The sequence below is a fragment of the Anopheles ziemanni genome, chromosome 3 (genome assembly GCF_943734765.1).
Source record: "Anopheles ziemanni chromosome 3, idAnoZiCoDA_A2_x.2, whole genome shotgun sequence".
Lineage (NCBI taxonomy): Eukaryota > Metazoa > Arthropoda > Insecta > Diptera > Culicidae > Anopheles > Anopheles ziemanni.
In genome coordinates this window covers 17378376-17450464 of record NC_080706.1, presented here as the reverse complement: position 1 = coordinate 17450464, position 72089 = coordinate 17378376, and the positions used below count along the sequence as shown (strand labels likewise).

Below are 72089 nucleotides of genomic sequence, written 5' to 3'. Positions count from 1 at the left end.
AAATGGAGGCACCTCTTTCACCTCAGAGTAAAGACCCTTCATGTTGAATCCTCCATTCGATGTTGCTAACAATGTCCCGAAAAGAGGGAAATAAAATGAAACCATTTAAGAAACAATAATTCCATACTCAGGTGAACATAATATCAAGGAATACTTAAAAATATGTGCCTAAAAATCCTCATAAAGCGATTCTTCCTTTACATAAACAGACACAGCTGAATGGTTTGTACAGTCGGTGTTATGTTTAGGTGTTGCACTACCTTTACGCTTTAGTTCTAGTTTGTACCTAACATTAAAGAGAAAACCAAAAACGCTGTACTATGGCGCCACGTAGTTCTTTCTACCTTTGTTGCAATTTTCCCAATGCCAAAGCTTTTCTAATATCAGTTCCCTTTCTCTCCACATTTGCGGACCAACCAACCGAAACGTTCACAAAACAGCAACTCGTTGGCGATAATCCGGACAAGGAAAAGATCGTATCCGAGTTCCAGAGCCGCCTGCACAGCTCGCTGAACAACAAAAATCTCAAGCAATATGTTAAAGCATTTATGTCGTAAGTAAAGCGCGGTATGTAAGGCAGTTGGAGTGTTATGACTGACGCTGTTGTCCTTTTCCCTTTCGACCGCCAGGCGCAAAGATCTGCCACTGAAGAACTGCAAGGTCGATTTGCTGCTGATCACCGGCATCATGAGCCCGTACGCCAGCGTCGTCGAGAAGCTGTACAAGGATCTGAACAAGGAGAAGGTCACGCTGCTGAAGGTGGAACGTGCCGGGGACGTATTGGCGGATGCGGTACGGAGCGAATGACCTTTTGCTTTTGCTACTCAACAAGACTAACCCTCCTGTTTCCTTTTACTCTCCCTCCATTCTGCAGCCAGCCAAGGTGGCCCAATCGATCCTGCTGTTCTGCAAGGGCCAGGGTCTGCTGACGTCGGTGGCCATGCCCGGTGTTGACCGTAACCGCGCGTTTTCCACCAGCTCCGGCGGCTCGGCCGAGGGGCCCACCGGTGCGAGGCGTTTGTCGCGTGGCATGTCGATGGAGGACTACGACAAGCCGAACATCCGGCGACTCAGTGTCACGATCAACGAGCAGCTTCCACCGATCAAGAAGTAGATTATCCAAGCGGGCGAAAGACGCGAAGGAGGCGAATGTTAAGGTGTCTCATTTTATATGGCCACTCGTTGCGATTTTCACCGTGGGCGTTTAAAAAGGAACACGCGCATACCGAAGAATGAAGAAAACGCTTTGTCATATATACCGATATGTAGAAAAATACAATGTATCACATTCGCTAATCGTTAGAATTTTCTATACCACACACACACATACACACACAAACAAAATCGACCATTTTAAGACAGATACCAAACAAAACCAAATGTCTACTTCCTAAAAAAGATAAAAAAAACAGAGGGCGGCTTGTGTGACGACGTACATACAGATATCGATATTAAACCTGGCAATATTTTAAACCACACTTCTAGTACCCCTGGTACATACACAAATACACACACACACACACACACACACACACACGAACCGAGCAATGATAACGGACCTGTATAACCTCAGAGTGTTAAGCAAACCATCACCTAAATGTGACCTTTTTTTCTAAACAAACCAACATGAAAGTGAAACAAAGTAATACAAACATCTACTGTTTACAGTGCACAATTTCGGTAGCTACGGCAAGAGGTGGAGCAGAACATAAATGCACTTAGAGAGCTTTTTTCAGCCACGGTATGTGACGGTATTTTAGGAGGGAACTGAAGATAATCCACTCCATCTCCAGGGCATTGTTGAGCGATCAGTTTCATAGCGATGATGTGTATGATTTCTAGAGCCTATATATACACGCAACTAAATCTAAAGCAGAAGTATATACAAAACTATTTAAAAATGCTACTCTAACGTAACAATTAGCGAAGCGGAAGCGAGGAGAATGAGAAGAAGAAGAAGAAGAAGAAGAAGAAGAAGAAGAAGAAAAAACATAAACACAAGTAAAATAATCACACGTATAGTGAGTAACACGCTGATAACATCCTTCGAATGTTAGACATTACATAACGAAACAAAGAACATTAAACTAAATATAAAAAATATATATATACACAAAACTATATTTTAACTCTTTTTAGATGAATGTAAGAAGCCGTGCGGAAGTATCCTGAGTGACAAAAGCATCTTGAAAAAAAAAACACTCAAACTCAGAACAAGACCGCGACGTTTTCAAAACTTTCTTCTACCCACCAAATGGTTTAACTGGTTTAAAACCATTGAGAAGGTGATTTAAAAAAAAGCCAAAAAACACTAACTACATGCCAATGTAAGCTGGAGGTAACAAGATATTATAAAAAAAAAGAAAGTGAGATTATTCGCCACAGTGAATACTAAAGCATGTTGCAGCTTGAGCATAGGAGCATAAAGCAAACCGCCTCTAGCTTAGTGTAAACGGGGGCGCCACCGGACAAGGCAGAAGTCAAACGGGTGGGTTATTGGAACCTCTGGCGTTGACGCCATCGGATTTGGCGTGCCCGGTTGGGCATCGCTAGTAAATTGGCAATTTGTTGCAACAAGAAACAAAAGAAACCGTGATGAGTAGCAAAACGGGATAGTGCTAATGCAAAATGTGTTCTATTGGTCTAAACTTTTAACCATTATCGATACTGATTGGCAACGGCTGCAATTACAATTTTGATCCCGGTGGTTTATGCGATTGCAGATAAACAAATTTCGTGTATATTGTAACTAAAAAGCTGCAGTTGAATTAAACCCCTTGGCCACCGATTTACGCGACACGGTCGACGAGCTGGACGAGACGATTGGAAATCGGTATTTCGGAGGAGGGATTTAATCCGCTTAGCGGTCGTGTTCATCACACATCTAAAAACCATTAATCAGCCATCATTACCAACCGGAACAGGCAACACTTTCTGAAGCAAGAATAGCATCTTATATTAGTGAAAATATAGTTGACAAAAATTCAATAATTGTGTTTTATTCGGAAACGATTTTAAAAAGCCCAACAAGAATTATGTAACGTACGGAAACCGCAAATAAATGTTGAAGTACTCTTGCCTTCTTTGAGTTTGTTCAGCTGCTGTTCACAAGATTAAGTTTGTTTAGTGGCAATCTTCTTCTAAATAAATTCAAACAACACGAATAGCCCTTTTTGAGAAATATTCAGAAACTAACTGATTTACCCGAGTTTATTCCGAGAACAGTGACCTTTATTTTGTTACAAGAATAAATATCACAGCGTTACCAGTTAAATTAATTTATATTAATATTGAAATATTGAAATGATTATATATTTCTTCCAAAAAGTACGACACCGTGACCAATCATGGCTGATATAATGTATCTAGCTTCAGATTGCAGCAACAGGTACCAGAATGGAGCTCAGAGCTGTTTTATTCACAAGTTCAGGTTCGACTTACCCACCTCTAGCTCAACATTTTCGCCGCTCGGTTTTGGGGCGAATTCGCTCCCAAAATTCAGGCGAAATAAACTTTTCAAAAACAGCGGTTAAAAATGGCTATGGAAAGTCGTGATTGTTCTAGTTCGATGACCTGAAGATGAATAGACCATTCGTTTGAAAGGTTAGATGGTAAATTCGATTTAGAAACTAAACAGTTATTTGCAAATTTACATTTTTTACCTAAATTGCAAATCAAGGTCTCTTTACTTTTCAGTTGTCTTGAATCTATGTACCTTGATTTTGAATTTGACATTAACCCAATGTTTGTAAACATTGAAATCTTCATTTTCTCGTATCATTTTGTAAACATGACGTTATCACCGGTTTCTGGATGATTCGAAGCAATTGACGCAATTTAACTCCCATTATGTTATCTGCCCAGCTTCGTTGAGTAAAGACAACGAGTGACGGTATCGTTCTGCATTCCCTATCAACGACGTTCCTAATAAACATGGAAAACGATCGCAAAATCGCGTTCCTCACAACCGAATTGCCGGCGAAGATCCTACGGGAAACCCCGGAGTTGGACAGCAAGGGAAATTTTTCCGTGGTAAACCTAAGCACTCCAGATCATCTCGATGGATTCATGTCTACTATCCACAAGCTCTCATTTCGTTATCAAAGCCAAGATGGAAGGTGAGTAGCAAAGAAATGGAGTTGCATCTACATGGTGTGCAGCTTTCTAACATGAAACCTTCATTTGCAGTGACGAGCGCACGTTAAATTTAATGGTAAAAGTGATGAAGGGCAGCGATGAATTCCGCGAGGCATCCTTAAGCAAGATCCAATTCACGAACGAAATCTACATCTACACGAAGGTGTTGCCGGTGTTTCGGGAGCTGATCGAAGCTTCCGACTTGGAAATTTCCCCGGACTGGTGTCCGAAAGTGTATTTCGGTGCATCTGGACATTTTCCCAGCTACAGCGACCAGTATGAGACGATTCTCGTCCTGGAAGACATATCCCCTCTGGGTTACATTGCGGGTCCAAGGATCAATCTGGAGGAAGACCATTTGCGTCTGATGATGCGCAATATCGCGTCATTCCACGCCTGTACCTATGCCATGCGTATCCGTGGAGATCCACGTTTAGATGATTTAATCAACGGAATCGTTCCATTAGATTTCATTCATGGTGATAAAATGTTCACCAGTTACGATGTGCTGTTCAAGCTAGGAGTCGATCGGCTTTATCGCTATTTGGACGCCCATCCGGAACAGCTTGACACGGAGAGTTTCAAAGCAGACTTTCAACGGTTCCGCAAAATCTACGGAACGACTCCCATACGTCTGATGCAAAATTTGCTGAAACGAGATGAGGTATTTTCGGTGATTCTTCATGGCGACTACAATCGAAACAATGTGCTGTTCCGCGTGGACACTGATGGGAATCCAACGGCATTGAAAATGTTTGATTTTCAAGAAAACCGATACGCCACCCCCGTAATCGATCTTACTTTTTTCATGTACATGAGTATGACGCAGGAACTACGCGAGCGTTGTTGGGATGAACTGGTGGAAGAATACCACAGCACAATGCTAAAATCCCTTGCTTCCATTCTAAAGGTTAATCTGGACGATCCTTCGTTGGATTCGTATCGTTTTGAACCATTTTTGAACCACTTTCAACGACACGCACTTTACGGCGTCGTGGTAACGTTGCACTTCCTGCCATGGATGATGTGTCCGGAGGACGAATGTGAGCAACTGTCGAATGAATTTGCGCGAGATATTTCTTCCTCGGAAATGGCTCGTTTAACAAGAGTTTGCGGCGGAGAGGAGGTCGACAAGAGGCTTGTGGGAGTTTTGCGGCACGCAAGCAGCAAAGGTTATTTTGATTTTATTAATTGACTAATTCATCTTTGATACCCAATCTATTTTCTATGGCGAATTTATACTCCGTACAGCTCGGGGAATTTTACGAACGAATTTATACAGTTAAAATTAATGAATTTATCGTACGTCTGCTGAAGGCAGTACTTTTAGGCTTTAACACAGTAAAACTGTTTTCTGGACATGCTTTATGTTTATTGGAATAAAGATATTTGTTAATCATAACCTTTTAATTCACCCTTTTTGGTATTATGATTTTTGTATATTGCATTGATAGTTTTAATTTCGAATGTATGTATCCGGGCAAGAACTTTATTCCATCGATAATCCATATTTCCATAGTTTAATATCACAAATTGCCCTAGTACTAAAAACCGTTCTTCAATTATTCTAGTTGTAAATACCATAGCAAAATAGTTATCTATAGCATAAACGAACGAAAACTTTCAACAGTCTTTATATTCGTGTACGAAAGGCGTGTGATAAATGTGTTCTGAAACACAATGTGAAGGAAATGTTTAATTAATAGCAAATGAGAGATAAATCAATTGTATTCGTGCCTGCACACTAATGGTAACAAAAATGCAAGAGGAAAAACAGCCACGTTCCTCAGAATGTAGTAATTAAGCATATCGCATACTTTCGAAAAATGGCTGTTATAATTTTTCAACCATCATTCGATGTAAGCTCGATACATTGTTCGATCTGTTTAATAAAAAAAGGACATAGGAAACCTACAGCAATCACTACTGTTCTGAAACTGTGTCGTATTGTGAAAGTTTATCACCAGTAACCGACAACTAAAGAGAAAAAGAAACGCTGTACCATGCTGTCCCGACCGTAGTTTTCATTCGTCGGAAAGGGTTCCACAAATTGCATACATTACCCGCAATAAATTCATATTAACATGATTTATTCCAACCAAGCCTCCACCACCGCTACCGAGCGCAGGAAAAACCATGTTATTCTTCACCCCCCCGCCCATGTCGTGACACTTTTCATTTTCATTTTACTAAGAGCCGCACGACCTACCGACCACAATTTGGAGTTTGTGCGGGTTCAAAGTCTTCATTTGCGTTTTTAAAAGTTGGACGAGCCAAACCACCACACCCGGCATGGCTTCGGAGATTAGATAGACTCGTTTTGCTTCCTTTTGGACACGGAAAACGATAGAAAAAAAAAAATATATGCCGAGCTACCGCGTACGCAACCATCAAAACCAACCCTCGCATCTGGCAGCATTCATCCGCCCCACAATGCAACTACCCTGCGCCATTCTCCCTGAGTGGAATGTAGTGGATGATTTATGGCGAAGCTTAAACGCCTCTCATAAATCCACGGGGCGCGACAATCGACAGTATTCGGCACGCAGGTGATCGCAAACCGCACGACAATTGAGCTGCAGGAAATTGAGATACCGACCATACTTCCTTCCGGTCAGGACGGTGAGGCCCGCAAACACCTACCGGAAGAACGGTCGTTCCGGGTTGCGCACGGTTGTGTCTGTGGGCCATCACACAAGTCCGTCTCTCCACACACACACACACACACACACACACTTGTTGGAGGCTAATCTTTCGGTTCCGGTTCAGTGGCGGAGCGCGAATTCCAGCGTGAACTTCCTCGGTGTAATAATGACCGGAAGCGCCGCGGCCGAAGTGTGCAGGCTGTGTGTAACGGTTGGTTGCGCGTCAGCTTCCTGATAACACCATCGGGCGCCCCGTGTGCCTTCTCACATGTCATCGTTTTACACGTTAATTTTGATTTGGAGCACGCACAACACTCGTCAGGCGGGGCCGGGTGCGGATGGGGGGTTGGGTCTCGCGGGAAATTAATTGGAGTGTGATTTCCGTCCGCCACTGGTGTGAAGCGAATCGAATCCAGCACGGCTTCGCCCATTCCCAGCTCGTCTTCCGCCCGGTTTCTCCGCAAGTCTCGAAAGAATTTGCAAACTAGGTCATAAATTATAGCGCGTTAGCGATTTATGTGCTGCCGCTTGTTTATGATCGCGTGTTCGTTGCATCGGACGTCTTCTTACGAGTTCGGTCATTTTAAAACCCTAGTTTAATTGATATCGATAGGATGAACGGAAACCTGTTCAAGAATTGGAAATGTTAGCTTTGTACAGATATTTTTTTCAGTTAAATAAAATGATACATTTAGCTTATCCATGCTAGTACAGCCAAACAATTTGTTGGATCGAAAATGGATAAAAATTTTCGACATTGTCCAGTTAATTGGAAAATTTCTGCGAAAACCGTTGTTACTTGAAGCCATACGGAAAATCGGACATCATGTAGTATTTGTCTTTAATACAAAAAAATTATGCATTGAATATTTCTGTTTGTTATACTTAAAACTTTTCGAAATTGTTCAGTTAAAAGGAAAATTTCTACGAAAACCATTGTTGTTTGAGGTCATACGGAAAATCGGACATCATGTAATATTTATCTTTTATAAAAAAAATGGACGCATTGAATATTTTTGTTTGTTTGTTATACTTAAAACTTTTCGAAATTGTTCTGTTTAAAGGAAAATTTCTACGAAAACCATTGTTGTTTGAGGCCATACGGAAAATCGGACATCATGTAACCAACAGGTCTTCATTAGAAAATGCATCCATGGACGCATGTTTGCTCGGCTGTTATTCTGTTTGTTGTATGCAACATGTACATGGAATAAAATGCATTTTGTGCGCTTTCGGAAACGTGGGTTTATGTTCAGTAACGAAAACAATATGCTCGTGGTTTGGTGGTTGTTATTTCAAAACACTTTTCCCTAAAACGGCTAGCGAAATGTTATTTCATAATGGATACATTTTGTAATGGATACAGTTCGATCGTTACAAAAGGAGCAGATATTTTATTATTTTCTAAAATTCAGTAGAACCGTGTTGAAATGGTTTTCGAACAACCCATGACAAAGGTAAGAGCAGTTAGATTAGTTTCCAACTATTTTTCAACATGGTAAACGCAAACATTCCATCAAGCGTATCATATACTCACAAACACACACACATGCACATCACACACACACACATAAACACATAAACCTCCGGTGCAATCAGCGATGACAAACGACATTAAATAGCGATGCTTCATTAATGGTTTATTGATCAGCAAACTGTCAATTAATTCCTCGATTAAATGCCTCACTTTACAGCTCATTTGTTACCGCTGCGAAGCAAAATGGCGCTTTCAGCTGACTCTTGATAGCGCGGTCAGAGCCCCATGGCGTCCGGTCTTTGTTTCCGATTGCGTTGTCCTTAAATGTGCTTAAATGAATCATGCTAATGGTGTTTATGGCAGGGCAAAAAATATATATATATATATATGAAAACACAAAAATGAACCGTTGCTCGAACCCGCAAATGGTTGATTGGCCCAGTGAAGTGAAAATGGGGTAAATGTGAAGCGGTCATTACAGCACCGATGGGCTCAATTACCGCAGTGAATGGGTAATGGGATCCTTTATTCGTTTGGACGATTTTTTTCCTCCTTTGACAGAACCGGAATCTGACCTAAACTAGGGCCAGAGGAATGCTTCTGCTGGATGGGGCGACTAGAGACGCTGCTATCGATGGGGGGAAAGAATCATCTAAAAATCCCTAATTCACACACCCTTGTGAGGTTGAAGGGTAAACATTTGCACGCCCGGAAGTGCTGCCACTCCAAAGGAATCGACACGAGGAAAGCGTATCAACTTGCGGCGCTGGCGAACCATCGTTCCACCGTGGGGATCGAGGGAGCGACAACACTCTCGAGACCAGCCCGTTTAATCAACCGCAACACGCACGTATGTTTGTGGAAAAAGTTACCACCTGCTCGTCGTCCCGAGGACGCTGGACGTACCCGACTGGCCCATCCATCGTGGCTCCCACGTGGTGCTCCTTCGGGCCTCTAAATCTTCGTTATATTCACCACCAAAACACACACACGTGCCCACAGACACACTTCCGGGTTCGCTCCGGAGCGCTAGCACTTGGCTTGCAGTCCATCGAGTTCCTGGTTCCCGGTCTAATCGATGCTCTAATTTCTTCCAAATGATACCATCCTGTACCATCGTTCGTTTTCTCTTCCATCGTTCCACCTGGACGTTGCAGCCCACTGGTGATATTTTTCCCAGCCCTTGCCCACCCCTCTACCCTGCTCCATCCCCGTACCTGGACCGCATAAAGTTGTCCAAATATTTATCGAACTAATAATGTTCCCTCGAACCCCACCCACAGGCAGGGCACATCGCAACTCACCGGAAAGATAGGTTCGAACTTTATTCCGGACATCAGCTCTCCCACCCTCCGAAGGAAGCTCCACATGTTTCCCGAAGAGAGAGAGAGAGCGGAGGAGAAGCTTCCTGCTAGCGGAAAGGTGTAAATTTAATGCATAATTCATTTTTCGCAATCCTTTCGGCTACAAAGTTTCGCCGGCAGGGAGGTTTTCCTAGGGACGCACAGAACTTCATCAAGGTAACCTTTATCTCAAGGACTTATCGCCGGACTTTGCCGTAGCTTTTCACATGCTGTTCCTATGGTCAACCCCCTGCCGGTCAGTGCCTGTGTGTGTGGGTGTTTTGGTATCGGAGGTAGAAATAAGGACCGTTGTAAGGGTGCGTTCTTTCATTTTTGGCCTCTCACTTGGCTTTTCTGCCGCTTACCTCTTACCGGTTTCCTTTTTTTTCCTCCTGCCTAAGTTATCGCTCAATTCTTGAAGCTTCAAGGATGTAGCGATTTTCTATTAGGAACACCCAACGCCCGCCCGGCATTGTGCACACTGAAACCCAACCGGTGGTTGGACGGACGATCTATCAAAATTTTATCTTTCGACACTTTCCACACACGTGTCCCCCCCCCCCCCCCCCCCCCCCCGGAACGCTACCACCCTCGCCGTGGTTTCCCCGGATGGGAATGAAAATTGTTGTTGGCCGATCGTCTCCCGATGCGTGCGGTTGAGGTTTTGAAGCTTTTCATGCAAAGTTTTGTTGTGCTCTCTCCTTCTCTTCATCTCACACCAACCCATACTCACCATAACCTCAGTCAACCATCAGTAGCGGCAGTTCGCAGGAATACGCTTTTCCTCGAACGACTTCGGAAATCTTCTCAAACGATGAGCCACGCTGTTGTGGGGAAGGAGGATATTTTTCCAAGAACCATCACGGTGTGTGAGTGTGTGTAACGGTCGCATCGCATAATGGTATGTGATCGGTCGGTGTCGGTGCGTATGATAATATTTTATTCAAACATTGTCAGAAGAAGCGATAAATCTCCGTTATAATATGAAGCCAAGATTTGAACGGAGGAAAACCTTCGCACCATTGCATTTGACGTGTCCCGGGGTGATCCATAACAGTGGCGTATATGATGATGGTTAAACGAACACCAGCGAATGTAACATTTGCAACTTTAAATAATACGATTTTTGTTATAACTGTCCAAATGGAACATATTTGCATGAAAAAGATTTTGATACATTCCTATTTCTCTAATATATTTTATTATCAAACTACAGACTTGAAACACAAACTGAAAAAAACTATAAAATCAATAACAAATATTTCTCAATTTGTATGGCTGCTTGTTTGCCTAAGGATGACTTAAATGTGAATTTCAAATAGAAATGTTTGCTATTGTTGTTATTGAAATTCTCGAAAAATCGCTTCTATAATTTTGAAACAAGTTCGGTGCAATTTTCTGCAAATATCTACACCAACCCTGTACAAATTCGATTCGGGTGAGTGGCCAACGGGCCAGGTATGGCGCCGGAAGATGGACGAGTCAATCGACAATGTGGCAACAATGTGATGATGCAAGCCTACGGATCTGATGACTTTTGACAGCTCGCCTCGCCACCGCGTCTCGCCCCAACGGGTTGGCCCAATTTTCTCGGGCCCGGAAAAAGAGGAAAACGAGGCAGATGCCACCGGGGATTGTCGTGATTCAACGGTGAATCGGTTTAGAAATGACATTTATATTCAATGCACCATGAGCCGACGCTGTCAATGGTGGCGATAAAATAATGGGATCACCCACGGTGACAGGACGTTTTTTCCTCCTCTGTACCACGTGTTATTTTAAAGTGACGGGAATTGGGGCCCGGAGGGAAATGTAAAAAAAAACTGGGCCATTAACATTTTGGCAAGCGTTGGCGCTTTGCTTCGGCTGTCAAATTTCCGTATTACGTATCCTCCGTCGTCGTCAAAAAGTCGTCTGCCAACAGCCGGGAAACCTCCTGGGACATTAATTGTTCGATTTTTGTTTGCTTAGTTGGTGGGTGAATAGAGTACAAACCACACATACACATTCCAGGCGTTGGACAGGCTCCCAGAGAGGGTCTTCTGGTGGATGAAATTGAGCTAGAAAAGGGGAAAAGGATTTCGTTTTAAATATTCTGGCTCAAGGGGTGGAAAAGGGCCTTGAAAAGGTCCACGAACCGGACGGGCGCAAGGGGTGTGGATATGGATGGCAATTTTCAATCCTCTCCTCGAGAGCTTCCCCTCTGGACCGAGAGTACTCGAATCTCGAACGACTCGTTTGGAAACGGTAGTCGGACGGCAAAGTTTGCTTATCAAATTATTGAACTGTGGAAACGGAAACTGACCAACAATCGGGTGATGATGATGGCGATGGCCAACTGGGCTACCAGTTGCTACCGAAGCCACCGACGATGGATGGAGTCGTAGGCATCGACGCAACTGTTGCTCGGGCAGCAGGAGTAGGTCTTCTCACGACCTTCAAGCTCCCTCGCCGTGGGTAGTCACCCCGATTTCGGTCGACTAACTGTTGCATGAGGACTGACCGGACGACGGGCTACGGACGACGCCGCTCGAAGGATGCTATCATCCGATCGCCTCGAGGATGGAATTACGAAACCGATATCGAGGTTGTTTTCGGGAAGAGGCGTACCATACGCATGGCATGTGCAGGTTCGGTGGATAGTTTCAGGCCACCTACGGAATACGTTCAGCACAATCGAAGCGAAGCGGTCTCGGTCAGCAGGACGAGTTTCTGTGCTTTCGGGCCGCATGTTAATAGAACATTAGCCAGGGACGCGGTAATCGATATTTTCTAGCCATCCGAGCTGCCCAGCCTGATGGCAGGAAACTCACACTCTTTTCAGACGACGTAGGCGTTGAGCTGAGAATTTGTGTCTAGAATTTTAACTTAATTCCACCACGGTTAAGCGCACGGGCCTCCGTATGCAATCATCTCGAAACGAGGACGTTGAGAGATATGAAATCGATATATTTGAGTCTCAAAAAAGTGTAAATCGTTCCTACTCATATTCAACCCTCACCGCTTTTTTTCAAAAATTTTCTAGCAATTAGTTTAAGTACATGTACTTAAAATTTGATGTCGCTAGAAAACCATCCTAATTTCTAACGCAAAAGGTGGAAATGCTGCTCAGAGTCTATTTATTCCGTCCAGTAAATTGAGCTGCACCATCCTTGCCCCTTCTTTGACCCATTTAAGAAGTCGAATATCAACTCCCCAGGTCCCAGAAAACTTCCACAAGCTGTTGCACAGTTGAAACCCTTTCCAAACGGCTGTTGCAACTGACGCCCGGATAGGATTGTGTTTAAGATTTTTCATTCGAAACATTTGTCAATGCAGCTTCAGGGACCCGGTTTCACTCGAGGGATTTTTCCCCAAAGCAACAACCAACGAGAAGTAAGGAAAGATAGAGGGAAAGAGAAAGAAAGAAGAAACACCCGAATGAAACAAATCATAAAACTTTTAAGCCAACGGGGGCCATCGTGCTTCCCCCGGCACCCCGTTTCGGTTCGGATACTTTCTGGTTGCATAAATTATTCTACCGCTCCGAAAGGTCACCAAACGCTGTCAAACACGATTGCAGACTGCAGACTTCTGCAGGCACGGTTGGAAGGGGAAAAGTGGGTGGGAAAAAAACCCCAACCGAACCGAAAACCCTGCTTGTGCCCAACAAAGTACGGCAGGACTTTATTTTCCCAAAGCGCAGCCTGTCAAACGCGATTGCTTGGATGCATTGTGTCAGCTGTTTTTATGACGCGAGCAGCCAGAGCAACAACATCCTACGTTTGTGTGTCTGGCTGTGTGTGTGTGTGTATGGGGACCAAATGTTCGAGAAGTGGTTCGACATTCGATTCGTGCCCGACTTTTCACTTTACCATTTTTACGTTATTTTTTGCCCCAAGATGTCGTGATGGAGTTAGCAAAAAGATGGCGGACGGGGAAAACATGAGCAACCTGAACGTGACGAACCTGACGTTTGACGTTCGGGTGCGTTTGTGTGCCCGTGCGCTCGTTTGATCGCACCGTCGCTTTCCGCCAACCCGGCTGTCATCTGTCAGGCCACAGTTCCGGTTGGGGCACACGCGGTGAAACTACACGTCAAGTGAAAGATAACGGAACAAACCCAAAGGGAACCAAACTGGTGGTATGGGGACTTAGATGAATTCAACAAAAAAAAAAAAAAAAAAATGGGAAAAATCTAAAACAAAAGCACAACGAACGCAACGCACGGAACCGGCGACACAGTTTTGGGGCAGATTATTGCCATTTCTCTACGATGCCTGGCCGACCCGGAAGCTTAGGCTCACAGTATGACATGGCATGGCACGACCCGGCCGTCCGACGTCGGTATGCTGACGCGCGGGAAGTGGAGTGGAAGTGATGAGATTGAAATAGTATCTCCGGTGACACGGCGGAGAGGTCATGTGACCGTGGGATCAAAGCTGAGTCTGGCATTTGAGAGGGAAACAAACGGTGGGCCGGCTTTTGGAGTGGACCGTGTTTATGTTGTGCCGTTCCGAGGCTCCGATCGTAGACGTTTCGCATTGAAGTCTCGGGGTCGGGGTGAGAGTGATCCGTTTCCCGTTGCTGGTGGGGAGCGGGCTGATGAAGCCAGACTTTTCCGCGTTTCGGTTCCACGCAGACAATCTGATCCTAAAACAAAGGCAGAACATGTCGGGGGCTTTTTTCCCTCATCCCTCTCTCTTCCCCCGGCGCCGAACTCAACTCGGTGGGAATGGTCGTGTTCAGGAAGCGCGCTAGGATATCCGGCTGTGACGGACAGGCCTTCGATGAGGGTGGGATTTTCCGAGCGAGTGAGATGCTAGCTACCAATGAGCCAACGAAAAAGAAAAAAGGAAATACTCTCCCCAGTATCTCATCGTCTTTCCGACTCGAAAACGGAAACGCCGTTACCTGTCCTTGGTTGGCAAAGTTAAGCCCCCGGCTGCTGCTGTCCGGCCTGTCACAACCGGATTTTGGTGAATCCGGACCGGTCATCCGGCTCGTCCGGTCACCCGAAACGGAGAAGATTATCAGACGCGGGCGAGATAAGGTTTGTCATCCCGTCCGACACTTCCTGGGGCGGCTGCTCGCGAGGACGACGCGGTGCACACTCCTGCCCCGGCGTGACATTTATCATTGACACACAGCGCTGGGGCACGGGTGGAAAAGTCTTTCTGGTGGTGGGCAAAAGCAAAAAAAAACCTAGAAAAAAGGAAAACTCCATCCCGACACCAATCCCCATTTCCATTAGAAATAACGTCTCGCTGGGATTTGATTTTTATTCATCTTTATCAGATTTATTGGAACAGTTTGCGTTATTTTTTTTTATCGGCATTTCTTTCCTCCCGTTTCCTCTCTCATACTTTATGTCCCCCATTGGTTTTTGTAACACTTTGAATGCAATATTTACAGAGCAGCGCTTAGAACTCTATTCGAAGATCGAGATGGATGTGACAGCTTTGATACGTTTGTTTCACCTTATGATTATGTAGTGGTTGCCTTTGTTCTGTGTGTTCTCGCTAACCCCTCGCGCAGTTCGATTAGATCGACTTTTCTTTTCTTCTATCGTTCTTCGCCTCGTTTTCATTCACTTAACTACGAGCGTCGACCCGTCTTTCTGTACGCTCGATTGCTACTAAATTTTTCATCTTTTATCAATGTATTCAAGACTCCGTCCTTCTATTATTTACTAATGTCGTTCACTCACTCGTTTTGTATATTTGATAGATCATTTATAGAGTCGACTTTTGTAGAGTTCATCTACAGACTTTCGACGTTTTGCCGTGGTTTGTCGGCTCTTATATTTTCTTCGCTTTAAAATTTACTCTAACGGGCCTATCCGCCCAACGGTTTTCCGTTGATATCCAGATACCCATCGATGGCAGAAAAGGAAACGAAAACAGATCACATTCTGCTATGCACTAGAGTAGTAAACATTAAAGCTTAAAACAAGCTTCCACTGACTGACTGGTTGGGATGGGTGTATCAAAGCGGGTTTATATGTTTCACATTATATTATACATTTTCGGACGACGTTTGACCTAGAAATCATCCCCGCTGTGAATGTCGAAACAAGTTAAAAGAGTAGATCAAACAAGCCTCAGCTTTCACACTTGTACCAATGCAATCAGAACAATCAGAATGAAACAAAACAAAAGAAAAGCATAATAAAACGGCATTTATGTTAAGCAATCAGAAACTCTTTCGATGCTTAATTTACTTGTCCGGCGGGCCTCGCTTCGCTTATTGACCACCGACAATAATGGCGCACACTTTGCAGCTCATTAAACGTTTTCAAATATTGAAATGGAAAAGAAATCGGAAAAAAAGAGGTCGCAATATGGGATTTTAAAATAACTCGGATTAAAACAACAACGAGCCCAACCAAGTGGAGCATGAATAATCTTTAGGTTGGTTTGCGGGTTGTTTTTTCGTTCCGGGGGCGCTTTTTTTTTATGCTGCCTGTTTCCGTTAACCTCAAAAATCACCAGCAAACAGTGTCTGTACAAATACGCGTTTATAATAAGCGAAAAACAAGGCATGACAAAAGCTTTCGCACAAAAAAAAAAAAAAAACTTGTACCCAGCTGGGTTGATAAAAACAGGCACAGTATAAAAGCGATGCTCAAAATGGGCGTTTGAAGTGAGGAAAAAGCGAAACACCCTACCCTCAAAGCAGAACCGATGAAGATCGAAAGCGATGCTATATTTGGGAGGAATTGAAAAAAGGAAAAAGTCGAACATTGTAAAACAAAATCACGAAAACGTGGAAGGCAACAAAAAAGAAACACCAGTGTCCTGAAGCGCTCGAGGGAAAGCGTGCGCCCAATCTCGGCCGGCTGCCCACGATGTGCACCGATGGGGGAGATGTCATTAATTTTCATAATTAATTACTTGCCCTTCGAATTAAATTCAATCATAAATTATGCACCACCAGACCAACCTTTCGTTTATTTCCTGTCTCTCTCCTTCTCTTCTTTTCGCTTTATCTGCCTTCTGTTTTCGGCCGGTGCTGCTTTCTTGTTGCCGTTGTTTATGCTAGATACGCAGCGATCTGGTTTGTGTATCGCTTTGGCGCTCGAGCGTGCCTCGAGATTGCATCCGGCAAAAGTTCATCGGTTTTCTTTCGGCGGCGCCCCCCGGTAGGTGGCGTGGAAATAAGTGAAAATGTTATTAAATGAAAACCACGGCCAAAGAGAAACTAAAAGGATTGAAAAGAAAACTTCGGCCACTCGTCCGATGCGAACGGAAGGATACACGCTCAGCGTTTCGCTGTGTCGCGGCTGGTGGAATTAATTATCGCTAGATATTTACAATATTTTCCACCACACGGTCTATGTGGTGCGATCTGTCCGATGGCTTCCATCGTCTGCCTCTTTATTGTATTGGAAGTTGGTTTTTTGGTTTGCTTTCTATTTATGTTTGTATGTGTGGATGTGTGTGTGTTTATAACTATTTCTTTCGCTCATGGATCAAACCTCGGTTTGGGAAAGAAACCCCCGGAACTGGGAATTCGTTTCGAACGGTAAATTATTCAAAGCTCAACCATCAACATGTGACTAAATTTTCATTTGACTCCAAAAGGATCGAATATGGGAGAAACCCATAAACATGGTTTCGCTTCTAATGAATAGCGCGCATAAGCATGCACTTCTTTCCTCCAAACTTCCCTCGCTACGCCGTACCACACTGGCCACACTCCCTTCCGATGTTGAGAGGTGAGTCGCTTGGATTGTCATCAATTTCATCCAGTTTCCACCGCTGGCGCTTTTGCAGCGTTCCACCAACCGAACCGGTGTTGCTGTAAAATGTTCGAAAGGAAAACTTTTTCCCCATACCCCACCCCTCAAGATGCCACGGAGAGGGCGTTAAGCTGTTACGGGGGTAAAAAATTGAAGCATTGAGAAAAAGTTTGCTTGATTCACCTTTCACCACTTGGCGAACGGTGAGTTAGTTTGTATATGTGTGCGTTCGTGGGTCGCATAAGTTGCAGCCGCTGACAACAAGCTTGTCGAAGCTGTTGGCAAAGTTGGCGCACAGTTTAACACCAGCCATCCTTGATGGATGCACGCTGCAATTAAATTTGATTCACAGTTTAGCGCGAATGCAGTAACTTTCGCCTGTTCGTAACCCTGTTGATGGTACGGGAGGGAAAAACGACCACGTGGCACGTGGTTTCGAAGTGAATGGAGGCGCCTGGTGCCGCATAAAGTATGCACACACATACAAACAGCACCACCCGGAACGTGCCGATGGTTAATGTAGGACGAAAATGCACGCCAGTGAAGGCTAACTTTGGGAAACGTGTGTTTCCATTTTGCCATGGAAGAGGGGAATGGAGAGGGGGGGGGGGGTGGTTGTTTGTTCTGTTCGGGAGGGTTAGTTTGTTTAAGTAACGAAAGAGTCCATAAAAAGAAAACGTTGTTTGATTGATATTTTTAATTTGATTTTTTGGCATAAGAAAACCTAAATCCCCACTTGTTCGTGCAAACAAGTAAAGGAAGTAAAACATAAGATTTTTCTTCCAAATCTTCCAATCAAAACCCTACCCTGTGCGGTCACGTTTTTATATCATAACCCATAAACCAAAAAACAACACAACGCGGGGCAAATTTCTCACGTACCAGCCGGGTTTTGTCTTCTCGGCATCCAGCCGATCCCACGATCCTTAGTAACTATTATTGTTGGATGAACTGCGAGTCTAAGCCTATTCAACACCAGCGCCTTGTGGCCACTCGAGCCGGACACGGTTTTTTCTCTGACTTTCCCTACGCGGCGTCCCGCTGGCTATCGCTTACCGCACCTATATTATTGTATCGTGAACGGACGGCGGTCAACAGGCTCCGTCGATTCGGTATCACGCACCGGCCATCTCGAAGCGGTGTCATCTACTGTCCAGCCGGCCGTGGTTGTTGCTGATGCTGGTGCTGCTGCCACCACCGGGAATGACGGTCCGTATCGTGCCGAAGGCGAGCGAAAGGATCAACAGCAGCAGCAGCAGCAGAGGATGTCGTGTTCGGTCGCTGTGCAGTGAGCTGCCGGCGGAATTACCTCGACCTCGAGCTGCCTCCGCTAGACCTGGCGATAAAAGAGAGAAATGTTTTATTAAATATTTGGTCTATTGATTATTGTAATTATTTTTGTCCCAACAATGTTATAGAAACACTTGTAAGCACGGACTACTTGAGTTGGTTAATTTACCGGAAATAAGTAGCCTCACGTGGAAATCTAAAAAGGCAAGAACAGATTTCTGTGCTTTTCTTCCCTTTCTTCTATCATGCTCCATCTTGGTTTATAAATATAGATTGCCGATGAACACAAACTTTCCTAAATAACTTTGTCGTAGCAATGTGTTGAACTAACTATATTTCATTGAATAGCAGAGACTAATGAATTAAACCATTATCAAAACCTAAATTCTAAAATGATAGCGTGTGTATAAGGACTGATAAAAATTAAACGAGCTTATCATTTTGTGGAGTGATTCTTATTGTAGTTGTCATTTATAGTTCAGACTGTCTATTTATGAGATATTTTATGTCACTAGTGTGATAAAAGTTTTCTCTAAGTGCTCCCCAACATGCCGTACCGTAATAGGAACAGCTGGAACTAATACTAATTAGTTGGGATTAAATTATCCTGGTTAAAATGGGTGAACAACATGAAAACTTGACCGTAACTTAATGAGAACTGATTTAAAATACTCCTAAGCTCTTCCAATGATATTTGATTTTCCTAACGTTTTGCTCACTTCTTCACATTGGCTAGAACAAACAGGATTTGTTCGGTTTAACGAAATCACCACAAGTGTAACGTCGTTAGAGCGGTCTGATTTACCATTGTCACATTTTCCTCGGAATGATCGTCTTTCCCAAGAACCGTCGGGTTCAGATCCGTTACACACTTAATCCGTAACGACTCGCCCTCGGTTCTTTGGCTTGCGCGACGTGCGTCTGGTGATTACGACGTCTTCAGGGTCGGCGCAAATGTGTCTCATCAACGTTATGTTCTATCGCTTCATTACACATGCTGGTCGGTGAGCATCGGATGGTTTTTGTGCCCGCCGAAAGATCCCAACCGCTCCCACCGGCCCGGCCCGTACCATCCCGGGGAAACCACTTACCTCCAATTATATTTAATTGATCGTCCGTTGTTTGCACGCCGCCCGGATGAATTTTTATTTCTACGTTGTGCGTGAAGAAATGCAAAGAGAAAGAACGAGAGACAAAAAAAAAGGCGCATGATGAGTGTCGTGAAAAAAGCTTGGCCCCGCGTGGTGGAACTGGAATGAAGGCGAGAAAAGGCGATAAAAGTAAACATAGTTCTGAACGGGCGAACGAACCATCATCATCATCCTCCCCTCGGACCGATGCGGGGAAGAAGGACAGGTTGGCGAATGTAATAGGACGTCGTATCTTCTCTGTCGAATGACCTTTCTCGGAGACCAAACCGGAATCGTCCTTCGCCGACCGAAGGACGTGTTTGCCAGCCGGCGTCGGCGAAAAGAATGAGCCGAAAACCGACTGAATAAAACATAAAAATCGTGAAAGTGCGAACAATTCCGCAACACCCCGACACAATGCGTCAATTTGTGTGAAAAATTTGTCCACCGTGCGTCCACGATGGACCATTAGGAGGGAAAGCCCGTGGTGCTTTCATTTGTGTAGGCAAGAAGAAGAAAAGGAAGAAGATGCAGGCAGAAAAACCCGACTGTGAAGAAGAGGAAGAGAAAACCCACCCCGAAACGAACCGAAACGAATTCGCAAACGCAAACGAACCGCCGGAAATCCTTCCCTTTGATGATGGTGGAATGGAAATGGGATTTTCCGTGCCATTCTTTTTTTGCTCTCCCCCCCCCCCCCCCCCCATTCATTCGGTGGCGCACCACTTTCCTCCAACCCACGCTGGAGCCATTGACGCAACAATGAATCTCACGAACGCGGACGCGGTGAACGGCTGATGATTATGTTCATGTTGACGAGCTGCTGGCGCTGTTGGTTCTCGTTAATGATGTTGTTCGTTCCGCTGCACGAATGGTGCGTAATGGGACCGAAAGGGGAAGAGTGGAGCGGCTGGAGGGCGCTGGCGAACTAATGCTCTGTTCCAGCTAAAAGGTCCGGTGCATAATGGGTGACACATTTGGTAGAATCCGCCGCGTTTCGGAAGGTGAAGACCAACCCTGGGGAAAATCTGAATCCGATTGGGGGGTTATTTTTTTTTCGACCGTAAGCAGCTTTTGTGCAGTTCGTTTTCTTTCTTGTACATTTTTTCCCCCGACTAACCGTTTGACCTTTCGCGGTACAAATTTATTTTTTGTTCGATGTTCGATGTTACCTTCAATGCTCAATCATTTATTCATTGGCCGATTCCTCCGGATCGAACGTAGTTTCGGGGAAAAAGTTGATTTAAACAACTTGAAAAGGCAACACAAGACAGGCTTTAAAGATGGGTGCGTAAAGCTTGTAGAGTGATTTGTTATAGACTAGGCGTTATAGACTATTGAATTATTTATTTGTTTTTCAAGATAAGGATTTAAAATTTTCATTTTTCTGTAGTCTATCGCTGGCAAAACATTTGTGTGAAAATAAATTTAACAAGCTAATACTCCAGTTTGTAATTAATATCTTTTGTAATCGACAAAGATTCATGGCGAAGTAGATAAAAACGCTTATTTAAGAAAAAGGTTACCGGTAGGTCTTGAATAAACCCAACTGACATATTATATTATGTACATAATCAAACCATTATAATGTTGTATTTATGAAAATTTTGCAAAAAAAAACCTCTGTGAAATTAGAGATAAACTTACATCCAACGGTTAACAACCATCCAAAACTAAATATCATTTTCTCTCGACTCCAGTGCAAAGGCAGTTCTGTAATTTACAGCCAAAATCAATGAATTTGACTGAGCATGCCCTTCTGCGCTGCTAGGCAACATCCGAATAAATCCTTTCTCGACACGAGACAAACGGTTTCGCCTACTTAGCAAGGGGAGGGATGAAACGTCCAGAACTCGGTCAAAAGGTCACCGATAGGATCAACGCGAACTCGACGGCGGCTTTCGAAAGGACGATTATGATGATGAGCGGAAATGGATGGCGGACAAAATATAATTAGCACGCGCTTCGCCATTCGTACTGCAAACGAGGAACATCGCACGAGCATCACGATTTTCGAAGGTTCGGGAATATATCCGCGTGGCTTAGCGTGGATGTTGGCACACCGTGAGTGCCTCGTGGGGTCGACGAGGGCCACGGGGGTCTCGTTCTCGTTTTAATTATATTCCGTTCGATTGTTTCCCGGCCCGACGATCCACCCCCGGGACGGGGTTGAACAATGGTCTACGCTTGCGCTCTTGTGGCTTGTGCCGGGTTCGACTTTCCACCTTGGGCTCTCCGGGAGATTATCTTGCCGGTGCCGATAAGGTGTGGACAATTAAAATGAAATCTGATCGAAAGGAACAGATGACCCTCGGGAGGGTGAGAAAATGGGTTTCGTGCTCGCGGAACCGTTGCATCCGGCCGTGGCAGCAAGAAGGTATGATTAAATGAAGCGATTTTTCTATACGAGAAACACGACGCCGGACGGAAGGCAAAGATAATGTTTGCTGGATGGATTTAATTAAGATTTTGGAGCGGAAAAGATCATAGAGATAGTGAGCTTTTCCTGCTTTTTATCGCGTGCAATTTTCAAACCTAGTTGTTCTGTCTATTTTTTTAATTAATTTCCCTATTCCAATATCGTTGCTTCATCTTTTTAAAAATCTTATAAGCTTCTTTTCTGCTAGTGATGGAAAAGATGTTTTCCTCCCTCATAACAGGGCACGAATTGCGTAATGTGACACGTTTTTATTTCATACGCAAGTTCATTTTAGCTCCATTCGTATTGAGTAGTTTTCCGGTTACTGCAAATACACTTGACCTGTAAAAATATGGCACTTTCCTTACCATAGGATTGCCATAAAAATATCGCTCAACCGTAAACGTACGGTTTATTCCATCCGATCTCTATCGGTTCATCGAGTAGCTCCAGTATCCGGATCCAGTAAACAGCTTGTTCGAGCCTTTTTCCCACCCAAGTAATGGGTCGTAAACATTGTTTACGTCCACTGATTGCAATATCTTCAGCGTTCAATAGCACACAATCACGCGCCCCGATGGAAGCAACGGAACGTGATTATTGTTTTCCGGTTTGGCAAAATAAACGAGCCAAGGAAAAATCCACCTCCACCAGGAGAGGAGAAGCGTGTTGATCGAAGATTTTATGTCTCTGTCCAGGATTTCTTCCTCGTTCCAACGGGAAACCGTTGCACCGAATGGCTCCGGATTAGAGTGCATATGGGGCCGAAGCTGCACACTTTAAGTCGAAGACACGTTTTCCGGTTCGAATCGTGCAGTGGATTTCTTGAGCGGTCTAAATCCTCAACCTCCCAACATTTCAAGCTCCCCGAGTTGGTGGGTTTAGGGTGGTTTTACATCCACAGTAAAATCACGTAGCACATTTTCACCTGAAAATGGTACATTTGCATGTGCACTTGTTCTCGGGAAACGTTGAAGAGGAGGGATGGAAAATATTGCGTTATTATTGGTATTTCTTGGATTTATGTATGGCTCCAGTTCCGGGAAATTCACGAACGATGAGATTGCGAGAAACATTTTCCAGCAAGTTATGATGTTAGAAAATGAATAGAAAATAATGTTGGGAAAAGAATGTTGAAATGGAATGAAACAGTTAACGGAATATCAGATGGCGTAAGGATTAGTATTGATTTCCTTGATTGCTTCCACGCGAAAAATTTAACGCCGCTGAATAAATTTCCTTCACAAAGTACATGTGGTTGTTCATTTTGGGTTGGGTTTTGCCCAAAATTTCATTTTATTTTGTGTTACGGCGCATTCAAAAATGATTTTCCATTGTAAGAGAAGTTCCACTATTTCCTACATAACAAGGAGCCTCGAGCGTTTCCAGAAATCGGCATTTGTAGCGCAGCTCACCTCTCGACAATCTGTCATAATCTGGAGGCATTATTGGATTCATATTCAAAACACGTGCCCCGATTGTACATCGTGTTGAACGCGCCAAAGGGTTTCCTTCTCCGGGAACCCATTTCCTTCCACTTTCCTCCTTGGAAGGTCTCTCGATAAGCAAGGTCCAAATTTTCCCCAGCAAAACTGGAGAACGGAGCAAGATTAAATACAACCGGAAGGTGCAAAAGTGACACTTAATCCGAAGAAACTGCTTTTGCTGCGACACGCTTGTGCACGGAGAGACCATCCTTCTTTTAGAGCATAATTTTTCATACGCGCTCAACGCGCGAGAAGAAAGTCGGACGCACAAAGGAATGTTTCTTGCTTTTCATGAGAATGGAAAGAACGAAAAGAAAAGGAGAGCATTGGGTTGGGGGTGACAAAAAGAAGAAGGCCTGGGGTGTGCGGGCAATGGATGAATATTGCGATACATTTTTACAGCACTTTATCACCTTCGCCACCCATCCCGCCAACACCCCGCCACCCTCCAACCTAATTGGAAGGGACGGGAAAAGAGTTCGAATGGAAAGCCGTTCCCGTTTTCGAAACCATTGCCGTGTCCTTCGGCTTGCCAGATTTCTACAACTGGACATAATGGGAAAATATGGACGCCTGTGGAGCGAACGTCCAACGAGCTTGAAAAAAACGAGTGCCGCAGAGTGACGACAGGAGTTTTCCAACGGGACTCCTCCTTTGGCGACGAAGGAAAAATATGAACATTCCTGCATGCAAAACGAGTGCGCCCTTCGTGAGTTGGACACATTTTTCCCGCTCGACATTATTCCCATTTTCCAATGGCTCGTTTGTGTTGCATCACTTTCCTTACCCGTGCTGTTTTACTTATACATACAGACACACACACAGCAGAAAAGTGCATAGCTTGTGCACTGGAGGCGAAAGAATCGAAATTGCAAAAGAAAAATGTCATCAGGTGAATGGCAGAAAAACTGTTACTTCATCTTCTAATCTATCGTCCACTCCAAGCGGGAGATTCCAGACTTTCGTACGCTAATTTCCATTCGTTTTTCTTTACCTACCCCCTTAAAGGGGGCGATGAGAAAAGTGTACTTTCATCGTCGAGTGAAAGCTTTCTATTCATTATTGGCATTAAGCGTGTCATTGGCAGTAGCATTTGTGCCGGGGTTTATCATCGTGTTGCGCCAAAGAAAATGCGTCATTTCACCGATCGCTACGCCTGGACCGTTGATGATAGCACGTTAATTAATTTATTCATGAGAAAACGTGAGTGAAAGCGACGGAAAGAGAGTTCCTATCCGCGAGCTCTAAAACGGTGGATGTATATTCCTTTCCATCCGATGGTCTTTAGGTTCACTTGTCCATTTCGTCGCTTTAAGCTAATCATCGCAGATTTTTTCCACTTGCTGTAAAAGTGGACACGTCATTGTAAGGGTTTTTCGCTTCGTGGAAGGATCCAAACGAATAAGCGTAGAGCAAAGGCTTTAAAGGTTGTACGGGGAGTCGGTGGAGGGAATCTAAATGAAGTCGACTACAAAATGTCATATTTTACGCGCCGCTGCTCCCATTCCAGGAAGGACACGTGGCGCGATGGAGGCGCCCGGTTGCTGATGCTCCGTGGGAAATTAATTAATGTGTGCATTGACATGATATCGTCGGCCGCTGCATCCGAAGGTTGCGGTACAATCTCACAACCTGCCGTGCTTGACCCGGCCGGATGGCGAAATGACTGCACTGCGCTGTGGTGGCGTCATCATTTACGTCAATCATCGGCAACCGCAACCGGTGCGTTTGTGTGCATGGGGCTGTCAGTGCGCCGCAAAATGCACACTCAAAAGTGAACACTCTCCCCTACCGCGGACATCACTGAGGACGGATTACCCCTAATCAGGGTAGCGATAATTGACTGACACCTTTCGGATTTTTTTAGGTTACAGAAATGAACTAATTGATGGAATAGCAATAATGAAACAGGGTGTTACAATGTGGTCACGATTTTATAGAAGGCGGTTTGTGTAACTTTTTAAAGTGGAATGATGAAAACTAATCCGTGATAGATGGAATGTTGGGTACAAAACTAAAAATATCTATGCATAATTGAAGCTGCTCGTAGAACACCGACATTGAAAATGTGTATCAGGAAAAATTGGCAAAAAAAATTGAATGTACTTTTTCGATCAAACGCCTCGTAAATGGTTGTCACCTGGGACAAAATGAAAAGAAGTGAAGTGTGATTTTGAAAAAAGCGATAACTCATTTTTCAAAAACAAAACATATACCAGGGTAACTATCCACGCAATGTTAAACTAGCATAATCAAATGATCAAACAAAGAACTGTAATCTAGTTTGAAGGTCTCATAATCAGATTGTAATGGAGCTATGAAATATTTGTGAACTTTTTTTAAGGGTCGTCTCAATATTTGATGATGGTTTTGAAAATAACTTAAGGCTATTTACTCATGGTTCTGCTCCTAATAACAACTTATTTAAAAACAAACAGTGTAACACAAAGATAGTTTTGATTTTATCTTGTTGAAGTGCTATCAAAAGATTGTGAAAGAAAATCTCCTCCTCCGTCGACAGACAAGAAGTAATTACTTTAATTCTGTCAGCTCAATCGTCCGCTTTCACGTAAAACATGGCAGAAAACATGTGCTGTTCGTGCGGAAATACCCAGCACCCATTTTGTTCACCACGTGCAGCTCACACACACACACACTCGCTCACACCAAACGTGCCAGCGAAAAATGAAACACGCGGTGCAGCAAAGCAAACTGCACCATAATTGCCTGCAGCTTCAGGTTTCGGCGGGTCGTCGGGGTGGTTTTTCATGTTGGGTTGCAAAACCCCCTTTAATGGCGCTCGCTCGCTACCGGGAGATAACAATCAATTTACTTCCCGAGCCCGAGCCGCAACAACGACACACAACAAGTTTCGCCATTAAACTGCGATAATCGTAAAGAAAGAAAAAAGTGCGGGGTTCGGGTTTGCTGAAAACGATGAAATTACTGTGCAACACAATGGCACGGGCACGATGCAGGGGCACGGGGAACCACTACAGCACTTTACGGAGGGTTTTTCTTTTGTTTTCCTGGATGCAGGCACCAGGGCGGGTGGCACTTTTCTTCATGAAAACGCGAGAATCGCCAGACGGGCTGCCAGGCTCGAGCCGGTGAAAGATCGAACGTGCGGTTGCACGTGGGCACTTGCGAAGCGGAAAATTACGAAATTTGATCATTTAATGTAGCAAACGGTTTCCCAGGTATTCTCTCCCCCTCCCTCACGATTGGTGATTGGTGTCCCATCGTTTTCGTGTAGGGTGGAGCTTTCCCGAGGCTACCGAGTGCAATTCGATGCAATTTGGGACGTGACTCGAATCATGGCGGGGTTCCGCAGCCGCAGCGAAGGAAAACAAAACGTCGTCGATACTTGCGTGCCGGGTGGGAGGAAAAAGGAGTCGATTTTCCCGGGTAGCCCACAGCTTCCCGGTTGCACCGTTCGGGGAGGAAGGTAATGAGCTTCGTAACGAGTAAATGATCGTCGGGAACAAAAGTCGTGGGTAACGGGGTAACAACACACACACATACGCACAAAGAGGAACGTTGGGAAAACCAGATGGACACTTACCGTACAGTCTCATGGTGCCATCGGCGCGGCCGAGTGAGTTAGTGCTGACGCAGTGGTACGTCCCGACGTCGGCCGGCGAGAACGAACGCACGACGAGGCGCATGTTGGTCCGAAAGCCGTGCCGTTCCTCGGCGATGCCGTACTTGGGCCTGCACCGGTGCGCCACGTGAGCGGAGGACGAAAGCAAGAAATTAGTGTCAAGCCGGCCGGGTTCGCTAATGGCTTCGGTAACGGCATGGATAATGTCGGTGGAAAACTAAAGAAAAAAAAAGGGGGATAACACACTCCCGCCGGGTTCGAGGACCGGATCCAGCTCGCTGCATTTCCCGGAAGCGTCCGGAAGAAATCAATTACCAAACCAAACCCGGGGAGAGTGTGTTTTTGGGAGGGTTCTAGGTGAGGATCGGGCCTGGTTCGGGGTTCCTGTTGTACGGTTCGAACCACGAACTCTCGTTCCCTCGATTGGAGTGCCGGGAGTGGTTGACTGAAGCATTCCAACGGTTTAAAAATTGGGATCCTATGTAAATGCACCGGAGCGGCGACGAGTACCGTTAGGGAAGGAAGAAGAAAAAAACACACACTTACCCATCGAGCAGCATTTCCGGGCGGCTCAGGCCCGCCTGCTCGTAATTGCCGTTCGTTATGCTGGCGAAGCTGTTCGGCAGGACGCGACCTCCCTTCAGCCAGTAGGACACGGGAATCGGCGAGGCCTCGACCGTGCACTCGAGCTGGACGTCCGAGCCGAGTGGCGCCCCGAGCAGCTGGCTGGTGGGACGTACCGATGGTGCAACTGGTTGGTTGGTTTTTCGTTGGTTATGTCCCCGTGTTCCAGGTATCCGGAGGGTTGAAGGAAAACAGCAAACAGAACCGAAAGAAAATGACGTAAGCGCACATCCCGCACCAAGCTGTTATTAACGGAAAATTCTGGGGAAGTGCGCCCGTGAACATGCCGATGTCCGATGTACAACTAGTAAGGTTTTGTTTAAAACTCAGTGAACACTCAAGCTCTACCGTCATCATGAATTTCATGGAGCCGAAAAAGGATCTATATTGTGAACGGGAAAACTCCAGGCAAACGGTAGGGTGATTTGTTCCTAATGAGGTGTACCATTCTGCTGTTTGGGGAAATAATTACTGGATTCTGTACGTACACTGCATACACTATTGTACTGTTATTTAATAGTGATAAAAAGTATGCTTTCTTATGTAACTGAAACGATCCGGTTGCTTCCATTTGTTCGAATTCATTTAGATGAAACGAATTTCAAAATAGAGGATCCCGCTGTTCATTCGTCTTTCATTTGACTAATATTTTATTTTTGGGAAATATTAAAAACACTCCAATAAAGGGAAGGTTTAGCGAGGGTGTTGTATTTCTACTAACTATTCCTAGGTGTTGGTGCTATATAGCAATTGTTTAAACTATAGCATACGTATATCATAGCATAAATTGAAGTTCGGAAAATTGGTGTCTACTTTAAGTGAAACGTCAAAATGTTGAAAGAAACAAAGATCAATCTATAAAAATTTTGACAGAAGAAACTCATATAAGTGGGATGGTGTTGAGTTCGAGGAAAAACATATCGATTCCATTTGAAACGATAGGATCCTTCGCCAACTTTGAAACGCCTTCTTCTTCCAACTTCCAACCTTTGGTATGCTGATTTAAGTTTACAAACGCTCGTTTGAGGATCAAAAAACGTTACACAGTTGATATCATTTAATTCGGGGTTTAGCTTAGACACGAAAAAAAAACTAACTGAATACTCTAAGTTTATAGAATTTGAAAAAAGGGATCCAAAGTAAAGTTTATAATGTTGGAGGAATAACCTAGGTTGAAATAAATGCTCCTGTAAATAGATACTAAAATCTCACATCCATTCTAGTGTACGCCAGCTTTCAACAACAAGTTTATCATTTAAAAAAAAACTCAGTATCGTTGGTTGACGAGGGAAATTTAAAGAGTTTAGCGATTTCAAATTTGGTTGTTTTCGGTGTAGCTTCAAAAACTATTTCAGTGTACGTAAGGGTAAATTTGTCCGCAGCTTAAAGCGAGCGTCCTTTTACAACGCTACAAACAAGTGCCAGCAGCGCACCATATGCCTGCGGATTCGTTAAAGTGCTTGGGAAAAGCGCAAAACCCATTCATTTCGGGGGTCAGGCACGAACCGGATGAATCTCCCGCTGGAACAGGGGGGAGAGCGTACCCATTACGTTGGGCTACCACGGCCAACCACGAACATTCGCAGGCCCTCGTCGATGTGTGTGTTTGTATGCGCACACATCCTTACGCGGTTTCGCACCGCACGGTAGGATTTATGCCTCCGAAACACTGGAGCCCGGCGGGAAAATGCCCGGACTGATGGTGAATGTGTAGCTCATTTCCCAGCGCTTGGGAAAAGCCCTGGGAGTACCGACAAGGGCACCCGTTGGAAAAATGGAAACAAAGCACAGTCAAGGGCGGAACGGCAGCAGCAGGGAAAACACGGTGGTAACAGGTACTGACGCTCGGTCTGTTGAGGCCCCCGCTGGCCATTCGGTGGCAAAAAGATTGGCCTTCGGGACGGACACGGGTTTCCAGGAAAGAAACGTGTGGATGCACGAGTTAAACAAACCGCCCGATTCCTTTCGTGCTCGCGATGCATCGCGGAAAACTGATGGAAATTCTGTACCGGAATTTTGCCTTTACTGGAGTTGAAAATTCGGACATCGGTGCTCGAGGGTCGAGCCATCCTTCGCACGGTAGTGTGTATGTGTGTGTGCGTGTGATCCTAGCAACCATACTTACAGTGAACACTCAATGAAACACGCTTGCTAACGGCCGGCGGAACATCGTTCGACGCGATGCACAGATACGCGCCCATTTGTCTTCGCTCCAGCTTGGGCAGGTGCAGATGGGTTCCGTTGTATGCTTCCACTGTTGCGGGACAGGTCGGATGACGGGAGGGTTAAAGGTAAAGAAAGAGAAAAACAGAGAGAGAGAGAGAGTGCGAGGGATGGATTAGAGAATTAGAATAAAAACGATGTAAGTAACACACGGAACACTGTTCCAAACGAATCCCGTGCCATCGGTTCACGACTTGCAGTATCTGCACAGGATGGAATTCCTCCCCCCCCCCCTCCCCTCCCTTTAATCACGATTCGAGGTTTTCCACCCGCATCCTTTGCCAGCGGCGCGGTCGTGTCGGTACCAACCGTGAATGATTGGCTGGCATTCGCACACGAAGCCCGACGAGGGCAGGAAGCTATCTTTTGTTGGCGCCTCAAGCGTGCTCCCCACACGAGGTGAATGTTATGTTCCTCCCGAACCGACCGACCCTCCCCCCCCTCCCCTCCTCCGCACGGCTACAAGGGTGAATTCATTCGCGGGTATAAATTTATGTAATTGGAAGTTTAATGGGATTTCCAGTACAACCGTGAACCGACGAAACCCGAAGGACGATGAATCGTACGACAATGAATGGGATGGCGCCCTTTTCGTAGTGCCCTCCCGGTGGGTTTCCCAGACACGTCCAGAGGGAGGAGTGTCTGGGGGATTCGGAAGATTGACGGTCGGGCCGATTAGCGATGGAACAAAGGCAGTCGATGGGGGGTTCCGGGGGTGATTTTTCCGCTCATGTCTTCCCTTGGCGTGGAGTGTTTCTTTTTCAAATTGTATTGAAAACTGCACTGCATGTGGACATTCGCTCGCCCACCACCAAAGTCCCCCGGCCCTGGCGGTGTTGGACTGAGGTGCCCATTATGCAGCTCAATCGGTTTTAACTGCAAATCGAATGCAATTTACGGTGCATCCGTGGTGAGCGGGCGTAATGCTTAAGGCAAATTTATGTACACTCCCACATTTTCTTTCCCACACAGACACACTCGTGGGCGAGGGAATGTCTAGAGAAGTGACAAAGAATGACGGTGCACTGGTTTCCTGTGAGTGGTTAATTGGTTGAAGATTGTCAGCTTTTTACATTTTCCTCTCGCTGGAAATCACACAAATGACGTTAGTTGGGAAATGAGAAATATACTAGAGCGTTCCATTCTTTTGTCTGTTTGAAAATATGTTTTACAAAGCTGTTCCATTTAAGAGCTGTTCGCTTGTTCGTTCGTAATATTACGGAAATTGTGTCAAAAACAAACCAGCAACTTTTTCGTGTAATCCCAATTCAAACGATTATATAAACTAGACAAGAAACCTTCTTCAAAGATCTTTAAAATCAAATAAATAAATCGTTTTCAAACGTCATTCTTTGAAGCCTACTCAAAACACGCAACTCTTTTCGAAATTAAATCAAAACCAAGCGCCACTCTAACAAGGACCACATTGCTGACCAATTTTATTAGTTTCATTCTCGTGGTTCGAAGCATCAATGAATTGGCTGATGAAAGAACTTTTTCGATTACTCATTCTGGGAAAAGCACTTCATGTTGCGTTGTGATACCGCCCGGCACGCTGGAAGTCCGCAGACGGTGAACCGACCCTTCCGACCCATCGAAATCGAATCCGGTCAGCCTGTCCACGGACACTGAGTTAGTCAAACACTTGACCGCGTCCCGGAAGAGAAGGGCACTTGCTTGCGTGAGGGTTAGAGATCCAGACAAACGGCGGTACGCTTCCCAATCGATATCGATTTCCACCCTGATGGAGGGAGTGTCTGGGTGGAAATTCATGTTATGTGTCCTCTAAGGGAAGGAGGAACCGAATGGAGAGCCACTTTAAAGGGCCCTGTTACAACGGGATCCGTTTTGAAGCGGGAAACACGGGTGGCCAACATAAACAAACAAACAAACGAGCAAGCACGCTCCCACACGTTCCAGGGCGGAGGCTAAGAAAAGGCTGGCAACTAACGAGACGCAACCCCCCGATTCGGCTGCACGATAGCAGTTTTACGAAGAATAGGTTTCGGGGTTGGGAAAGTTTCATTTTCCGGAGGGGGGACAAGACGGTTGCGTGGTTGGTGTTGCAAATTTACGATGCGATATTTTTGAAAATATAAAGAGAAGCTTTTCAGCCCGGGCTCGAGGATCGAGGATCTTCACGCGGTAACCTCTGCCTTTCCGGCCAACGTGCGCACACACACGCAGAGCGAGGTAGACAGAAAGTTTTATAGTTTAACGACCCACTCGGTGCAGTCGGAGGTTTCCCTTTTCGGGCCATCGAGCCAATAACTTTTGGTCGAGAGTCGCCCCCGACCGAATCAACACACGAACGAACACACGTGCATTTCCCGCAAAGATCTTGCAATAGTGTCTTATTTACTTGCCTTTTCATTCCCCGTCCCTCCCTTCCCCATTTTCCTTTCGGCAATAAGTTTAAAGTTCTTCCTCTCTTTGGTGAAATATCACTGTTTCTGGTTCTGCTCCGTTACCGAAGTTGGTCCCGAGACGCTCCGTGACCCCGGTAAACCTCGAACCGTTAAGAAACTTGCGGCACAAAATCTCTCCTTCCACCTCCCTCTACCGCGTCAGTGAAGGGCGGAACCGGGCGGTTGATCCACGAGCAAGATAAGAGCACCCGGGGAAAAGTAAGCGGGCGCTCCCGTACGATCGGGAAGGAAATTGGAAATTGTGTCTACGTGGTTTCCACCAACCCGGTTCGTGCGAGTATACCAACACCGGGAAATGCATACCATCGACGTGGGAAGTAAATTATTTCTCAATCTTTATTCCTCCGCTCAGGGTTTGATTTTTTCCAATTCGTGTCCTTCATCAGTAATGCATGGGGAGGCAGTTGTGGAAATTGCTCCCGCTTTGATAATTAACGTGTGAAAGTGCGATACACTTTCGTCGTGAGCGTAGCTTTCCGTATGAATGTTTTAACGTACTATGTTGCTTTTGGTCAACAAGGAAGGCAAGTGCGCTATATTTTGAAAGTACACATTAATATTTAAATAATTTCTCAGAACAACAACCAATTCGAATCCTTAACGTTGGAGGCTTGAGTGAGGCAATGAAGAGGAACGTTTGGCTATTAAAAAAACAAGTAATACAATTTATTTTGAGTTTTACTCATCATTTAAAGTGATTTCAACTGATGTTTGGGTTTCTTTTCGTTACGTTGCTCTATAAATTGAGACATTTTAAAGGTAATTTGATGATCCAAAATCTTTTCCCGAACGACGCCATCATTGAAACGTCAACCATGTTTACCTAATGCATTAACCTTGGTCATTCTTTCATCATGATCCCCCAATGTACATGCAGTTTTATGACATTTTCCTAGTACTAAATGACAAACATTGCCCTGGCTTTGCCTAGTTTACTCGTTTTGTACACTAACGGAGTTAAATTAAGCCTAGTAAATAAGCACGTTGGATAATGAAGGTCAATATTGGTTGATTGTTCTTGCCAAAGCCATCGTTCTTGCGTCTTTATTACGGAATAGCTATTTATGATTTAGTACGTTAAAGCCGTGAGAGATCGCTCGTGATTGGTCAAATAAATTGGCAACATTGGCCCCGGTTTCAAGAAAATTGCTTCAACGCGAACACACCTTATGTCCCCCCGCAGCCGACCCCAACCACATCCTTCCCGCACGCACCGTGCACGTCGTAATATTATTTTTGTTTACCAGTTTCGGGTGGACATTTTTCGATAATTTATTACGTCCGCTTGCCGTACCGGTCGGTTGTTTCATTATCTGCCCCGGTGGCTGTTCTCGTGCAGGTGGGCCTATGTACCTCTTCAAAAGCATGATCCACCCGGCACATTTTACGGCTAGATAAAAAACCGAGCGTGCCTCCCCGCATGCGCCCCCCACCACGCTCGGGTCATGAAATTCGAACCGGAAAATCAACCTCGGCGAAGCGCCTACGAAACACAATCTCCCATAACTCAGCGTTCGCTTGCCGGAGGCGGCCCGGGGTTAGACGTTTACTGTCCTTTCTCGCTCCGTGTCCGCCCGTGGTTCGGGTGGGCTTTCCCTTTTTGAAGAACCCCGCTTTGGTGCTGGTGGTGGTGGTGGTTTATTTTACGACGCGACTGAAGACATAAAAACTGACCACGGGGCGAAGAAATCACTGTCCGCGGGGTGGTGCCGCACACACAAAAAGCCACCCAGTCTAGCCACGCGAAGGTGGAGACTGATTTAATAAACAATTTCCTGCCGCCCCCCCAACTCGGGAAGGGAAGAAAATGGACCCGGACCGTTGGAAATGTGCTGTACGTGCGTTTTTTTTCCCCGTGCGATAGTGTGTGCGACCCGTGGTTGACCTTTCAGGGGCCCTTTTGCGACTGTATGTGTGTGTGTGTGTGTGGTGTGGTGTGAGCTTTGTTTGCGCGGTTCGGTTGAAACGAGAAATTGCTGGCAACATTAATCAATGGCTGACACGCAGCGGGAGTGAAATTGTTTTTCAGCTTAACTCGAGATGAAGCTGAGTGTAGGCATCTCCGAGCGGCAGGTCGAGGGAAAAGCGTGTCGAGTGTTTTCACCGGGGCGATAAATCAAAACAGTGAAGAGCGCGTCCCCTGTTGGGGCGGTGGGGAGAAAGTGGAGAAGTTAGCTCCTCGGAGATTCCGGAGTTATTTATTGAAATTAATGCAAATTGAGCAAGTTATTAATGTACTGTGGAGGAAAGTGCACGTGACTAGAATGTGGAAGTAGATAATTTACTTTAAAAACATCGATTATTTTCCAACCGAAGCAAGCGTTCCAATTTGCAGACAAAGATGTTTCAGATGGCGATCAATACAAAACGCACACTTCGGTCGATATGTCTGGTGGAAAGTATCAGTAAACTGTTGCGAAAGGTACAAATAAGCTCCAAACAAGACACTTTCCGCCCGGGTAAATCTCTTCAACTAACAACAACGGCAAACAGTGCTTGTGATCTCATAATTAATATTGTCAGAGGGCCGGGTAAATCCACTCCATTCCACCGGAGGCCCATAAATCAGCCAGTCAATCGCAAACCACCACGAAAAGTATCACTTAATGCCCAGCGACGCCACGGTGTTGTTTCGTTTCTTTCCGTTATTCTTCCTTAGGACAATGAAAGACAAAAAAACAATCGCAATACACGTAGACAGCGAAAAGCGTGTATCGCCTGCAAATCCGGCTCGACGCAGCTCACGAAGATCACGTCAAATATTAGCACAGGCTACATTTCATTTTTCATCCCGCACGACTACCAAGACGACGACGACAACGACGACACCGACTCCGACTCCGGCTGACAGCCAGCCCGAAACATCGCCAGACACTACCGTGTGCTGCCTTACATTTGTTATGCAAATGTGTACATTATGCTTATCCCGGGATTCTTTTTTGCTTCCCCCGACGATGCTGCTGCTCCCGGAAAGTGAGCCCCTTCGCCCACCATACCACCAGCTTCCAAAACGACGCCGTGGCCATTGTCTTTGGAAGCGCAACTCTTTCGGTCCGGAACGTCGCCTTTTTTTTCTTTTACCCATTTTCGCCCTCAAAACCAAGCGAGTCTGCACGCCTGTCTGCATACGCAACACGCCCCGACGCCCTAATGCAGGGCATGTTTGAGTCGGTAGGGAGAACCTGGAAGGCATACCTGCGTGGAAAAAAGAGAGGGATAGACAGAGCTTACGATGAACACGAGGTGGCGTTAGAAACGAGTAAATCATGTCCTTATGAAATAAATTGAATAATTCACTACGGGTGGTCTGGGGCACGAGCCGGGAAAACGGTTGGTTGCGGTTGGGCGGCGCAACCGAGCGCAGCCACCCGAGCCCGGGAAAGCCTCTCCGCGCTCTGACATATGTTTTACGCGATGCTTGCTGGCAGGAAACAAAAAAAAACTCACGAGGGGGGCGAAACAAAAAAAAACAACACCAACATACGGAGTCCTGCTTCCTGTGCGGGACTATCACCGAGACACCTTCGCGTATGTATGATGTGCGGGCTGATGTGTGTTTTCACCCCCATATGTTTCACCCCTTTTTTCCATCCCACCCACAGTGGAGGAGGAAAATGATGATACCAAAGTTTCAACATCGGGGTAGCAGCCGGGGGGGTTTTTTTTGCCCCTGTCTCAGCTGCAATTTCGGAAGGCAGCGCTCGTGAAAAATGTAGTTGGATGCATTTTCACCGCGGGGAACCGCATCGCTGGTGGGGGGGAGGGATTTAATGTTCGCACATTAGCACGAAATTAGTGCTTCCATGATCCTACCAAGCCCGATGAATCCGTGAGTCTGCTACCGAACCGACGCTGAATTTTCTCACCGGGGAGGAGTAAAATTAGTTCAACATGTTTCCATGGTTTTACATACAGAGTTGAATCTTGTTAGAAGTTGTATTTGACGGAATTACTATGAATTCTTACTTTTTTCGTGTTCATTATTTTCCGAAATTTCTAGAAAATCTTGTCGAAGAAAATGTAGATCATTACTTTATGGTAATATTATCAAATGAATAAGTAGCTAACATATTTAGCCCGAACTAGACGTCTCCAAAAAGCAAGAGATATGTGCACCTTACCGAATACCAGGTGGTCTTGGAAAACCCGACCCCGCAAAGGGCTTGTAATCAATGGTGAGCGTGCAACATTGTGATCAAATTTTCACGAGCAGCATGAAAAGCTCACGGGCAGGATGCTTACAGCAGGTGTTTGTTGAAATATTGCATTTTCTAGCCTCTGCGCATTTTGCACACACCTACATCCATGTGTTGCACACACACACACATCTTCCTCACGAAATTTCGTAAAAGGGAGGCGATGGTGGATACACATTAAGGATAAAATGTTTGCCCTCCCGGTACAGTGTGCTAGCGAAAAGAACAAAGATGGCGGTGAAAAGAGTGTAGGAAAGTTGTGTGAAATTCTTGGGCACGTGCAAAGGGGTTTCAGGAGGACGGAGGAGATGATAAAAATAAATGCACACACCAAAGAAAAGCTTTGCACAGGTGGTTCCCACACCGGGTCTCCCCCTAGAAACCCCCGGAAAAGCGGCTGCCGGGAGTCGGTGGGCAGAGATGGTGGTGATGGTGGTGGTGGTGGGAAACATAAAAGACACGACACACCAACATCGGAAGCCAGCGGAAGCCTTGGTGCGAAAGCTCAAAACAATGAAATCCTTTTTCCCCCGGCAACCCCCATCGTGCGCATTATGTCGCGCGCCCGTTTTCCGTCCCGACCCCTCCCAACCATCAGCTTCAGTTTTCCTGAGCCCTCCCCCCCCTCCTTCCCCTATCCGTTCCACACCTCGGGTAATGATGCTAATGCTGCGCAGCTTTTTCGCCGCCCCGTGTTTCGCGGGAAAAGCTTCACCTAGCGGATGACGTTCGTCGCGTGAGTGCGTTCTTGCGTTAGCGAAGTGAATGAAAAGTGGGGTGAAAGGAAAAAGACAACACAACAAAAAAACAACGAGTGCACAAAATCTACACCCAGCTCCCGGATTTTTGGTGGGTGGTGGGTGACGCAAAGCGACGCTGGCACCGGAGTTTCCACGGAGACGCTTTATGATTGTTTAACATAGCTTAGGTTTGCGAGATGGAAAAAGGGAAAAATGTGAGAAACCAACCTTGTACGTATCACACACACACACACATACACACATGCCCCACCAAGATACCAACCACGACAACGATACCAGCGACGACGATGACGACAATGTTTAATCTTATTTTCCCACGACATTAAGCATAAATTATACGAATATTTTCCACCCATCCTCTCCCCGTACGCAAACAGACACCGTTACCCCCTCCCTCTCCACCGAACCATCCACTTCTCAAAGCCTCCGTCCCTGATCCGCTTTGTCACACATGAATGTGTGCTTCTGCGACACTAAATGTTCGTCAAAGTGACACTTATTAGTAGTTTTCTTTTCACGAGAATCCCTTCACACCACTCCTCTCAGCCGACCCTTCCCTTTTCCACACCGGTGGTTGATTTAATGTTGTATTTATGTTTCCGGTTCCGGTAACGTATGGTTTTTCCTTCACGGGCGAGGCACAAAGACTGCTCGCGTTGACATATTACACAGTCGGATCCTGTCCGTGTGTGTCTATGTGGGACTGGAGGTTGTATCAGCTATACAAATCCAGGGCGCCCGGTTACAATACACCAGGGGAGGGAAAGAATTCGCACTCGCGAAAGGCGGACGACATATTCCGCTTTTCTTTCCGACACATTCCGCTACTTTGCTTACACGGGAATGTTGTGTTTTGTTTCGCTGCACCATGCATCGACCCAATTTCCTATGAGGCTGTCTGCATTGGATGTCACCGGTCGGGGAGAGAAACTGAGCAACATTTTCCATCTCGCTGCTTTTCCACCCAACATTGACAACAGGTCAGACAAATACCGCTAGAAGAGGCAACAATGGATACTGTTTGTCGCACTTGCCTGATTAAGAATGCTTTTCATCACTTGCGTTAAGTCGTGCTACGTTGATCCTTTGATTCTTTCCAGGCAACAGAACAAGTAATGCTTCACAAAGCGAAAATTAAAAGTTGTAAGTACTTACTCTAATATTTCAAGAAGAAAATCGAACAAATCTCTTACAGTAATTTTTGATCTATATTACTCAAAAGCCATGATCAGAAAAACATTTGATTGAAGAGTTGGTATTTCAAATATGGCAATATTTTTTCAGGCTAATTTGTATGCTAGACATCTAATTTATGACTAAATTATGTATACCTTTTTTGAGAGTAATTGAAAAATAAAATATGGGAATATAAAAATTGTTACTACTATCAACTTTACTTTTTCTACCGTTCATTCTAACAACAGGCGATACCAACTTCATGCTCCTTATAAAAATTTTAAATAATATTAATTTTCCCTCAACGGAAGGATAATCCTGAATTACGCTCCAATAAAAGTTAGTCATTAACTTTACGTCCTCAAAGTAACCGAACCGCAGAGAAAATGTGTGTAACTGCACAAAAACAAAAAACAATAAAATAATGTAATTACACTTGAACCTTGCTGATCAACCAACAAGGCACATAAAACAAATCCGTTCTGGCAGAGGCCAATCGTTTTAATGAACGCTTTTCATCCTCCATGCTCGACGTGGCTCGGGAAGCATAAGAGAAAAACTGTGCCCCACACTGAGCGAAACCACATCGAAGAGCATGATAATCACGTTATAGACACTTCATTAACACTCGTGCTGCTTGCTTTGCTAAGAAAAGTGTGTTCTTTCGTCCCGTTTCGGTCGCCCGTTCGGCGCTGTGGATTGAGGAAGGGGTGACTTTCCCCCGCAGCCCGCCATCGAATCCTTTGCCACGGCGAACGAAAAGCTGGAGCTCATTTATCTTCCACCGAGTGGCCCGACTCGCCCGAGCGTTCCACGACCGGTGAAGACGATAATCACCCCGAGCTTTTGACTTCGGCCAACGCTTTTCGGGTGAGGAAAAATGGGGAGTAAAGCTGGATAGGGTGCGGTGTGAATTTCATCCATCTTGTCACGCCGGAGGAAACCATCTGGCGCCAGTTAATCAGCTTACCTCGGACGTGATCCTTGGCGTATGCATTGCGAGACGTTGCGTTCGCTCGGGTGGCTTTCAGCCCATTGGAAGGTGGATAATTTGCTCGGATTAAAACGAGACCGTCGTGGCCGTGGAATGCATTTACAGAGCTGGGAAAATTATCCTCGGCAGCACTAAGTATCAATAATCCCACGTTCCCACCCGCGGTGCACAACAGGCGGACGTTACATCTTCAAGGGAAGCAAGACATGTGTTTGGTGAAACTGAACCGTGTGTTCACAATCAATTTGTTGATTAATTAATTTACAACTTCCCCAGAGCCGGCGGGCGGGTGAAATCTCGAAACGTGCATCCCGAATGGGCGTCCCAAGATACTCTCCGGGACGTCACTTTAACCACAGCTCCAGCGATGCGGAGACGAGACCAGGTATTAGATCCCCGACGGGAGACGGAACGGCTTCACTTACCGCGTATTAGTTCGCGACTCTGTGGCTTCCTTAGCAGCATGTACTCGCCGTCTTCCCGCTTCCAGGTGACGCGAGGCGTCGGATGTCCGACCGCTTTGCAGACGATCGTTGCGTCCTCGCCCTCCTGAACGGCAATGTCGGCCGACGACTCCTCGTTGATGATATCCGGCGGAACTGGAGAAGACACATGAGAGATGTAAAGCAAAACTGTAAAAACATACATCAACAACGAACAATGCCAGTGAGAGATGGTCTAAATACGGTGGGAACATTCACCCTCTGTAAAGCTGGTAGGAAAAGGGGAGCCCTTTTCTCAAGACATGCCCACCAGTGATTTAAAGTAATCCCTCAAATCTGCCCGTCTGAAACAAGAGATGCGAAGGATTGCGCACGAGTGCGAGCACTTTGCGGGCCGGATTAGGTTGCCTGCTGAAGAAGGGCGTGCCGTTCGCAGGCGTGCTTCCACCTTTTCACCAGCACGAAAGCTTAAAGCCGTCGGTCACCCGTCGGTTTGCATCAATATTCAATTTCCACCCCGTCGAGCTTGGGTTTGGCTCTCGTCTGTACCAAAGCCACCCGCGCGTGGGAAACACAATTCTCACAGCACGAACGAACAGCCGCTTTTCGTGAAAAGCCGACTGAAGGACCCCGCAGGCCATCAGGCAAAAGATGAGCCATGGGAAAAGCCAAACACACTGAGGTACACGCTCTAGGTGCCCCAAAACGGCGTCTCGCAGCGCTACAGAAGCCCACGGTGAAGCGACACTGGCGAGACAACAGTCGAGCGAGAGTAATTCGATATTGAACATTGAATATTATATTCGCATTTAATGATATTTAACTCGACATCGGAAGGGGACACGGAACACAGACCTAACGAGCCTCCGGGTTCCAACCGATCTCGGCTGGGAGGTTGGAGGTGGTCGTCTTAATAGATGGAAAATGTGTCGACAAACGAAACGGATGGTATCGGTATGCGGTAAATATAATAAGCCTTCTCAAAGACTCCAACCAACCACCTGCGCTCGGATGGCAAAAAGCCGTCCTTACCATCTTTTCCCGGAATGAATTTATTATTGATCTAGAGAAGCTGGTCTTGTACCGGCCGTGGTGAACGGAACGACCGTTCAGTCTGATGGTATAGCCGAGAAGCGTTCCATAATTGATAATTAGTGCGGTAGATTTATTTAGCAAGCATCTCTTGGTAGAAGAATGTTCGAGCGCGGCTTCTGTACCGACAACAGTATTGAACATTTGTGACCAATCGTTGTCCGGCATGTCCATAAAATATATTATTTAAATCAATTAAGGTAAAATGTTGTGTTTAAGCAACTCACGGCGGGAATATTTAAATTGGTTTTAATTATAAAAATCCAGTTGGAAAAAGTTATGTCTTGAGAACAAAACTTTCTATTACGGAAACAAAACAAGAGGATATCTTTTCTGATGAAAAAAGAAGAACCTCGATAAAATTCAACAACAGTAACTTTTACAGTCACTTTGAGCTAATTTCACAAGAACAGTTAGTGTCCAATTGTTCAAAGAAACAAAACCAAAATGTTAACAATGTTAAATGTTAAATGTTAAGTTGTGTTGTTTCAATTCTGTGCTGCTTTCTCGCATGCGAGTTTCCGGTTAGTAGTTTTGCAAGTTTTTTGTGTAATGCACAACTATGTTTGGACGGTCTGGGAAGTTTTTTTTCTAAAGACAGTAAGATTTTCTTTAAATTTCTACCTTTTCAGCCTTTTGGTTAACCTGGCTCAAGTTCTAAGAGCCGCAATTTAAACTTTGTTCTAAACATCATCGTTTAAACATTGTGTGTCCACTTAAATTGATTTGTCGAAAGCCACCCTCCAAGAGCTTAATTAGCTAGTTTTTATCATATTTAAGCCCTTTTATGTCTATCATGCCATGAAGGTTCTAATTTGTCAACGAGAACAAAAGATTGCCCAGAAAGTAATACGGCCAGGCCGTCCCTTCTGAAAATAAATATATGAAAAATATTGTCCTAGTAAACGAATTACTTAACCATTCCTTTCCTAACATAACAACATGCAACATCGATAAACATGCAAATACCAATGTTATCCCGCCTAAATAGTTGAAAAATTGGGTCTCTTATGGCCTCAAGAGTGCATTCTACCGGCTGAAAGCCGTGATTGCATAACTACTTTCGTTTACCTCGGTCTGGCCAATGATTAAAAGATTCGTTACAGTGATGACCCAATCCAATGAAGCGTTGAAAACCTCGGAACAACCGTTCGGTGTGTTCTACATCCTCCTGTTTCTGTTCACTTTGTTGCCTTGCTCACTACACTGTAATTGTTTTTCCTCGTTCCCAGCTTACCACGGGCGTTTGCTGAACATGCAGTCGAAAATCGCCATCAGCGCAAAAGCCCTCCGGACCGGACCCGGTGAATTTTACCATCCGCTTTGGAGCTTCCTCGCACGTTTCTTAAACTAATCAGCCCTTTATCTAGTGCGAGGATTCGGTCTGAGCTGACTCAGACTTCCCCTTCCCGATGTTGGCCGTTAACCCCTCGCAAAAGGGAACGGTTTTTACGTAAGGATTCTTCCGTCTTCAATTAAAATCCCCAACCGTTGGTGCTCACATTGCGCCAGCGACGCATCCAGTGGGGTGTGTAACGAAAAAGGGAACTCGAAGAGTAAAATCCACCCATGCTCGGATGACCCCCGGGGGGGGACGAGAGCTATAGTACAGACAAAGTACCGACTTCCTGCTCGTGCACCTCCTGCATGGATGATGCTTTTTTCTCCGCCGGAAGCGCTAGCGTGGTCTGAAAGCCGTGAAACAATCCCAAGCCCAGGAGAACTTTGGGTTTGTGGCGAAACGAAACGAAGAAAAAAATCCTCATGGTACCTCCTTGGGAAATTGGCGCTGGAAAAACCTCATCCCGGTGCCGACGGCGAAAAGCCACGAAACGATGCGCGATTCCCCGAGCCCCGCCTTTGGGGGTGGAAATGGACAACAACAAAAAAAAAACCCTTTGGAATCGTAAGCAACAAAGCAACAGGGAGCGGAGGTAAAAAAAACGGAGGATAATTACTTCCATGCAACCCCAGGAAAGTAATTACACCTCGAAAATCCCGCTCCCGGGGATCCGATGAACAGTCTCGGCCAGCGGATCCCTTTTCCTCGTTGCAGCGCGAAACGATCAGCGCAAGCGAGGTTGGAGGGACAAAGAATCCGTCGAGGGTTGAGGTTTGGGGCAAAGAGATACAGCAAAGGGGTCGTAAATGGAATACTGCGAGTGACAAGAGGAAGACGTGGAAGGAGGAGGAAGAGGAAGGAAAAAAAATGCACCATCAAACCCGATGCTGCTGCTGGGCGGGTGGTGGAAATGAAAATGAAAAGCCTCCGTGGTTCGGCTCCCGGTCCCGGTCAGCAACCTTTCGCCGGCGGCGGCCATGTTGCCAACGGTGTGAAGTAATTTCATGATTCCGAACCCAAGGTACCGCACGGACACGGCCCCTATTTGTCTTCAGCCGAAGCACGACGTCGACGTCGTCCCGCGCAGAAATCGTCCCGCAACCCAGACAAAAGCGCGCCGCCTCTTCCGGTGCCGTTCCATTGTCGTTAATGAAAAGATTTCTCCGGGCTTCGGCTGTAACTTTCATGCCGGCGTTCGTGCTGTCTGCTTCTTCGGCGGCGGCGGCGGCGCAACGATTCGCAATCACCGTTTTTCCGCTGCTCGCCATCATGAGATGCTCGTTCACCTTTTGGGCGCGATGGAAATTTTGTAGCGGACGCCCGGGGTGGGTGCTCGGAGGGGGGGGAGGGAGGGGGACAGGACAGGGCAGATGGTTGGGAAATTGTCGATTCGGGTCGTCTCGCAAAAGGTAACTTTCGCACCGACAGCAGACGCAACGACAATGTTCATTCAATGGGGCTCTGATGGTGTGAAGCGGTGGAAAAGAAATGGACGCATCGTGGAAAAGAAAAGAAAATTCTGTAAAAGCAAATGAATCCCCGCTTCCAGCATCTTTCCGTTAGCCAGCCTTTACGATGGTACAAGGTTTAGGATTGGAATTTAGCCCAAGAGAGAGGGAGAGAGGGAAAGGGAGCTGTTAGTTGCCTTCGGACGAAGAGTCTTTGTGAACCTTCCTTACTGTTTTATTTTTTCGTTACTTTTAAGGACGACAAAGTTTCACGCGTCTTTCGCTATTCATTTGCTTTCGCCGTGACCCAATCCCGTCCGGCAAAGGCGTCGAATTGCATCCCAAAAATCTTGTGAACAATTTTCGGGTCATTTGGTGCTGCGAAAGCAAACAACGACATGGCAATTCTTTTCCGCATTGGATTGTTCCGAAAGCGGATAACGATTTGTTAAAGGTAAAAGAAGGGAAAAGAAAAAGGAAATTGCAAGCCACCCAAATTCATCCAGATTCGAAGGCATTGTGTGACGAAAACGCACACCTGTGAAGGTGTGTTCGGTGATGAAACGGTTCCGATATCGAGGTAGATGCAGCTTTCCCGGAAAACAGGATCCGATGAAGATGGTTTTGCTAAGTGAACGCACCAAAAGCATCACGATCATCAGCAGAACAGAGAGCAGTCATTTCCGCACAGAGCAGCTCGAGGTGACACGGTGGAATGTGCGATAATGCTTGACGATGTATTGTTTCGGGTTTTCCGCCTTCCGCAAAAGGCTTTCCTTGTTGCCCTTGTATTGTACGGGCGAGATATTTTGTAGCCGCGCAAGATTCCCTTTTGATCGTTTCGGAGAATGGAATGTGGGAAAAGAAACAGACCCTCGCCGGGGCGTGGGCTGATGTTTTGCAGCAATGTAGACATTTTTAACTCCCCCCCCGCCCCCCACCCGCCTAGACACCCGTCCCCGGGGTCGGATTTTCCTTGGTATTTGGGTGTTATTTTTTCGTGTTAACTCGCACACCATGGTTTTGCTGTGCGCGCTTTTCCTTTGCTTTCCGTTTTTTTCCTAATCGCTTTCCATTGAACGATTGGCAGGAACGAGTGAGGAGAGGGGGGGGGGGGGGGGGGAGCGAAAAGCCACGGCCAGGCATTCAAGTTGGTGAAAATGTTATCCAAATATTTTCAGAACGACTTCACTTTGGTGGAAGCTAATTTGGATGGGTTTTCTTTGCGAGCCTTGCGAGGCAATGAAAATGTTTGCTTACGATGGAAATGTTTGGTTGGTATTTTCGGTGGAAAATATTTTCCGAATGTTTGGGTAGAACAATTTATGCGTAAGACGGACATTGGAAACTAATTTTCTATTTCGGATCATTGCGTAACCGTCGGCTTTTACCGCTTTTTCTACCAATTTACGGGAATGGAAAGAAGACTTCCCGAGTAAGGTTTGATGGTAAAAATCTTAATGACAAAATTCCAATTCTACTCTCAATAAAAAAGGCAATTATGAGTATGGTAAATGGGGAAATCATAGTGCAGTGAAAATCGAAAAAAAGAAACATTTCTTCCCAATAATCGATCTGCTTGTTAGCGTCTCGTTTAAAACAATTTAGAATGCAACGCCATCCGGGAAATGGGAAGCAAAAAATCCGATTCCCAGAGCAGGAATCGTTTCAACAACTTAATTATTCCACCCGGTTCGACCAAACCCGCACTAGATTGAGTTTCTCTCGATGAACGGCAGCTATGTGCCACCTCGAATGCGATCAGTCCTCCTTCCCGCCAAAGGGATAATCTTTTCTCGATGAAGCCATCCACGCTGGCCCGAATCCGGCCAAGTGTGCCTGGCTGGTCCCGGTGGAGTTAGTTTAATTATTCTGGCCAACCCAGTTGAGCTGATGAGGTCTTTTTTTCCCATTTCTTCCCATTCGCTACCGAGAATGGTCCGAATGCAACTCCGCACACGGATGCAGGAAAAAGGGAAACTGAAAAGCGAAAATATCCTACAGGACCTTTACCGCGAAGGTTGTCTTCTACACTCTCTGCATCCAAGCTTTTTGCTTATGCAACCGACAGAATGCAAGTGCTGCATGCTGTCGTGATGGTTCCGAGCTCCCGGAATGACTTCTTTGCAAAATCGAAATCCTTGAAAATGGTATTCAATTTCTTCATACGACCCATGCACCGAATAGTTCAACCGCTTTTTGCATCTTTGCTGTTTTTCTCTTATTTTCACATTTTGTTTTGTGACCTGAGAAGGGAAGTGTATTCTGGTTCATTCCAGAAGGACATCGGGAGATCACTAATTTACTTTTTTTCTCCACAGCCGCTCTTTTTTCTTTTCGGACGAGGAAAATTTAAATGGAAACAAAAGTCCCAGCGTAAACAACTTCCGTATCGGGAAAAAGTGTCTTCACTATGGATGGCGAAGGCTAGAACATAACAACTGCACTTAACGGGCTCGTTTCCTGTTGGTTTCACTCCTGACAGTTTCAATTTTCCGTAGCCGACATAGTTGTTTCTTGACGTCGTCGAGACCAGAAGCGAGCAAGAAAATGGAAGAAGAGGAAATGAACTAGAAAATGGCTCAAAAAAAATAAAATGAATGCAAACGAGATATATATAAATATAAATTCCTTGGAAGAAAGCATCTAAAGAATGAAAATTGAATAACAAGAAATAATTTTGAGCAAAAGCTCTTTGAATTTTGTATAAACAACCAATCGACTGATTTACAAAACCATTCGAAAACTAAGATATAACTTGTCGAAAATGTTTCTTGTCAGCTTCTTACTCTTTTTAACTTCTGGTTCCGATAAAGTGACTCTTTTTTTCTAGATCGTTCACAGTTGCTGATTACGGCAACTTCATGTTGATCAACGTGGCAATCACAACTAGTAAGAAATAAAACGAAAAGAATGCCACCGGCTACAACTGAGCCAAAACCAGAAGCAACAGCAACCCCCGCAGCGAGCGCTAATTAAATGGAAATGAAAGAGATAATTCACTGATTTTGTCGATATCGAGCTTATCGCTTTGCACCTAATTTCGTGCAGCATCGTTCTTCGGGAAAAGGCGACGCAGAAGGGAACCAAAACTTGGCCGAAGAAGTTGCCACAGTTTCCACCGAGACCGAGTGCCGTCTTTGCAAGCGATCGAGAAAAGTTTCGTCGGCAAACCTCGACGGCAGCATACACAGATTTTCGCCCATGTCGGCAATGGCCGCAGCAGACGAAGTGGTCGTTGTAGCTGCCGGTGTTGGCGCATTCTTGGGCCACCGTTTCGGCACATGAAGCGCTACCCAATGACGGTGCGTTTCTGTGAGACCCGAGTTGCCGACACCTATCAAACGCAAAACCACCCCTTCTCCTTTTCCCCGGGGATATTCAGAGCAGACCGCGGCCAGGGCGAACGGTGTCGGTAGCCGTTTTGTGGTATGCAGCAAGATTTGATCCGTGGTTTTGCTGGAGCTCGCCGGCAACACGTGGAATGCGGCACTTTTGTGGAGCGTGAAAGTTTTCCGCAAGCGTCCGATAATTAAGTTCGCCTTGTCGAGCCCCGGTTGTTGCCGTCTCAGTGTGTCGGCGCTTGTATGAATTAGTTCGTTAGGAATGTGCTATGCTTTTTTTCCGTTGGTGGACAACAAGTGAAAGGGAAATTATGAAAGAGTTTTACATGAGAAAGGCAGCTCACGAAAAGCCCGCATCGTCGTAAGGAAAAGTGCTTTTTATTCCATGGAAGGAAACGATAAAATGACCGCTGGAACTGCTGGTTCACATTCATTAAACCTTCATCATAGAAACAATATTTGGACAGTCAATGCAGTGAATACTTCATTAGTGAGTCAATGTTGCTTCGATTGAAATAGGAACCAAATTAGGAACAATCGAAGATGGAGATGGCACATGGTCTGATTATCATCTAATTTCTTGAGTTGCTTGTATGTGTGAGTGGTTATTTCTTCCATCCATTACGCAAAACTTTTCGCATTTATTCATTCCGTTACTGCACTGTCTTTTGTTCATGATTTAATTCATTTGAATCCTTTTATGCTGAATAGAACGAAAACACAAGTGGAACTTTTGTGAGCTTTCTTCAATAAAGAAAACTAAATTTGTTTTTAAAATGAATGAGAAAATGAAATAATTTTGTTTTTAGACACCATATTCACCATCCCAGATGGTTTTTTGTGATATTTAATAAAATACTTCCTTCCTAAGCAATTATCCTAATAAATAAATTTAGCTCGTGCATTTTCGTACATTTTTCCGATTTAGAAATTGTATGGGATGGTTGACAGACAAATCGAAACCATTTTCCGGAGTGCGCGACGTCGCTAGAGGCAAACAAATCCTTTGAGATGGCATGAGGACACACATACATCCTCCCATGAGGAGTGTCTCAGTCGGAGGAATGGAACGAAAAACCTCAGCAACCTTTCCGGATCTCAGCCGAGGAATGTCAGCAATAAAACTAAATCGAAAACTTTCGCCCCACCGCAGCATCCGCAAAGTTCTCCTCCCGGGCGTTCCCTTCTGAAGGTTCTTGGGAATAAAACTGGAGTGGGCCGGGTAAAGCCTCCACTGTTGCTGCTGCCAATTCCCTTGAGCTTTCCCGGTAGGACCTTTCAAAGGCCGTGTGCTGCTGCATTATCGTCGCTCGCTCGTCACTGACTTTCCCCCATGGGATCGATTGTTCCCTTCAGTTGATGCCGGAAAATAATTCACATGGAACGGGGGAGGGAGGGGGATGGTAGACGAGAGTTCACTCCAGCGCGGGGAAACACTTCCGCAAACTGTATCCCAAATTCCAATCATATATTCAATATTGATTTTGCTATTCGCAAATTTTCGAACCCAAAAATCCCCCCTCCCCCCCCCCCCCCCCCCCCGGCAGACCCGCCTTCCGAGCGTTTTCCCTCCCAGTCCCAAAACCTCCAATAAACGTCAATGGGGGTCACCGAGGATCCGCCTTCATTATCGGGCACACGCTCTCCGAACAAATCGATTCGGGAGGCCGGCAAGACAAAGAGGAAAAAAACCCCTCCCGATGAATACCAAAATGGTGGCGAACGAGTGAACAACCTAACGATTTAAGCTCACATAAAATGCGTTCGGTTCGTTCGATACGGAGATTTTCGCGAATTTGTCACCACTTGCGGCCACCTGGGGACCTGACCGCCCATCCGCTTCCCGGTGGATAGAGGGATGCGGAAAAACTTTCGCAACTAAAACCTAAAACATTCCACTAGTTAAGTTTCATTTTGTTTTTGGTTTTGGAACGCGCTGTTGCGAGGGATAAAACGCAACTCTACGCAGCGACACGGTGGAAATCGATGCAAATATTGCTAAATTTAACACACGCACGCCGGTACACTTCATGCTCGACCAGCTACCCTCCCCGGGTAGGCCACGCCGGGAAAACCGGTCCCATCCTATCGGTTCGATCAATCGAAATTTTCAAGGCACCGACGCACGGCACGGATAATACAATTTTAATTAAAACATAGTTCCTTCCGGCTCCCTTTCCCACCCATTTGCGTTGCGGGCCTACGCTGCTGAAAACAGACACATAAACGCGATGCACACAATAGCGCACGGTCAATATTTAATTTAATTTTGTGCTCCACGCAGCCACGTGCGAGCTCGTCCCGCGAGCGGCCGGTTTTTGCGTACACGCGAATGGGATCGGGAAAGCTCTCGGGGGAGGTTTTCCGCCCACCCAACCCCCGAGCGTACGCGGGACGGACCGTCAAAAAAGCATATGCACCGCTTCGGGTGCATTGATCTTTTGGAAGTGTGGAACCATGGTGGACAAAAATAATTCCATTTCCGGGAAGCGTCGAAAGGTATGCGACTTAATTTTGTTTAGCGAAAGTGTTATTCATTTGGTCATTTGGGAATGCCACTAGGAACAGATGGTTCCGATCAGGAAAACGTTAGTTTTTTTTACAATTCGAGTCATTATTGTTCTTGTACTCTATTAGTTCGTACTGATTGTCGCTAAAATTTGTGTTCAGTTTATTTACACCAACAACTCACCTTGAACATCGATGCAGCCGATCTGCTTCTTCATCGGGCTGGCATTGATCTGGCACATGTAGCAACCCCGGTCGGACTCCCGCAGCTGCTTGATCCGCAACCGCCACGTCCGGAAGTCCTCGTGCAGCACGGTGATGCGCGAGTTGTGCGTCACGACGCGACCCTGGAGCGCCAGCACGGTCTGGTCGGAGGCACGCAGCCAGCCGACCTTGTAGCGGCCCAGGTTCTTCACCGAGCAGGTCAGGATCGCCTCCCGGCCGGTCGGCGACGAGATGTTCTGGATGGTGCCCTCGAACTCCGGTTCCAGGTCGACAGGCAACTGCTGCAGTGGGATGAGATCTCCTGAAGCGAGAAACAGGAGGGGAAGATGATGTCATTGGAGACGCTCTCGAGTGTCGGTATAATGTGAAGAATTCTCCAAAAGTTTAGTTCCCTGCTTTAATTTATGTAAACATCAAATTAGGTTATTGGCAAAGACAATCAACAGACAGGTCGGGTCAGAGCTGTTTTTTGATCCGCCATTGTTGTGACAGTTGGTTAAAAAAGTGTTTACAAAAATTTCCAGTAAACAAGTATGGGAGATCTCCACCAAAATCTTCGCGAAATAGGTAGTTGGTAATTCTAGATCACAGTATCCATGGTTTTGCGGATAGAAACTGCTCTTCTGAGTGAAATCATTGGATATGGATCCTTTTGCTCGCTGTGACTGCCTTATACCCAGTCTTCCTCCAGAACATATTTTCAACGCCTCAACTCCTTGTTCTGTAGATGAAACATACCAAATTTGCAATTTTACCCCACTTTCTTCGCTATTCGAAAGAAGTAAACAAAATTTCAACCAACTGTCAAAAGTGTTCCCACGGTTATCGGCTCGTTACATGGTATACTGCGACCTGTCTGTTGACTGACTTTGGAATTTGGGCTCCAAATAAACGAAGCCTCCTTTGACCCGGTTTGTCAAAATAGTATACCAAAAGTAAACTTGAACTATCAATCGCCACATGTTGTTCTCGACCCGGTCACCATTTTTGCGTTATTTTCAATATAGTGTTTACTTTAACTTAAAATAACCTCAAATGTGTTCCCCAGTATTTGGGGAGTTCACCCAACTTTACCCATTTCGTGGAATGACGTTAACGTATGAGAAATCTCTAACGGATCTCCCCCCATCAAATCCCCCATAACCTAATTGCGTTAGTTTCACTTGCTTGCATTGGTTGGATTTAAATACGCCTATGTAAAAACATTGAATTTCACCCCTTTTGTTTCGTTGATCCCCGGACGGACGGGGGCCAAAAACAAAAAGAGGGTAAATAGAATTTTGCCAATATGAATTCATGGGAATTCCGGACCCATGCACGTGTGCGTCGGCCTAGCCTGAAGAGCGCCGCCTAAAGTTTGCCCATTCTCGGCGGAAAACGGGGGGTTTTAAAGCAAAGTTGGGATTTCATCCACAAATCCCATCCACAGCGCTCGCCGCGTCCCATCGGAGCGTTGGCCTTCCGCAAACGGGTTGGTCACCGGAAAATACCGTAACATTCGTTTAACATATTCATGCGAAACTTTATCCGCTCCAGTTTGTATTCCTCTACGTAGCGAGAGGGGGGTTTTGTTTTGGTTTTTTTTTTTGCCATCGTCCGTTCGACTACCGTCCATCGCTCGGCTTAAGCCAAGCCTAATGCATCCGATTTATCTCCGGCTTTATCGTTCCGTTACTTCCGGTGGCTGAAGTTGATGAATAATTTTAAAACACAAAACCGCCACCCAAAATCCGACCCCCGAAATGATGGTTAGCAAACCCGCTGGGGTGCCGGGAGGGCCGGGCGGTTTCAGCCGACGGGGAAGCAAGAGCTCGGATAAAATCGGCGCTCCACGGTAGCAGCACAAAGCCGGACAAATCACAGCCGGCTGGAGCCGAATAACGGCGTAACTTGACCGAAAAGGGAAGCTTAGTCGAAAAGGGGCAACAGGCACCAGACGACACGCCGCTTCAAACCGGATGTGGGTGGGTGAAAAATGGAACGAAACAAGTTTATCATCCCCCAACCGCTTCCCAGTCAAAGTCATCCACTTTTGTTTTTCGCGAACAGTTCCGCGGACGTTGGGCGATATCGGTTCTTTTTCCGTTCACAATCCCAGGACTCGCTGTTGTGGTTTGGATAACACGCCAACTTCAACGGAAACGGACAAATCTTCAATCTTCGAGGTCGAATCTGACCAAGGTCGCACCGGAACAGGCTTACGGGCTGTACACGGATTACTTCATTATGATCGAGCTTCCGGGGTGGCTTTCCCTCATCCCACCAGGCGTACCTGGGAAACGCGGGTCCAACTTGCGACCAAAGGCGAACAAACATAAATAGAAGAGAAGCACGGCGACTCAAAATTTGAATCGCTCTTCCAATCGCACCGGTAAGATCTCGGGTCGCTTACGGTTTTGGGGTCTTTTCAACGAAAATCTTTCTGCGGTGGTCAATCCGGCAGAAGTTCCTTAATCCGGCAAAAGTCAAAAGGAGGGAAATGAAAAGTCAAAAGAACGAAAAGAAGAGTAAAGAGCTTAACCGATTTAATTTGTTTACAAATGTATCATACTTGCTATTTACTGGTGGTTGGTGACTTCATTCCAAAGGTTTTGAAGATGAAAAGAATCCAGCTGGTATACAGTCGAACATGGATAATGCAGATTAAAAAGGAAGCCGGTTTAATTCGACCTTAGCGACTCGAAACTCGACTAATGAGATTTTTTATAGATAAACTTTTCTTGCTCAGTATTGAAAATAGCGCTAAACAATGTTCTTCTTCTTCTTGGCGTGACGACCTCTTGGTCATGCCTGCCCGTTAAGGGCTTACGAGACTTGTTTCCCTGTTGTACGTGGATAGTCAGTCCTCTCGTACAGGGGAGGGTCCGGTCTAGGTTGGGATTCGAACCCACGCCGTCGAGGGCGTTAAACAATGTGTAACTCTGAATATTTTCTCGTAATGAATAAAAACCAAATAAATTATAGAAAAGTGTAATGTTTTCTCATATAGCCCGTTGTTCAATACAACCAAAACTGTTCAATAAAACCTATCAAAAACCTGTTAAAACAGCCGTCAGACTACAAAATGTTAGGTTAGTTTTAGAAGCACCTTATGTTTTCAAATAAGTTTCTTTTCATTGTGGTTTAATAATTCTCTGATTTGTGTACTTGTTTTATCTAGCTTTGGAAAGATAAAATAATCATAAAGAAATAACAGTAAATAATATTTTTTTTAACAAATTGTTTAACACGAATTGAATATTATGTCTATTTGTTAATAGATTACCTTGAACCGTAGAAATTCAAAGGATCTTTTTGGATATGGAAACTACGAAATTGTTTTTTTGTAACAAGTTCTACGTTTTCGAAGCCAACAAGCTTTTAACAACGTGCAGAAGAGTCATTGGAATGGCGTTACCTGTGTTTCTCTAGAAACAACGCTGCTGCCATGGTTCCAATAATTACATTTAACATTTAACCTTTCTAGGAACGGTTATGTTACACTGAAATGTTATCCTTTATTTTAGACTCTCTCCATCTCTACAGTTCAACTTCAACAGGTTTTGCATGTGCAGTACACATACGTTCGAGTGTTAGCAACACGACAATGGCTGTGTCATGGTTCGTTACGGAGTCAGATTATTGTCTGTATTATTAACAACTTTGGAAAATGTTAGTATCATCTGTTACCGAACAATTTCCCACGTGCCTTTACAACCGGTCCGAATTGGGCTTCCCAAAAATGTAGCTTTCTCTGCACGAGAGTTTGTCCCTACAAACGACCACCCGCTTCCGGTTCCCAGTCAAGGCTCCCACATCAGCATAAAGCTAATGAATTAATTGCAGAATAAACACGAACGAAATGTTGTGCTATGGTGAGTGTGTTGGTGTGTTGTTGGCTGAGCGTTGGCAGACGATGCCACTTTGTGCCTCATCCAAAGTCCAGCTACACGAGCTAGATCCTCTTTTATGTTGCACATTTCGGTGCTTAATGTGAGAGAGATGAAATGCTAGAAACACCCCACCCGGGCGGTGCCGGAAAGTTCGGACCCGTGTCCACGTTGCAGTTTGCAGTAGTTTTGCAAAAGTGGAAAATGCTTTACATCGTTTCGTACGAAGCGCTTTTGGGCGCACTTGAGGTAAAAGGGGACGCCGCTGTGTACGAAAGTGTCCCGACTGTCCACAAACAAAACCACTACACGATGGTCAGCGTGTTGGAAATAAAACGGAACGGGACTGGGCCCCGGTTGTGTCCGTGGCTTTAGTTACAGCGAACCAGCGACAAGTCTCGGGAGCAAGTAATCTTTGTATAATTTGACAAGTTCCAACTTCATCTCAAAGTTGTGTCGTACGGTGGGGGGAGACGGAAGGGGTGGGGAGGTGTGGGAAAAAGGAAAAACGGTGTACGGCACCGAGTGCGCCCCGAAATGGTGTGCCATAATTTTATCAGAACACGCTCGGTTAAACATTCGAGCTGGAAAATGTTCTTCAGGAGGAGGGTTTTTCCCGTTGGTTGCTTCACGGTTAAACATAATTAATGCTGTTATAGAAACGCTCTGCCTTCTGCCTCTGGGGAAAATATTTCACCCTCAAATTTGACTTTTCCGTGAAACGAAATAATCACTTTTGGAAAATTTTGAAATGAAATCCTTATGCATTTTCCTTGCTACACAAACACGACAAATCGTTTTGAAGGAAATATTTTTCAAAATCATCAACACGACATTTGTTTGGAAGAATTTAAATTAAATTCGTACCTTCCCTGGGCAGGGAAAAGAAAGTGAAACACACCCCTGTCGCGTTGCTCTCGAAAGCACCCTTCGTCGAAGAGATTTTCCGGGCGTACCGTAAGAAAACATACACAGCCGCTTAGGTACCTCCGAAGGAAATAAAACAGCAAAAAATACCAACCGAATCCAAAAAAACCCCAAACCATCCGGTTAACCTTTGCGCCATACATACCTTGCGGGGCCGGTGAAAGTGAACCATCGAGGCGGGGAACGATCAGCAGCAGCACCAACACCATCAACAGCACGGGCGAAATTTGCATGTAAACCGCCTCCATTGTTGACGGGCCGGCTTCGTGTACCGGTTGACGGTTTGACTTTTGCGTTCGGTTCGGTTCCTGGTGGAAAGCGGATTTTCAACTTTCACTGACGCACCCGGTAGACCGGCGAGGACATGCTTCCCACGGCACGGCGGAGGCCATGAAAATCGTAAAGGATTTTTATTTTCCACGATCGTTTTCCAGGTCGAGCGTCGAGCGTCCTTCCGTCGAGGTTTCGTGAGCTTGAAAAACGCGAACAACACTTTTGCGTCCGTTTCGTTCGAATCCTGTCTGGTTTTGGGGCTTACCTCGGCTTCCGGTTTTTTTCCACTTGGTTTCTTGGCTTTTCACCCACTATAGCAAATATATGAGTTCGATTCGAACGATATGAACCATTTTCCACACCACACTATGTCACCAACAAACGGGCCGAGGTAACAAAGGGGCAACATCCACACTCACCGGTCGACAGGTCCCCTCGTCGGGTTTTCCCTCCTTCTTTGGTATGCAAATTCGGCTTAAATAAACAACACTTTTCACTCACGGCGATATGCATCGTTGCAGCACCTTTTGATACTTTTCACATGTTTGGCCCTTTTCGAACACGGCTATAAAAACGCACACCGACTAACGTTACACACAACACTTTCCTGGGGGTCAAAAAAGCCCCCTCTGAGGCCCACCCACACACACACACATCGCACACGCTACTCACTAAAAGGGGGGGGAGGAATATTTAATCCATCACTAACGGCGCTGAAAGAAAATAAAATAAGCACAAGAAACGAATAAATAAGAAACGAGATCTTTTAATACGGGGAAAAGCGTCCCCTTGCGCGCGTGCAAAGGAAATCGAAGAATGTTTTAAAAACCAACGAGTCACGATTTTCTTATGAGCGATCGAAAACCAATTCCTTTCCGTTCGCACCACCACTTTTTTCCCGTCCTATTTGCCAACCACCGTGAGCACTTTGGAAAGGATAACGATTTCCCGGACGGGGCGTTTGTGGAGATTATTTGCATACATTTCACCGTCCCTTTTACCGCACTCCGCCTTCCCTGATGTGGTGGTGCTTGTTGCTTACCGTTTTTTCCCCATTCTTTTGCTCCGACAAACCACCCGTCACTTTTGTTCTTTCCGCGTTTTTCGGGTTGAGTCATTTCGCTGGACCCGCATCACTTCGTTAGCTAATCCTTTGGCATTACGCGGAAATTCACTTCAGCCCGAAAAAATGGTAGCGTGGGGCGATAAGCCAGGTTTGGAGATTTCTCGCAGCCAGCCAGAGAAGCCCGATGAAGCGATCCGGAACTGCACTAAGAGTTGGTTCAAGCCGACTGTTTGAACGAAGCCCTGCAGCTTGTACCAAATTGGCGGTACGGTTGGGAACTCTAATCGGACAGTTTACCGTACGGTACATAGAGGGCCTTGCTCCGTGGTACGCCAGAGATGCTCCGACTCCGCATTGTGGTTCTGATGTTGTCGGATTGCCAAAGCACTTGGGGATGGAACGTAATGTCGATCGTTCTATCTTTCAATTGGCCACTAACGGATATCGGTCGATGTAATCGCCGCAATCAGACTCTCTGGCGGTACTAATCAGCCGGCATGTGCCAACTCTTTGGTAAACCCGTTCAACCGTCCCGCATCTAGGTGGAAATCATTTCACAGTGCTCCCAATCGATCCACAATCGAACACCACTCAGCTGCCTTTTCCCGACCATTAATCGCAGGCAAATGTTTCAACAGCGTTTACAGGCTGAGTTCAACGATGGAAGAGTTCTCTAGCAGAAGGTTGCCAGATTTCTGAGGAATATTGTTTCCTTCGTTCCGAAATGATTGGCATCTTCAATGAACCAGAAAATAGAACCAGTGGCCTGCAAAGAGAACGAAACGAAAATGCACATTAGTCGGTTGTCATGACATCGAAATTCATTTTACTTCTAAATTAAAATGATTCTGATCTAATTCTTTTAAAAACTTGATTGCTTATTCAAAAGTATATGTGGATGGATAATCGGCTCTTTCTTGGATTTTACAAGATAAATGGAATCAACACAATTTTCCTTTGTAATGGTTTTCTAAAGCTTTTAAACAAAAGAGCTACGATCTAAATTTCTCCGATTTTAACGAAGTCCAGGTGTGATTCAATTTGATAAATGATTGTATTCCAATAGTTTAAAACATTTATAATCTTCTAATACGCAAAACAAAATTCAACTTTCCTGTTAGAATATTTGCTTTCCATTTCAGGCATTCAAACCGCTAAAAAAATATACAACTTTCCCAAAAACAAATTGCAACTGCAGCACCCAAACTCACATCTATGCGGTAAACCCATCTACCAAACTAAAATCGAATGCATTTGCCCTACAGCAAACAACCTCCGTTCCGGTTCTTCTGCAATCATAATTATGCTTCAGTACATCGTAAAGCATCGCAGGAGCTTGTTGATGGCGCCCACCGATAGAGCACACCCGAAACGGCACGGTGGTTCATATTTAATAAGATTAGTGCATTATCTCCGCAGCCATATTGTAGATCGCCTTCACTTGAGCTAAATTTTCCACCCAACGTGACACACATGGATGCCGCTTTTCGGATGATGCTACTGTTGCTAGAGTATGGTAGAATTTCATCGCATACTTCATAGGTTTCATTACCGTTGGTTGTTCGGAAAATTCGCCTGACTCTTGATGCTCCTTCGTCGTGAGCCTTTCGACGGAATGAGCATAAAGACGACTCCAGGTACACACGTCAACGATCACGTGATGGCAGTTGAGCTGCCTTTGGTCGCTGGAGGGTGTTTTGTTTGAGCCTCGAGGTTGGGCTATCGTTTTTCCACCCAACGATGCGTAAGCGAATGGTCGATGTCGGTGCGTACCTCGTTACACTTCATTTTACAGCCGGTCGTTTCCGCCATCGATTCGGATGCTTTAATTAACACTAAACGGTTTTAATTACATTCCTTTCAACCCGGGAAATGCTAGTTCCACTGCTGCTGTTGATGTCCCATTTGCTAATCCCTTCGCTCACCCCCCTCCCAGCCAATTCGTTGAACCATTTTCCACCATCGCAAAAGTTTGACAAACTTCCCAACCCATCTGGTCTGAAGTCTGGTATTGATTGTACGCTGGAATTAGCGTTTGGGAAGGGTGGGCAAAGGAAAGGGTGAGTTTTCTAAGACATATTAAGCCCAGTTTGTGGAGCGAGAAAGTCGTCAATTTGAAACCGCTTTCCCCGGCAGCCGTTGCCCTCCCACCGGCGAGTTGAACGCTTTCGCAGAAAACCCCAACCCACGGCCAGAACTTGAACTTCAGTTTCATTTTCAACCTGATCGCTTTAAATTACCTCACATGACTCGAAGCCCCAGCCTTCCACCGACCCTAGTCCCACTAGCACCGGGGAGGGGGTTGGGAAAAATGTTCGCTTTTCATCATCATCATCATTCTCATCGTTATTACCATCGGGCTGAACCGAAGACGGAGCAGAGTCTCACGTGAACGTTTGAATTGGAAAAGTCGTCACATACATCACAAAATGGAGTCACACACTCACACACACACACAAAGAGTGAACAGACAAACATCTAAAATGGACCCGCTAGTGGGTGGAGCAAAATGTCAACAAACTAACAGCAACCGACGACTTCGAGAGGTTGTGTTTATTTTCCATCGTCGCCTGCTGAGTCAACGTCTGTGCGAGCGACTCGTAACGGAAGGCTGCACTCATCTTGCCGTATGCGCTCGTGGAAAAGCTTCGACTAGACCGTTTCCACAAACAACTTCCTCGGAAATTGTCTCGGACACTTGGGAAATGTTTCTGTTCGATCGATTTTGAAAAATAAATACGGTCCAGTTGCTAGTGCCCGAGTCCGTTATTGTCTGGCGGAAGAGGAAGAACTCTTTATTTATCTTTCTTCAACCCCCTCCCCTCCCCCTTCCACGTTCCCCGTTCCCCCAGCACCCTCGGTCCGCGGGAATGTATTGGAGAAAAGGATTCTTGAAAACAGTTTGTCTGCCACCTCCTTTCAATTTCGGAATCGACTTAAGCGTAAGTGGTAACATTTTTCACCACATTCCCTTCGCCTCCCAGCAGCAGCAACAGCAGCAACGGTTCGTTGCATTTCGTTTCACTTTTACCTCGCTGGGCGCACGCCCGGTTCCGACTGCAACTTTCCGTCGCCCGCAGGGGGTTTGGAAAATGAATGAATGTCAGGTTTCTTTTTTTTCCCCCCCTTTGGTACCGGCAGCATAAAATGAACCTTAAATTGGTCGGCGAAGATGCGGAAGAGCAGATAACGGGGGTACCGCTTCCGGTCGGGTCCACCTTCAAGGACCACTTTTCCGACCAGTTTATTGCGCTCCCGCTTTTCGGGACCTTGGGACCGAGCACCCGGCACGAAGGAGTAACCACACAATCGTAAGCCACTTGCAACCTGATTCGAAGCTCATTTACTGCACTCGGTTGCAGCTCGGAATGCGCTACTGCACTCGGAACGCAAAAAAGGGGCGGAGAGACGGGCGAAAGGAGGGCGAAGGCGGAAGAAATACGACCCTGACGTACCGGTGTGGCCAGCGCTCGGACGCTCGGGTCGGTTTGTCGCTCGGGGTTTGGCTTATTACAGGTTGGTTCCGGGCGGTTTTTCCGACGTTTGAAGTCGGTTCCGGCTTGTGCCCGCGTTTCCGAGTTTTCCAGGCCCTTTTCACAACACATCATAAACAGAACCAGATTCCTGGAGCGGATTTTTTTACCTCTCCTTCATTCGATCGGGAGATTGTGGAGGGTTTAAAAAAAAGGGGCAGGCAGGGAAATTCTACCTTTTCAACCCGCCCGGGGGTGGACATCGGGTGCAATAAAATCGGGTGAAGGTGAAAAACCGAGTGTGCTCGGCATGACGACGCGGAACGGGCTGCCAGATTCATGATAGAATGTAATAACTTGCTGCAGCGCGTACTGCAAGACATGCTCGTTTCGCAAAAGGGCCTCGCTTTTCGAATCAAATAGCTTTTAGTTTTTTTTTTTTTCAAACGAACGCCCTCCTTTTGTCCATTGAATTCCATTCTTCAGCTCGTTCCGAGTGTCGTATGTTAAGCGCTCAAGAGGCACTTCGAAAGGGCCGGCTATATGCAGCTGGAGTGTTGAGCGGCCCTGGCTTGGTATGCATTTGTCTGCAAAAAGGGCTTTGACGAGTGGCCATTCGACGATGGGCACTGGAAAACACCCACTCGAACGCGCCTGGTGTATACTCGCCTTTCCTTTAATTTGGAGTAGCATTTAAAGTGACTTTTATTTGTATTTTTGATTAATCACGTTATTGGATGATTGAACAACCGTAAATAAAAAGTAGTTTTTGATAAGCAACGACTGAATGTTCGTTGTAGAAAATATTAAAATTGTTTTAAAGGTGCGTTGTTGCTGTAATTTATCTCGTAGCATCTGTGATTGCAATGTATGTTAAAAATATTATTTTTGACAGATTGATTAGCAAAGTTTACAATGGTACCAACAAAGGGTTCACTTTTATATATCTGCCTAGTTGCACAAATGCAGCAAAGTAACTAAAAAAGCTCAACATTTAGTCATAAGAATAGTTTTTTAGATCTTTGTCATTTATGTATATAGCAAAGGTGTCTAATAAATACGTTAAAATGAATATTTTAAAATAACCTAGCATACAAATCGTTTAGGCTGCACTTCAACTTGTCTGACGTTCTATAAAAAGTAGTATTACGTTTAACGAGAAGTATGGTGGCATCCGACAACAATGTTTCGACAGTTTCGCCATGCGAGCGAGAATTGCTTGCAGTTGCGTTGTTTTTGTGTGTTTTCGCCGTGTAAAACCACAACTAGTGTGGGTGCAGAATTTATTGGCCCCATCGGCGGTGTTCAATCGAACGATCGATATTTTGACACATCTGTGACCGCGCGATTGTTGCCCGCGGATTGATTGTCAAATCGTGCGTGCTCGTGACACTGTAATACACTGTGTCTGTCTGCATGGTCACCGCATCGGTCGGTTGCTGTGCCAGTGTGTGTGTGTGTGTGCGTGCTTGTCTGCGTCCAAAGGAACAATATACGAGAGGTCGATTGTGACCTAATTGCGTGAAAGCGCAGCGCCAACCGGTCAGCCGTGAAATTGTGGTCTCGTGGACACACCGGAAAGCGGGGGGAATCATTCTCCGTCCAGCCGGACGAGCTTTTCCATCCATCACGCGGCGTCAAACCCACACGGCGGGTTTTCCGGCCCACCAGTCTACCACGCATACCATCCCGGTGAAATGTTGATCTCGACATGATGCCACAAAAAAACAAGCAATCATGCGCGCATGGGAGGGAAAGCGCTCCACATGGCGAACGTGGAAGTTTTCCAACCCGGCGCCAAAGGGGTATTATTTTGTTGAAGATATTATGTTACCGAGAGCTTTTGTCAGGATGCGTGAGATCGAACGGGGTAATAATAGGCAGATTATTTACTCGAAATTGTCGGGTGAACACATCGAAATCAATAGCCTGCATTGTAGGAAATTGAGGAAAAATATTACGAGAAATTCAAAGCTTAAACAATATTCAGGTTTTAGAGTGAAAGCATAATTCGCTGAAAAATAAATGTTTGTTGTGAACGCTTCAGCCCAAGTAGGTGATGTCGGTAATACCTCCAAGAAATCATTAACGATGAGTTGTCGATGCTCCTTGTTTTGGAAAAGGTATTGGTTTTCGTGGTTTTTGTTTTTCCTGAACTGTCTTCGTTGCCAATGTTTATTTCGATTTTCATGCCATGTCAAAACATGGCTACAAACTTTGCGTATCAAAAACAGTCCAGAAACTATTATTCTGTTTAAATTATGATTGTTACATCACTTTACCATTTCTTCCATTTCCTTTTAACATATTTTATGTGAGTTGCATGTTTTTGTTGTAACCATTTACTTCCTGCAAGCATGACAACTTTTTGCATGACGATTTTTATATTCAGAATTCTCTACCTAATTTGAAATGTTGCTAAACACAAAACTTATTAGTGTAGTATAGACACTTTACTTGACATGATGTTACAAACACTTGCTTCGCATTTGCTTGAATAAATTTTATTGTTTTTTATGTCCTTCTTCCAATTTGTTTGAATCATTGTTTTTGAGGTGTAGTAATTAAAGCTTCTTAAATTTTCTTGAATTCCACCATCCACCACTTTGAATCAAGCTCGACAACACTCAATTGGTTGTCCAACAGCCTTGTGCAAAGTGAGACATCAAGCGTGGACCGCTTGTTCATAAAATCAGTGTCAGTCCTCGAAAGCGATCGTTCCCAAACGGTCCATGCAGGAATTCATTCGTTTTACCACCCGGACATCCCATCCATCACGAGCAGGAGGTGATGATGTTGCTTCCGTGCACTCGAACGACAAAATAAAATAGCACCAGCCACACGGAAATGACCTATGTCGTCCCGGCATCGGATCGATTTCGCTCCCGAGGAGGAGCATTTCATCTCAAACCCGGAACAGTTTAATTTCGAGGGCAAAAAAAAGCAACAAAAAAAACCCACGATGCCAGCGAACCCTGACGCTTGATGGCGCGAACGGTCCTCGGGGCGACAATCCGACGCTCCAGCATCGGGTGATAAATCCCCATCCGGTTCGACAGGCCACGTCGAAGGCTCGAGGCTCCGGTACGCGGTGACAATAATGGCGTAGAAATTGCATTTTCGTTGTCCATCAAATGACAAACCGGAAAACGGCGCCGGAGTAAACGTGTTTGGTCTTTTTCCCACTTTTCCTTCAGACATCGGCTTTGATCTGGCATCCCGCACCGGAAATCCCAACCGGATGTATCGCTGGATAGCCGGGAATGGTGAAATGGTCTCGCTTTTGCACGTTAGGGATTGTTTGGGAAAATGGATAAATTTCCCCAGACATAAATAATCGCCGGCCAAACAAACGCGGTGGTGTGAGGGCGACGTTACCGGGGGTCGGTGCAGCAGTTGACGCTCTTCAAAAATTAATTCACTTCCACCTGCGGCCATTCCCAGGTCCGCTTCTCCATCGCCATCCTCCACCTTTTGCATCGAGCCAGATCGCTTTCCGAAGCGGGAAACGGCTCGTTCCGGTTCCGGAGTACCACCGGAGTGTCATTTCCGAATAAATTTATGTCTACGAAACCACCGACGCTGGCAACGCTGGTGCCCGGGGACCGAAATTGCACCTCTTGGGCCAGAAGGAAACGGCAAGCGGCGGGCCCTGGTACCGATAGCAATCGCTTTTCCGAGAGCGGTTTGAAAGAAAGCAAAGGAACGCTAGGGGGAACAAAGCGAGTGTCAGAGAGAGAGAGGGAGAGAAAGAAGGAGAGGAGCCAACAGCAGCATCATATGGGGGTTTTTCGGGGGTCTTTGCCGGGTGTTTGTGTGCTGCCGGTTTCATCGACAATCGACCCGAGTCGTTGTTGTCGAATGCTGCTAACCAGAAACGACCGTGTCCGGGAAAACCCCACGGCTCGAGCGTCGTCGTAGCCGTGTTTCTTGCGCGCTCGCTAGCATCTCCGGCGTACGTAGCATTTTCTTTGTGTCTGTGCTGGCCGCGTGGTGGCCGTTGGTGGTGGTCGGCGGTAACCATAAATCTGTCAGATTACACTCTGCAACCCCGAAGCGGGAGGGGGGTTGGAAAATGAAGGGCATGTGTTCGAATGAGAATTCCTGCCGAGGGAGCGACGTGGGAAGGGACAATTTCGATAGCAAAATATCCGGCACCTGCAATGGCGTCGAAGAAGCGAGCAGGCACTTGTGCGCCATTGTTGCACCATACGCGTCATCATCATCGTTCCCGATAGGTGATCAATTTCACCCCTCGTTCGTGTACCCCCACGTGGGGTGGAACCGGTTCGTTCCGGTCGGAAATCGGCGCTAAGAAAACGTGTCAAAACCGTTGGCTCATCACCCTCCCTCGCCCCCAACGGATGGATTCCGGTGGGTGACAATCTTTTAACAACCTCATAACTTGCTTTTATGAGCTCCGAGCCGAAACGTCTACGAACGGTTCCTTCCGCCAAACAGTCGTCCTTTTCATTGTTCCCTGTTCCCGGTAGGCGGAGTCGAGACACGGTTAGCCCCGCTTTCGGTAGGACATTGTCACCGAGGAGCACACTGCGAACTGGCAATAAAACTGCCGTCCCTAGTGGAAGGTGCTGAGGTCGCTGCCGGGGGATGTAAAATAAAAAAGCCTGAGTGGCCACTCGGACGCGCACATTCGAGCACGGGGTATTAAATTCACCTTTAAAGTATGCCGGAAATGGCGACGACCTGGTCGTGGTCAACCGGAACACAATGCGTGTGTAAAAGGATATTCATGTAAATCTTTGTCACCCAATTCCTCCTCGAATAGGTTGCGGTTTATGAACTATTTTTCGCTCTGATTTTCTGTTCATTTGAAGCACTATCCTTTTTCTTTATTGTCGGTATTACAGTTTTAGTTTTAATGACTATCTTTTTAACTCAATCTTCTGAAATGACCTTTCGAATTTTGATAATTTTAGGTTATATTTTGTAAAATTTTTATTATTTTTAATTTCATAAATTCCTTAGCTTTGTGCTTTTCTCATACACCGAAAAAGAAAAACCATTCCTGTTTTTATGCACACTTACCATGTACCATACACAGCCAACCGATGTTGCCGGTAGTTGTCTGCGCCCATACATATTTATTGTCCTTCGTTCCATCGCTTCTTTTGCTTGTTTTTTTTTCACCTTTCCCAACAACCGAAAATCCTTTCGAGCAGTTTCATCGATGACGTGCGACGTAAATATTTAATCACAATCAACTATCATCACATCGTATCCCGATTGATCGTATCAATATTGCTGCGTGATGGCTGGCTGTAGCGCACACGCACACGCCAGCACGCCAGCACCCTGCTCGCTGGCATCTAATTAGCATATCGTCTGCGATCACGGTTTGTTTTTCTGTTCGTTTTCACTCCGCTTGCTTCCACATCCCACGGTTTCTCTACATTTTTCTTCTACTTTGTTATCCTTGTCTGCTCGTTCTCCTTATCGTCGGCACAGAAAGGTCCCCGATTCTACAACCGGCCCCGAAAGCACTCAGCTGCGATCCAAAGGAATAAAAAAGGATCGAACGTCAATTATGTCGTTTTAGAAATGCTCCGTTCCCTTGGTTTCCGCCGGGTGTTGCTTTGCGTTTATTTTTTTCCACCCGCGCCATCGTGGGCGTTGGGTGATATTTCCATGGCAACATTATCGTTATCCTGTGCGTGGCAAACACACAGTGGGGTTTTTTTTGCTCCCTGTGTACTCACAAAATGGGGAAGCCTCGTTGTTTTTTTTTACTACCTTAAATGTATTCCCAAATGCTGTCGTATTTTGCCCTTTACTCCTCCCGCGACGACCAAAAAGGGGAAATGGTTATCGGTGTGGTAGGTGGAGGAAGGGAAAGGAGGGCATGGGTTTCCCCGGGTTGGGTCACACAAATGATGCGAATGGCTTTGATTAGAGGTGTTTTTTCTCTTTCCTCTTTTTCCGATGTTTGTATCATTCGCTTTTCCGCTTTCCGAAGGGCTTATTTCCTGTCTGCCGCCATAGTCATCGCTGGAAAAGTCGCTGTACACACGTGTCCGTGTGCCTGGGTGTGTGTGTGTGTGTTCTTGTTTACTTGCGTATTTTCCGACAGTGAGATGCTTCCGAATCGCTACAACGGTATCTATTTTCACACGCTTTCACGTGGTTCGGCATTTATTTTTTGTATGCTTGCTTTTCTTCATTTCCCACGCACCCTCCAGGGTGGCCTACGACACCTGTCGTGCTTGACTCACACCGAGAACAATTTGAGGAGGGTGGTGCGCATTCCGCTACCCCCTCCCTACGTCCGCCCGCCTCCATGGCGGGACGGAAGGGAAAAGGAAACAGGACAAACGTCACACAATGTGCCATCGCACACCGCGTTGATATGGTTACCGCACCTTGGAGGTTTTCACCTGGCGGAAGGGATACGGGAGAGGAATTGATGAGCTTTTGGCATTTTATTTTCCACCTGCCCTTTAACCACTCTCTGTACGCGGCAAAAGCTCTACATTGTATTGGCTTGTTCGTGATTTCGGTTTTTTTTTGTTTTCTCTTTTTATTTGTACAATTTATTTCACCCAATTTCCCGTTGCCCCAAACTCGCACACACGTTTGTTTGTGGTAGCGGGTTTGTCTCTTTGCAGCCACATGGGGAGGAAGTGGGTAAACACAATATAAATACGCACTCTACCGTGCAGCACACAAAAACCACAATGTAAACAGCAACCAAGCACTTTTTGTAGGTTAGGTGTTCATTTTCCGTTCGACTGATATGGCTTGCCGGCTTTGAATTGGTTTACGCCCGTTTATTACTCTGTCTGCCCTTGCTTACCTTTCCCAGTTCCTTTTAGTGTGTCACTTTAAGCTTATTTGTGCGTTTTTTTCTCACTGTTTTCCCGCTTGTGAATCTTATTGTCCTTTTATTCGTACCTTAGCTCACATGTGTCTCCGTTTTCTAGCATCCTTTTCAGACGGAATTGTCACAAGTTTTCCCCCTCCCATTTTCCTTCCTTAGGCGAAGAATCCTTCGAAAGTCCCTTTTCAGCCGTTTTTTTTTGTATTTGTTAATAGCATTGTGTTTGTGTGATGATGTGTTTGGGAAACCCTGACACGGGTCGCTTCAGAAGCAGAACGCTCGTACCACTAAGTGCACACATACACAATTGCACCCACACACAGGCACAGTTTTGCTCACCCGTTCAGCCGGGTCAGTGAGGGAAAAGCTAATGTTTTTCCTTCTTCCCCGAGCGGGGTTTCCGAATGCTGAATGAAAAACTTTATAGAAACTTTATGCCTCCATCCGTTCGTAAACCGATTCGGCGATAAGTTTTTCAATGTTGCCTTTGTCCACTTAGTTTTTTTTTTTTTGTTGTTTTGTTTTGTAAATAGTTTTTGATGACGGTGGTATGAAGAATTTCTAATTGTGTTTATATTTTCGCTTACATCAGTGATCATACACACACCTACACACACGTACATGCACAAAAACACACGATTTCCGATTTTCAACTGTTTCAGAAACGCACCGTTTCCAGCTCGAGCGAGCCGCACGGACGAGAAAACGCGGGATGAGATTGCGCGCACGACGAAGACGACTGGGCTGGCGACGGGCCGACCGTGTGTGCGTATCCTGGCACGTATGCGTGTCCTTCGGGCTCGATGCCAAACCGTACACTGAACCGGGCAGCACCGACCTGGCCGTGGCCCGACCGAGCGCGACCCGAAAACTGCACGCTGGCCAGTGCTGCTGAGAGACAGCTGGCGCCTGATGCTGCAACCACCCCCGGGAGAGGAAAAACCCAACCGGGCCCATTTTTCCCAACGAGCGAGGGGAAAGTGCAACGTTTTTCCGAAGCCTCAAAACCACGCTTTCTTCGGGATGCTCTCGTGGACTCTCCGGTTCTTCAAGGATTGGCACGACCTCGGAGCGATTCCCCGTTTTTCGAACTTCGAAAATACATTTCCACTCTCTGACGTCGTGAAGCTCTGAAGAGCAAATGGCATCGGGGTAAAGTGCAACTTTCCTCTTCGTCCTTAAATACACGAATATTTGTTGGACACATTTCAGGATAGATCGGGCGGGTAGAAAACACTCTTGAACTTTTTTCCGATTTCCCCACTTTATCCTGACTCTGTAATCTAGGAAAATTCTCACTCTCTCTCGGGCTCTCTTGGAAATAGGCCCGATCCTGGCAACTCAAAACCCCCGAGAGTCCTTTGTGCCTGCCCGTCAGTACGATTCCGCCCGACACCGAGACAGGACGAAGCGTTTCTCGCAGACGGCCCGGAAAAACAAGCCGTTCTGGACGTTCTCGCCGTTACCGACGAAAGATATCCTGCTGAATGTATCCGTTTCCTAACAGGGAATATTTGGATGTGTGTGGGTGTGTGAGTGTGTGTATCTTTGTTGCGTAAAACACTCCGGGCCGTCCTTCGGTCGCCCAGCGTTCGTCCGATGTCGACGTCGGTCGGGAAATGATTGATTTCATGCATCCGCCACAACCAGGGGGGCCGGTCTGGTAAAGTTTTTCCGACACCAGGAAACACCGGCCCCGGCTCGGGTAGGGTGTGCTTTTTGTCGGTTCCTTTTACACCACATCAGCTCCTCCTCTTCCCAGGCAGTTGTCTGCTGCTCTCAGACACCTTTTTTTCTCGCTTCCCTTCTTCTCGATGCTCAGGACGTGGTAATAATGGGCCACGCAGCAACCGGTATTGGTTTTTTTACTTTCTTTTATTTTTTTGAGTGTGATGGGAGCTGGGCGAAAAACACTTGTCCAGCGTTTCCTGTGGTTTGGGGCCGCTGCCCCGTCTGCGAAGGGTTTCCGATTTCAATGGGATCGATTCGAGGGTCAATAGAAAACAAATTTTCGGATAATGATGATGCTCTCCGGAAGGAAGAGGGGTAGAATAAAAAATAAGGAAAAAAAACAACAAAAAAAACTTGCGAACAATCTAATGCGAGTTTGGGAAAAATTGCATATCTTTTTCCCATTGTCGAATTTTGCTTTCAACAGCGTCTACCGTCGATGCCGGCGATGGGTCAAGTTTTGATGGCTAAAGTTAAATAGTCACCGGGTCAGTGGGAAACTCGTTGGAGCTGAAAAATGAGGGTAACAGAAGAATAAAAAAAAAACATTTTTGCTGTCAAGCAGCGTAAATGGCGTTTTATTCGAATCAATCATTCGACTTTTATGATTTAGTGGCCGTTTATTGGAACCAATTGATGTAAGTTTTACCTTATTACTTAACCAATCGGGTTTTGTTGTCGCTTTTTTGCTTATCGGGATTTTATTATTTAAAATTCTACCGTATCCTGATCAAGTGAAATTCTTTAAAATGATACTTTAAGGATCACAAGCCATAAACAAAATAAATATGACGTTCAACATCGTTACCATGTAAACAATTTATTCCTCATCCACCAACTTAATATAGTTAAATTTGGTGATTACCATATTGTCATAAATTAATTAATCATTCTTATATGGATTTTATATTTAATCCTCAAAGTTCCATTAGAGTAAACATTAGGACACTTTTATTTCGCCTTCCTTCGCGAAGAAATGGATACCAGAGCTAGTTGTTTTTGGTTTTCGTTTGACCAATTGACCATCCATTCCAATGACCGTCAAGTGGTGTCTTGTAATCTGCACGCCCGCTTCTTTGCCGTCCGTAATTACAGTTGTGTGTACCGTCTCAGCGGTCGCGCCTAGCCTGACCTCACCCCCTCGGGGACGAGGAAGCGTCGTGCGCAAACATTTCGTGTTCCCGGACCACCCGGCGGGTATTAGCAATTTCTCAATTTCCGCCACCGAACCGCTCGTCCACTTCCCGAGGGAGAAAATTGTTTGTCGCCAATCCGGCAATCGGCTTCGACACAACTCATCCTAGCGGTAGGAAGGAGGCGTTTTGGTTTGGCGGGAAGGGCGGTAAAGGATTAGCCAACTGTTGTGTTCAGTTAGTTTAACGGAGCCGAGATGGCCAGGGCCTCGCCAGGGCCAGACCGATGCCTGAATACACGGTGGACTAACTTTTTTTTTTTTGACCCCCAACAGGATTATATGGGACTGCCCTTTCCCACACAACGGAGAATGATTTTTCCCCCGAGGGAACGGGTCGGGCAAAAGGCGATAGAAATGTAACGAAGCTCGACCCCGGGAAGCACAAATCCTGCGGCGGAACGAGCACAACCTTTCAAGTGACGAATGCAGCCCTGAGCTTCGTGATCATTCGGGACGAACTGACCGTTAACTTACTCGAGAAACGGTTGCTAGGAAGAGGGAAATAAACGGGGGGACTCCTGACTCTCGTCCCGGAAGTTCTGAAGGAGTTCGAGGGGCAAGGAACGCAAGCATCGGAGAGGATGGAGTGACGATGGTCAGTAATCGGATTAGAACTTTTCTGCAATGCAGAATCGAAGTGAATAAACAAAACACAATTTAATTTCGTTTCGTTGTCCAAAACAAAGCTGCGGCTAAGGGAAAGAAAAGAGTGCAGGATCAAAACAGCTCTTGAGTTTGGACAGCAAACGAAGGTGTTGAATGGAATAAATAAAAACAAATTTACCCCTAAGAGGAAAAGCCGATATAAGAGTACAAAATATGACTTCTATTTTATTAACAACATATAGTTCATGCAGTAAAAATGTGATTTCTCATTCACTTGATACTCTACTGGTTTTTCCATAACACCTGTTGCAACGGTGCTCATAGTAGCTCCTCAAGTACAGCGTAGTCGGTCGCTAATGATACGTACCAATTGGACCGGTTCCCCGGAAGCGGCTGAAGATGGCGCACACTGTCAAATCCTTCCTGAGCTGCGCGGAAAACTCGAATCTTCCATTAGCCCGACTTATTTTGTTGATTGTAACGAGGCAGTGATTTCCACCTCCCGTGGCATCGCCCAAGGGAACCGGGGCAGCTGCAGCGCCCGGGTAATGCATTCCACATGGAAGTCCCTTTGTCGGGCCCGCATTCGAGACACGGAGGAAAACCCGGAAGCCCATCAAACGACCTTTCCGGGGGGGGAAGAAAGTGCATAGGAATAGTGGAAAAACGCTCTCGAAACGGGAGCGGGACCGAAAGGAAATGCTGGACAGATTGTGCCAACAGATGGAGCAGATGTAAGGGTTAGCATCCGTCCGACGGCGGAAGCGCACAGACACTGCTACATCCTTATTTGCAGCGAGCTGATTTGGAGCTGCGAGCCTTCGTCACAAGGAGAGGATAAGATGAAATGCTAGCTGTCGTCGTTGTCGTCGTCGACGTCCTCGTCAGATTCTTCGTGACAGTGGGAGGGTATGGGAAATCGTTGGGGGTGGCAGGGAAGCGCGGACAAACAAGCAAACAGAGCACTTTGATTGCCGGTGCGCCTCTGTTTGAGGACACGGCGTAGCAGCGAGGCACCGAACGATGGAAAGCCGGCGCTGACTACGTGACGCCGAATGCGGTAATAAAGTTAGAAATAATTGTGTTTTCCCGGCCGAGGTACTTACTGTCGTCCGGTTTCGGATTGTTCGTTTGGCGCGCCCGGTTGCAACTGCCACGTTGCCTTTTGTCCGCGCGATGATTTCCTGTGGCACCCTTAGCCCCCCCCCCCCCCCCCTGCCCCCCTCGGGAACGCGTATCCACCGTGTTCGCAACACGCTTTTAACTTCACCTTTACGATAAGAGAGGCCTTTTCAAGTCGCCCGAGTAAAGATGGTCATAAACGTGGGAAAAGAGGACGGACACGCGGAAGACACAAGGCACCGTTGTGTATGTGTGTGTTTTTCTCCAGGGCGCAACGAGGCACAGGGCTGGGAAGGAGAGTGAACCAAATTAATGGACCCAAGTGACGGTCGTCCGCGTTGTGGCGTTTGGTTTTCTGATTTCAATTTTCCCACCACCAACCACCCCCCGTCGCCAGCCACTTCTACGGAAGGGGAAATTCAATAAGCCGCGGCAAATTTCCCCCCATCCTTCCGGGCTCGTTAATACACTCAACACCCCGGAACGGGAATGTTCATTTAATCAATTCGACAACGATAATTGATTTGCCGACGTGTTGGCTGCGTGGTGCTGTTTGTGCTTGTGCGTTTGTGTTTATGAGTGGAAAATTATTACAGTCAGTATCCGACTTACGCGGATAATGGGGTCCAGAGAAATCCGCGTATCTCGAATATTGCTTGACACATAGTTTATACTAGGAGTTAAGAGATCGAGCTCTTGTGTACATGTATCATAGAATATTCAAAATTTTACTGTGTCTATCGACGGCGAGCGAGGCAGTGCATTCTCGTTCAATCATGTCTCGACGAAACAGAACCAGGCAAAACAGAGAAATGAAAATACGGTCAGACTTCAGCATGTGTGGCATCTGTTTTCTTTATAATTAGAACAATTCTGTCTACAAAGCGATGTCTGACTACTAATAGAAACAATAATATCTTCACAGTGAT

The 72089-nt window shown here is 45.8% G+C and overlaps 3 protein-coding genes across 4 annotated transcripts in view; 2 read left to right on the top strand and 1 right to left on the bottom strand.

Annotated features, from left to right (window-relative positions):
- The window catches only part of LOC131286550 (uncharacterized protein ZK1073.1), a 4446-nt gene extending 3237 nt beyond the window's left edge, over positions 1 to 1209 (top strand). For both annotated transcript variants that reach the window (XM_058315514.1, XM_058315516.1), the window contains 3 exons: positions 441 to 553; positions 630 to 792; positions 875 to 1209. In XM_058315514.1, the coding sequence (XP_058171497.1) occupies positions 441 to 553; positions 630 to 792; positions 875 to 1114 (516 nt within the window). In that variant the 3' untranslated portion in view covers positions 1115 to 1209. The remainder of the gene's footprint in view (positions 1 to 440; positions 554 to 629; positions 793 to 874) is intronic.
- A 2724-nt stretch (positions 1210 to 3933) lies between these two features.
- Positions 3934 to 5332, top strand: LOC131284241 (uncharacterized). Its single transcript, XM_058313094.1, has 2 exons — positions 3934 to 4118; positions 4189 to 5332. Exons 1-2 carry the CDS (start codon positions 3934 to 3936, stop codon positions 5330 to 5332), a joined length of 1329 nt encoding a protein of 442 aa, XP_058169077.1.
- Positions 5333 to 18467: 13135 nt separating this feature from the next.
- LOC131284240 (lachesin) lies at positions 18468 to 55065 on the bottom strand. Its single transcript, XM_058313093.1, has 8 exons — positions 55002 to 55065; positions 50020 to 50358; positions 40084 to 40257; positions 30005 to 30133; positions 27802 to 28006; positions 27217 to 27365; positions 19707 to 19766; positions 18468 to 18661 (listed from the first exon to the last, which is right to left on the bottom strand). Exons 1-8 carry the CDS (start codon positions 55063 to 55065, stop codon positions 18468 to 18470), a joined length of 1314 nt encoding a protein of 437 aa, XP_058169076.1.
- Between the last annotated feature and the right edge of the window lie 17024 nt (positions 55066 to 72089).

Excerpts from the sequence above, each read along its gene's own strand:
- LOC131284241 (XM_058313094.1), top strand. The coding sequence starts at position 3,934 with ATGGAAAACGATCGCAAAATCGCGTTCCTCACAACCGAATTGCCGGCG. Across the intron at positions 4,119-4,188 it reads TATCAAAGCCAAGATGGAAG|TGACGAGCGCACGTTAAATT; the intron begins GTGAGTAGCAAA and ends CTTCATTTGCAG.
- LOC131284240 (XM_058313093.1), bottom strand. The coding sequence starts at position 55,065 with ATGGTGTTGGTGCTGCTGCTGATCGTTCCCCGCCTCGATGGTTCACTT. Across the intron at positions 28,007-30,004 it reads TGTTTCATTGAGTGTTCACT|TTGCACCATCGGTACGTCCC; the intron begins GTAAGTATGGTT and ends CCAACCAACCAG. Across the intron at positions 27,366-27,801 it reads CCGGAAATGCTGCTCGATGG|GCCCAAGTACGGCATCGCCG; the intron begins GTAAGTGTGTGT and ends GCACCGGTGCAG.